The sequence below is a fragment of the Myotis nattereri genome (genome assembly GCF_964212035.1).
Source record: "Myotis nattereri genome assembly, chromosome: 8".
NCBI lineage: Eukaryota > Metazoa > Chordata > Mammalia > Chiroptera > Vespertilionidae > Myotis > Myotis nattereri.
Window position 1 is genome coordinate 12,564,876 of NC_138083.1, and position 56,887 is coordinate 12,621,762.

At 49.6% G+C, this 56,887-nt stretch overlaps 1 protein-coding gene across 1 annotated transcript; it reads left to right on the forward strand.

Annotated features, from left to right (window-relative positions):
- Nucleotides 1–23,019: 23,019 nt before the first annotated feature.
- On the forward strand, nucleotides 23,020–49,811 carry LOC308523010 (plasmanylethanolamine desaturase 1). The gene is made up of 6 exons (XM_081096646.1): nucleotides 23,020–23,447; nucleotides 31,054–31,173; nucleotides 41,496–41,587; nucleotides 41,978–42,122; nucleotides 43,710–43,922; nucleotides 46,190–49,811. The coding sequence occupies exons 1-6, from the start codon at nucleotides 23,324–23,326 to the stop codon at nucleotides 46,309–46,311; spliced, it is 816 nt and encodes a 271-aa protein (XP_080952772.1). The 5' UTR covers nucleotides 23,020–23,323; the 3' UTR covers nucleotides 46,312–49,811.
- Nucleotides 49,812–56,887: the final 7,076 nt, after the last annotated feature.

The following is a 56,887-nucleotide window of genomic DNA, read 5'->3' on the forward strand; positions in this document are numbered from 1 at the left end:
GTTCCGGCCCTCCGGTCCAGTTTAAGAACCCATTGTGGCCCTCGAGTCAAAAAGTTTGCCCACCCCTGGCATAGACACAAAAGAATTGAAAGCAGGATCTCAAACAGATATTTGCATGCCCGTGTTCATAGCAGCAGCATTCACAATCGCCAAAAGGGGAAAGCAACCCAAGTATCCATCGATGTGTGAATGGATAAACAAAATGTGGTCTAGAGATTAGTCAAAGAACATATATGTGCCCTAGCCAGTGTGTTCAGTGGTTAGGGTGTCAGCCTTCGCACTGACGGGTTGATCCACACTGCATGCAGGAGGCAGCCAATTAACTTGTCTCAATGTTTCTCTCTCCCTCCAACAACAACAAAATAATATATATACATAGCCCATGGGCACAGACAGCAGTGTGGTGATGGCCAGAGAGAGGGGGAGGTAGTGGCGCTGAGTAGAGGTGGTTAAAGGGGGAGGGGGATGTGGGGGACATCTGTAATTGTGTAAACAAAAAATAAATGAGGTCTGTACATCAATGAACTATTACTCAGTCTTTTTTAAAAAGGAATGAACATGGTATAGCACAGTCAGTGGTCGGCAAACCGCAGCTCGCGAGCCACATGCGGCTCTTTGGCCCCTTGAGTTGAAGTTTCAATCGCACTGTACGTGCGCGCCCGCACGTGGTATTTTGTGGAAGAGCCACACTCAAGGGGCCAAAGAGCCGCATGTGGCTCGCGAGCCTCCGTTTGCCAACCACGGGCATAGGTGAACCTTGAAGTCGTTATGCTGAGTGAAGTAAGCCAGTCACAAAAGGACAGCAAAGGTGCCAGAGCAGCCAGATTCACAGAGACAGAGAGTAGAACGGCGGCTGCCAGGGGCCGGGACGGGCGCTGGTGTTTAATGGGTGTAGAGTTTCAGTTTGCGAAGATGAAGAGGTTCCAGCGATGGCTGCGCAACAGTGAGGGCGTCCTGAGGCCACCGAGCTGTCCACTTAACGGTGGCTAAGATGGGAAATGTTATGTTATGTGAACTTTACCACACACTGAAAACAAACAAGGTAGGTCTTCGTCTGTCCGCACGGAAAGATCCCGGTGGCACTGGGACGTGGAAGGAGGCGAGGCCGAAGGGTCCTGGCAGAGTCCCGTGTCCCTTTAAAACCCTCACCAGCAGCTCCGTTTGTTTAATGTGAACAACACAGTGCTGATGAAGGTGGGTGGAAACAGGCTCTCTTGCACACTTTCAGTGGTGGTGCAGAGCGGTACAACCTCCGGCTTTAAGTAATCTGCCATGGCTATTAAAATCGGCCCGGCTGGTGTGGCTCAGTGGTTGAGCGTCGATCCATGAACCAGGAGGTTGCTGGTTCGATTCCCAGTTGGGGTATGTGCCTGAGTTGAAAGCTCAATCCCTAGTGTAGGAGGTAGCCAATCAATGTTGATGTTCCTTTCTCTCTCTCTCTCTCTCTCTCTCTCTCTCTCTCTGAAATCAATAAAAATATTTTTTTTTAAATGGGAAATATCACTGGGCCTCGGGATGCTGGGCATTTATACTACAAGATACTCACACCTACCCAAAGACAAATGGACGCTGTAATAGCAGAAGCTGTTGTTACCAGAAAATGCTGTGCAGCTGCTAAAACGACTGAGCCATCTCTGAAGGAGAGGACCTGGCCGGCGCTATCCCCTACACGTGTCTGGGACGATGGGGACATCCTACAGCTGTCCTGTGCCGTATAGGAGCTACCAGCCACATGTGGCCACCGAGTGCTTGAGATGTGGCTGGTGTGACTGAGGAACGGGCCTTTTTACTTTGTTCCATTTTAATTACATTTAAATAGCCTGTGGGTAGTGCCTATTGTCCTGAACAGCACACATCTAGAGCCCTCTCTAAGATCTATTGTCAAGTGGGGGGAAAAAGGCCAAGTGCAGGCCAGGATGTGTGGTGTGCCAACCCCCACAGAAATGAGGGGAGATGCGGGAATTTACTCGTGTTTGTTTGAGGATGTAGTCTCCCGCTGGGAGGGCTGTAAGAAACTGGCAACAGTGACAGGCTAGGGCCCAGGACGCTCTGAATACTGTTGTGTAATAACATACCCCAAAACTTAGTGGTTTAAAACCACCACCACCCTGTGGGTCAAGAATTTGGACAAGGCACCCGGGGACAGTTTGTCTCTGCTGGCTGCTGGCGGGAACGCCCAAGGTGACTGCATTCCCACGTGTGGCAGCTCTGCATGGATGACCCCAGCTCAGTCCTGTTTCTCAGTTCCTCGGGCCTCCATCACCCAGTTTCTCCCTCCCCACGTGGTCTCTCCAAGAGACTTCTGCTCAGGGAGCCTCTTCACAAGGTATCTTCACGTGGCTTTCTACATGTTCCTGGCACACGGTCCAAGCTGTGCCTCCATGTGGCCTTTCCACGTGGTCTCCCCAGCACAGTAGCCACACTTCTTACACAGCAATTAGCTTACCCCCCAGAGCACAGAAGTGGAAGCTGCAAAGCTACTAGGCCTTCTTTAAGCTTAAGCCCCAAACTGGCCTACCGCCATTTCTATCACAGCCATCGGTCAGCTCGGAAGCAAGGGCAGGAGAGGCTAAAAGGGGCGCATACCGGGCGGCTGGTTCACAGGGAGCCCCTACAGTAAGTCTACCACAAGAGAAGGACTGGGGGCCTGAGGTAGGAGGTGGGAGGTGGGAGCAAGACCTACCTCCTCTCCTAACTTCAAAACGTTCCCCAGGAGTAGGTATCACCTTATTATTTGTTTGAGTTTAGAAGGCCATACACTGCATGGTCCTGCCTCCACACCTTTGCTTGTGCTGTTCCTCTGCCTCCAACACCCTTCCCTTTCACCTCCAGCTGAGAAATACCCACAGAAACTTTCCGTGAATGTCGAAGTCAAATTTCCCCCCTCTTTCTCTGCACTCTCTACACTTCCTGCCTCTAGGATCTTATTCCGCCCCTACTGGAGTTAGCTGTGTGTAATCTCACTCTCCTGGGAGCCCCTGGAGGTCAGCTCAATACACACACACACACACACACACACACACACACACACACACGAATCATGCAGGTGCTGAGTAGGTGCTCAGTGATCTGGGGACCCAACCCAAGAAGATAAACCCTTGCCTGATCCCACAATCTCCCCACCCAGCGGGCCCAGTGCTGGGATTTGTGGTTGCATTGTCTAGAAAGGCCACCAGGTGGCGATGAAGCCCACCCTCCAACCTCCCCAGTTGCTTACTGAGCTAAGAAAGACAGGTAGGTCTGGGCCAGAGACCCCAGGGCAGGAGGCTCCAAGCCCGCCTTTTATGAGAAATTTCCCACCTCCATTGTCCACTCCTCTCCTTACAAAATCTGCTTCCCCCCACCCCGCCCCCAGCAAATTGACTTTAGTTATAGGCATGCCAGCCACTGGATGCACAATCTGGGTAACGCCAAAATCTTGTGCCAAGTGCAAGATACCAGACACAAAAGAATACCTGCTGCATGATTCCACTGACATGACGCTCTAGTACAGCGGTTCTCAACCTGTGGGTCGCGACCCCTTTGGGGGTCGAATGACCCTTTCACAGGGGTCGACTAAGACCATCGGAAAACACATATATAATTACATATTGTTTTTGTGATTAATCACTATGCTTTAATTATGTTCCATTTGTAAGAATGAAAATACATCCTGCATATCAGATATTGACATTATGATTCATAACAGTAGCAAAATTACAGTTATGAAGTAGCAACGAAAATAATCTTAGGGTTGGGGGTCACCACAACATGAGGAACTGTATTAAAGGGTCGCGGCATTAGGAAGGTTGAGAACCACTGCTCTAGAATAAGTGAGATTAATCTACGCTGGAAAATTTAGCTGGGGTTGGGCAGGACTGACTGGGCAGGGGCCCAAGGTACTGTTCTGTGTTACTTTCCCAGGGCTTCCGTGGCAAAGCCACAAACTAGGTGGCTTAACACAGCATACATTTACTCTCCACCAGTTCTGCAGGCCAGGAGTCTGAAACCAGGGCCGTGCTCCCGCTGAAGGCTCTCAGGAAGAATCCTTCCTTGCCTCTCCGGATACTGGTGGCTGCCAGCAGTCCTTGGCTTGGAGGTACATCCTTCCAATCTCTGCCTCTGTCTTCGCATGGCCCTCTTCCCCCTGTGTGTGTCTGTGTTCAAATCTTCTCCTTTCTCTTATAAAGTCGTTGGGTTGAGGGCCCACCCTAATCCAGCATGACCTCATCTTAACTCAGTTGTATCTGCAAGACGCTATTTTTAAGTAAGGTTCTATTCACAAGTACCAAGGGTTGGGGCTTGAATATATATTTTTGAGGGACACAGTTCAACTCCCTTCATGTTTGATATCTTGGAAAGAGTTTGTATAACACAGGTAGATGCATTTGTTAAAAATAATCTAAAGTAGCCGAAACCGGTTTGGCTCAGTGGATAGAGCGTCGGCCTGCGGACTGAAAGGTCCCGGGTTCGATTCCGGTCAAGGGCATGTACCTGGGTTGCGGGCACATCCCCAGTAGGAGATGTGCAGGAGGCAGCTGATCGATGTTTCTCTCTCATCGATGTTTCTAACTCTCTATCTCTCTCCCTTTCTCTCTGTAAAAAATCAATAAAATATATTTTTTAAAAAAATAAAAAAAATAAACAAATAATCTAAAGTACACCTAAGACGTGTGCATTTCACGGAATGTAAGTATTACAGACAGAGGAACAAACACTGACCTCGAGCTAATGCCGAAGTGGTTAGGGGTGACGGGTACTGGTGTCTGCAACCAAGTCTGCATGTAGCGGCCCTGGTCTGCTTTAGCTGGGAGCAGTTCCTCAGTCTTTCTTTCTCATTCATGACCTTGAAACTTTTGAAGAGTTTAGGCCAGTTCCTTCGTAGAATGTCCCTCCAGTGGGTCTATCTGACGTTTCCTCCACACCTTTGCGTTGCTGTGGGGAGATATTTTTAAACTATTTAAGCATAGTGTTATTCCTCCAACTTCACCCACTGGTTTTTTAAAATATGTTTTTATTGATTTTTAGAGAGAGAGGAAGGGAGCAAGGGAGGGAGAGGTAGAAACAATGATGAAAGTGAAACATCATCGATCGGCTGCCTCCTGCACGCGCCACACTGGAGATCGAGTCCGCAACTGGGCATGTGTCCTGACCGGGAATAGAACCAGCGACCTGTTGGTGCATGTGTCAATGCTCAACCACTGAGCAACCCACTGATTTTAACATCCACTTATATACTTGCCTCAGTCAATCTATTGCCGTGTAACAAATGACCTCCAACCATAGCAGCTTAAAATAATCAGCATTTTCTCACTGTTTGTTGTGGGTCAGGAATTCAGGAGTGGTTTGGCTGGAAGGTCCTGGCCTCAAGTCTCTGTGAAGGTGCAGTCAAGGTGTCAGCTGGGGCTGGTTATCTGAAAGCTCACCTGGGGCTGGAGCATCACCATCCAGGAGGAATATAATGTGAGCCATGTGTTTATGTTGCATTTTAAATTTTCTGGTGGCTACAGTTTAAAAAGCCACAGGTGAGCCTGGCTGGTGTGGCTCAGTGGGTGAGCGTCGACCTATAAGCCAAGAGGTCACAGTTCAATTCCCAGTCAGGGCACATGCCTGGGTTGCAGGCTCAATCCCCAGTGTGGGGCGTGGAAGAGGCAGCCGATCAATGATTCACTCCCATCAGTGATGTTTCTATCTCCCTGTTCCTTCCTCTCTGACATCAATAAAAATATATTCAAAGATTTTTTTTAACGGCCACAGGTGAAATTCATTCTAGGAATATATTTTATTTAACCCAATATACCTAAAACCTCATTTCAACATGTCCTCCATATACAGTATAATTAACGAGATATTTGACATCTTTTTTCCATGCTGTCTTTGAAATTCACTGTGGACTAGCCACACTGCAAGTGCCTAACAGCCATGCGGTGTGTGGCTGGGGGCCATTGTATTGGACAGCTGAGTGCTGGCCACATGGGCCTCTTCTCAGGGCTGCTTGAATGTCCTCATGACAGAGCAGCTGTCTTCCCCCAGACACGGGCATCAGAGAGAGCAAGAAGGAAGCACATGCCTCTGTGACCTACTTTCCCAGCACAGCACCACTTCTGCCATAATCTAGTCACTAGAATCGAATCACTGAGTCCAGCCCCACTCAGGAGGAAGTGGATTACAGTCCACCCCTGGAGACGACTGTCAACAAATTTGGAGATATATCTTAAAGTCACACAGCCATCTATTTGTTTATTCACTTACTAGAGGCCCGATGCACGAAACTCGTGCAAGAGTAGGCCTTCCTTCCCCCAGCTACCCGTACCGGCTTCCCTCCGGCACCCGGGACCCGGGCTTCTCTCACAGCCCCGGCTTCGTCCAGAAGGTTGTCTGGAAGGACGTCCAGAAGGACGTCTGGTCTCATTAGCATATTACCCTTTTATTATTATAGATGTCAGTATGGATTTTATTTTATTCCATGGGTTCTCAATCCATCATCACCATTATTTAGTTTGACGCTCCAATTGACCCATATTTGGCCAGTGTAAGCCCCTGTCAGCTGACTCGTGTCCTTTTACCATCGCTCCATTGTTCCTTGAACATCTCTTTATTTGGGGGCACAACAAGATGTTCCAGGATCAATTGCTATTTTTCTTAGCCCTGCCCAGGTTCATGTTAGTGGAGAAGGGCGATTTTGAAACGAAAATCTGGTACTGTCCAACTTTTTAATTTTTACCAACTTCCTACATGTGAAGAACTCTCTCCTGTTTTTTTTTTTCATTTGCATGTCCTATTACTAATGACTGAGCCTTCTTCATGAGCCTGTGGTTTTCCCCTTCTGTAAACTGCTCTTCCCATCCGCTGTTCCTTTTCCATTGGGGCTGCTGTCTTTTCTGTTGTTTACTTGCAAGTTTCTTGTATGTTCTAAGCACTGCAATTTTAGACACTGCAATGTCTTCACACCCTGATATCTGTCTATTCATTTTGTCCAGGGGATCCTTTGGCCAGAATTCCTTCATTTTGATGTAATTAGCATAATTTTTAAATATTCTTTCTTTTTATATATTGGTGCTTTGTTATTATGGTAAAATATAGGTAACATAAAATTTACCACTTTAGCCATTTTTATTTTTTTAAATATACTCTTATTGATTTCAGAGAGGAAGGGAGAGGGAGAGATAGAAACATCAATGATGAGAGAGAATCATTGATCGGCCACCTCCTGGACGCCCCCTACTGGGGATTGAGCCTGCAACCCGGGTATGGGCCCTTGACTGGAATCAAACATGGGACCTTTCAGTCCACAGGCCGACGCTCTATCCACCAAGCCAAACCAGCTAGGGCTTAGCCATTTTTAAAGGTAAAAACATTTAGTGGCATTAATGTTGTATAACCATCATTACCATCCATCTCCAGAACTTTTCATCATCCCAAACAGAAACTCTGCTGTGCCCATTAAACCCCCGTCTCGGCCTCCCCCGGCCACTGGAAACCTCTAATCTACTTCCTGTCTCTGTGAGTTTGACTACTCTAGGCACCTCACATAAGTCCGTCAGACACTCTTTGTCATCCTATGACTGGCTTGTATCATTCATCACAGTTTTTAAGGTCCATCCATGTTGTCCCATGTGTCCGAATTTTCCTTTTTCGTGGATGAATAGTATTCCACTGTGTCTATAGCTCCTACTAGTTTAAACGTTTGCGCTCCATGTTAAGTCTCAATCCCTCTAGAGTCCACCATTGTCCGCAGTGTGAGGTCAGTTTTATTTGGGGCCGGTTTCCCACACCATCTTCTGAACAATCTCTCCTTCCCCAGGTGGGTTGTGGGGCAGGCTCTATGGTGTATTTACTTCTCACGTGTGCATGGGCGGTTCCTGCACCCCTGCTCTGCCTCCCTGCACCAGCACCCCATTTTTTATCAGAGTGGCATATGCCTTTTTGCTGCTGATAGAGGCGTCTCCTCCTTCCTGTTCCTTTTTAAGGCTGCGGCTAAGTTTTTCCCATGCCGCATCTCATCAAATCCTCAGAACAGCTCGGAATCTATGGGCCTGATCCTCATCCCCCCCTGACAGGTAAGGACATTGAGGACGCGGAGGGGGAGTAACATGATGAAGTTTACAGAGCTGACGATGGCAGAGAGGAAACAGGGTGAGGCCTGTCTGACTCTAGGGCCACCTCTTGATGCCCCAGCACCCACTGCCTCTCCCCATCGACAGGCTGCTGGGATTTTATCGATAAGAAAGGGGAGGGGTGGAAAGGCCTGCTGGGCTGGCCACTTGCCACTTTTCTCTCCCATCCTCCCCTTGTGTCAATCACCATTTAACCTGGAAGCTACTGGACATTGAAACAGAGAGATTTTCCAACAGTGAAGTGGTCACAGAAATGACGGAGGCACCCAGAAGCCAAGCAAGAGACTGCCAAGAAGCTCAGAGACTTGCAGTAACAGAAAGCCATTGCACCTCTAAGCTGGAGGGACTGAGGGAGGGGTAATGTTGCAGGAGCCTGAGGTCTGTGCTCCCCCAGCAAAGCTGGAAGCACAGTGGACTGGAGCCACAGAGGACACTCAGTTATTGACGGGGATGCAGCCCAAGGTGGAAGGAGAAATACTCTGGCTTCTCTCCTCCTTCTGGCCTCCCATCTCCCACTAGGACCTCCCATTGGCCACTGGGGAGTCAGCTGGCCTGGAGCATGGGCAATGCAGCCTGCAGAGGTCAGCCCCGCTGTAAGTCAGAGCAAAGCAGGGGCAGGAAATGGATCTGAGAGCAAAGAGAACCAGTCCCTGCCCAACAGGCCCTCCCTGCCTGGTCCCAGTTTCCTCCGGGCAGCCCCCACTAGGGGTCTAGCCTCCAGGAGTTCTTCATACAACATCCTCCTTCTGTCCCTTTGGCCTGGAGCTGGAGCTCATGCCGGGGCGCCTCGTCCTGCCCTTTGGCATCTCCGCTCTCCCAGCGTCTGTGTACATGATTCCCTGTATTCCGTTCCTTCTGTTTGACATGCCTAGAGTGGTCTCCATTCTCCAGCCTGGACCCTCGCTGATGCACCGGTCATGCCACAACTTACAGCGTGGCCACTGTGGTACCACGTGAGGTCTGTGGATTGACTGAGTAATGAACCAGAGGGAGGGCAGAAATTAAGTGAGCTGGGTCCCAAGTCAGGGTCAGTCCCGGGGCACAGTGTGGGCGACGCTGCAGTCACCTCAGTGACCTCCAGACGGACTCGGTGGCTACAGAGACGCTAAGGTTTGACCAGTCAGGCCCCAGGCTCAGGTAAGAAGCTCCACGTGGCCAGACCGAGGAAACCAGGCTCTAGCAGGGCCTCCTGCGTGCCTGTCTGCATTCATCACCTGCATACACCACCCTGTGTTAGTTTGCTAGGGCTGCCACCAGGCTGGGTGGCTTAAACCACAGAAATCTATTTCCCCACAGTTGTAGAGGCTGGGAGTCTGAGATCAGGGTTTCTACTGAGGCCTCTCTCCCTGGCTTGCAGATGGCTGCCTTCTCCCTGTCTTCACAGCGTTTCCCGTCTGTATATAATCTCCTCTTCTTCTAAGGATACCATCATATTAGCTTATGCTAATGACCTCATTCTAACTTAATCACCTCTTTCCTTTGTTTTTTTGTTTTTTAATTCCTCACCTGAGGATATTTTTAGAGAGAGTGGAATAGAGAGGGAAAGACAGAGAGAGCTATCAATGTGAGAGAAACACATCCATTGGTTGCCTCCTGCACGTGCCCTGACCAGGGCCCAGGCTGGGGAAGAGCCTGCAATCCAACCGAGGTACGTGCCCTTGACCAGAATCAAACCCAGGACCCTTAGGTCTGAGGGCTGACGCTCTATCCACCGAGCCAAACCAGCTAGGGCTAACTTAGTCACCTCTTTAAAGACCTTATTTCCAAATACAGAGATACTGGGAGTCGGGACTTGAACATATAAATTGTGAGGGGACATATTCGGCCGATAACATCCCCCTAACAAGGTGGGCATTATCACCCTGTTTTCCAAATGAGGGAGTGGAGGCCGGACAGTGATTTGTGCAAGACCTCCCGGAGCTGGGTCTGCTCAGGCTTGGCAGCTGTTTCTCCACCCACCAAGCCCCAAGGAATCTTCTCTTGTTCTGCAACTGCATCCGACCCTGGGATTCCAATCTCCCCTCTAATCCCTTTCCTTTGTGGGCTATGACTGTGATCCACCATTGCCTGTGCATTTCCTATGAGCCAGATTCTCCCACTGGCGCTTCACGTGCACACTACAACCACCAGCTACAGCTCCGCCAGGCACGGGCTCAGACCTCCTCAGAAGGCCCTCCCAAGCATCTGTAACACTGTCTATTTGTAACAATGCCTCTACCCCACACAGATCCAGCGCCTGCTTTATTTTCCTTTAGAGCAGCAGTTCTCAACCTGTGGGTCGCGACCCCTCTGGTGGTCGAACGACCCTTTCACAGGGGTCGCCTAAGACCATCCTACATATCAGATATTTACATTATGATTCATAACAGTAGCAACATTACAGTTACGAAGTAGCAACGAAAATAATTTTATGGTTGGGTCACAACATGAGGAACTGTATTTAAAGGGCCAGAAGGTTGAGAACCACTGCTTTAGAGCCAACATGTCAAACTTGAGGCCCACAAGCCCAACGGGGCCGACAACGAATATTTTTGCGGCCCAGCCAATATAACTGTATGTAGAAACACTTTAATAAAAATTTCGTCACTTAATTTTTACAATATCCTGTTACACATAATTATTAATAACGAACTACAAAGTTCACTAATGTCTGATTACTATAATCGTGTTGCATTCATTTCCCCTTAAGCACCTTATGCACAGGCGCACCACTTCTCTCCACTAATACTAGCAGCAAATATTTTAGCAGCCAATTGCCACGTCATTAGTCTTGGACTGACTTGTTTGGTGTGTGCACAGGAAATATTTCACTTTCGAAGGAAAAATAAATAGGTTTTTTGTGTTAAGCTTATTAATTTGTGCAGTTATTCAGTGTCTGGTAAGTTAATGTTCAAGAAAAAATATTAATTTTTATTACAATGTTCTATTATTTTATATTAACGATGACTCATTTATTTCAGCCCTTTGTATTCGGCGTGTCTCTATCAAAATAAACCTACGTTTCTATGAAAATTGAAGCTTTTGTTTTTTTGCGGCCCTCGTACACTTAAACCTTGTTTATTTGGCCCGTGTTAGCCTTTGAGTTTGACACGCTTGCTTTCAAGCAGTGGTTCTCAACCTTCCTAATGCCGCGACCCTTTAATACAGTTCCTCATGTTGTGGTGACCCCCGACCATAAAATTATTTTCGTTGCTACTTCATAACTGTAATTTTGCTACTGTTATGAATCGTCATGTCAATATCTGATACGCAGGATGTATTTTCATTGTTACAAATGGAACATACTTAAAGCATAGTGATTAATCACAAAACAATATGTAATTATATATGTGTTTTCCAATGGTCTTAGGACCCCTGTGAAAGGGTCCTTCGACCCCCAAAGGGGTCGCGACCCACAGGTTGAGAACCGCTGCTTTAGAGTATCATCAATACCTTATATGCATGCTTACTACTTTACTGTCTTCCCCCCTACTAGACTATAAGCTCCAGGAGGTCAGGATCTAGGTCCCAGATGAGATTCCCAATCACCAACATCACAGTTACCCAATGTTGGTTCAATAAATAATCAAATAAATCCACTCACTCATTGAATCCTCACTGAACTCCGTACGGTGAGCCCGAGGCTCCTTATTTTGTAGAAAAAGAAACTGAGGCTCAGAGAAAGGCCCAGCTCTGCCTAAACTCACCCAGCCAGGACGCAGTGGAGCTGGAATTCAGTCCCAGGTCCACGCTCTCAACCCCCACACCCAGGCCAACCTCCTGGCCGTGGCCTTCCAAGCCTTTCCTGCTCGGTGGCTTCCCAAACTATCCTCACAGCTACTGGAACCTCTCTTGTTCCGGAAATTCTCTTTGCCCGGCTGCTGAGCTGCAGTGCCATTCTGTGCCAGCGAGTGTCACCAGAGAATGCCCATGTCCACAGCAGTTTGATGCTCTAAATCAGTGATGGCGAACCTATGACACACGCGTGTCAGAGGTGACATGCAAACTCATTTTTTTGGTTGATTTTTCTTTGTTAAATGGCATTTAAATATATAAAATAAATATCAAAAATACAAATCTTTGTTTTACTATGGTTGCAAATATCAAAAAATTTCTATATGTGACATGGCACCAGAGTTAAGTTAGGGTTTTTCAAAATGCTGACACGCCGAGCTCAAAAGGTTCACCATCACTGCTCTAAATCATGAATGTGCGATAGTTTATTTAAATCACTTCTAAGGATATTTCCAAGTTTTTGCTCCACAAACTAAGCTATATCCTTGCACCTGTGTTCATAAGCTATGAGGTGACAATTTCCTTGGGAATGGATTCCTGGGAGTGAAATTTCAAAGAGCATTTAACATCTTGAAACTGCATCAATTCCATGAACTCACTAAGCCTGTTTTACAACTGAGGAGTGGGGGGCCCAGAGAGAGCACATATGTTATCCAGAGAAACACAGCAAGCTAGTGGAAGGGCCAGGTTTAGAACTGGCTACCTCCGGCTATGAATTTTTCTACTGTACTTGGACAGTGCTTCCACCCTCGGCTCGAGTTTGGTCTTTGTGCATTTTTATATGTGGGTGGGCCTGGATCTGACTGCTCTCTCTGACATTCAATCACCCATTCAATCCTCTATAATAAAAGCCTAATATGCTAAGTGTCCTGTCGGCCAGTCGGTCATTCAACCAATCAAAGCGTAATATGCTAATGATATGCTAAGGCCACTCAACTGCTTGCTATGACGTGCAATGACCACCAGGGGGCAGACCTCCAACTGGTAGGTTAGCTTGCTGCTGGGGTCCGGCCGACTGGGACGAAGACTGCCCGACATGCCCTGGAGCCCTCCCACAGTCCCTCCCCGGCTGGCCAACCTCCTGCATCCCTCCACAGCCCCGATCATGCCCCAGTGGGGTCCCTCAGCCTGGCCTGCGCCCTCTCGCAATCCTGGACCCCTCTGGGAATGTTGGAGAGCCGGTTTCAGCCCGATCCCAAAGGCCAGGCTGAGGGATCGTGCACCAGGCCTCTAGTCATTTAACAAAAGAAATTGGTGAGATATAGGTCCAATGCTGTAAGAAAGGCTCAAGTAATAAGTGTCTCCTGGGCAAGAAAATATTTAATTTTCCTCTCTCACATCATCTGAATGAAAGTTGCCAGAGTTTGGATGGTGGCTTTATGGTGTCAGGGACTCAGGCTCTTTCTGTCTTATAACTCTTCCACCTTCAACCAGCAATTTCCATCTCATGGCCCAATGTGGCTGCTCTAGCACTGCCATCACATCTATATTCCTGCTATTAGGAAGTTGAGAAAAGGAAATAGAATTCAGCCTCCTTAAGGGCACAAACCACAATCTCTTCTGCCACTTCCATTCTCATTCTATTGGCTGGAATTAGTCATATGTCCTATACTGCTACAAGGAAGGCATTAACTAACATAGCTAACACGTTTTCTGCTAAAACTCAGCGTTCTGTTACCAATGAATATATTGTCCAATCCCTGCCACTCATACATTTCTGAGCACCTACCATGTGTGGGAGAAGGTGCAGCAGACCTAACCCACGTGAGGGTTGAACCATCACTCTGTCTTTCCCAGCTGTGGGTCATGACCCCTCTGAGCCTCCATTTCCTCATTTATAAAATGAAGACAGGTGAGTATGTGTGCTCATCCCACGTGGGAGTTGTGAGAGTCACAATGTACTAATAGACTCAGCATGGAGCCTACTGCACATTTGGCACTAAAGAAATGGCAGCTGCTTTTCAAATAAGCCAGACCCTGAGCCAGAGGTGACTCAGCAGAGGCCCTGCCCTGGATTTCAATGGGGAGACATTCTAGGGCAGCCTCCTGTCTATAAAAGCCTGGAGTCGTATCACCACGTATCCTCAACCTGTCAATCACGCATGAGTCAGAAGCAGTGATGACCATAAGTCATCGAGTAGCAGCTGGGCCCAAGATCACTGGCATCCTTCCAATCCCACCTCCCCAGCCCCATCTTACAGAAGAGCAAGCAGAGCCCAGGGAAGAGCCACGAGTACAGACTGCCTGAGCTGTTTTATTCTATCAGTCTCCTCCTAATGGGGCATGTGGGTTAGTTCCAGTTTGAAATGATCATAAAACAGACGTGGCTGGGCCTCCCTATGCCTATAAGACCAGGCTTTTCCAGGGTAGCTGGGGAGAAATAGAATTGCAGGGGAGAATTTTAAATCCAATTGATTTATAGATCAGAGAGTCTGAATCTCAGCACGACTGACATTTTGGGCCACAGAATTCCCTGTGGTGGGGGCTGTCTTGTGCTGGGTAGGATGTTTAGCAGCATTCTTGGCCTCAACCCACAAGATGCCAGTAGCCTAACTCTACCCTCAGTGTGACAACCACAAGTCTCCCGACACTGCCAAACGTCCCCTGGGAGCCCAAATCGTTTCCAGTTGAGAAACGCTGACACTCACAGAGCCTGTGAGTAGGATTTCTAGGCAGAGATTACTTCAGCAGATTTGTGAATATAATTGATTTTCTTCCCTTTGGGAAGGTGCACATGCAGCTCTTTGGAAGATGGTACAATGACCTTGGTAGCCACTAGTTTAAGAATAAGGATGTCATGCCATTATTGAAACAACTAGTGGGATTTAAATATGGACAATAGCAATTATATTATAACCTTGTATCAACATTAAACTTCCTGCTTTTGAAAACTATACGGTGGTCATGTAAGAGAATGTCCTGATTCTTAGGAGGTGCACATTGAAGTCTAGGGGGTAAAAGAACATCATATCTGTAACTGACTCTTAAATGACTCATAAAAATTACACAAAGAATAACAAGTCAAGTGTAGCAACATGCTGACAATTAGGGGATCTGAGTGAAGGAGATACGGAAGTTTTCTGTACTATTCTTGCAACTTCTCTGTAAATTTGAAATTATGTTAAGAGGATTTTAAATATTATCTATGTTTTAGTCTCGTTTTTGAAACATGGTTTTAATCTGTTATTTCCACTTGCTTCCATTAAAAAGAAAAGTCATGTTATGATTGTGACCAAGAAACCGGGCCCCATTCAGGCCATGGTCCCAAGAGTCTCCCAGCAAAGCGTTCTCAGTACAAGTGTGGCAGGCAGGAAGACCTTTTGCATTTATTTGCATCTGTAAAATGCCTAGAAAGAAGTTTCGCCCAATTTTAACAGTGGTTAGCAATGACCCCTCCCGTGCCTGCAGTTTTGTTCTCAAGTGTCCACCCACTCGGCCACACACTCAGCCCAGATGCCTCAAGAAGTGACCTCAACCCTAGATCCTTGAGAAACCCTGATGGGTCTAAGGGTAATCTTATTCCCCTGCTAGTGATTGGTCCAGGAATGGGCATCCGATGCAAGAGAACCAATAAGGAACAAGTGAGCTCCAGGCTGGTGTTTGACTTGCTTTGACCAATAAAATGTGAGGAAGTGACTTTATGAGACTTTCGAGCCCAGGATTCTGCTTTGAGAACTCCATGTTAAGAAGCCACTCCTGCCCTAGCCAGGTTGGCTCAGTGGATAGAGTGTTGGCCTGTGGACTGAAGGGTTCCGGGTTCGATTCCAGTCAAGGGCACATGCCCGAGTTGCGGGCTCGATCCCCAGTGGGGGGCGTGCAGGAGGCAGCCGATCAATGATTTTCTCTCATCACTGATGTTTCTATCTCTCTCTCTCTCCCTTCCTCTCTGAAATCAATAAAAATAAATAAAAAAAAAAAAAAAAGAAGCCAGTCCTCTGGAAGATAAGAGGCTGCAAACAGAATTGAGATGCCCCAGCGAACAACCCTCACCGCTGCTGGGCGTATGGATAAGGCCATCCTGGACCTTCAAGCATAGGTGGACGCTGAATGAAGCTGCATGAATGAGCCCAGGTAAAACCAGAAGAGAAACCACCAGCCCAGTAGACAGAGTTGTGAGAAGTAATAAGTCAGTGTTGTTTTAAGCAACTGTTTTGGGGAGGGATGGGGAGACTCACTGAGGTTATAACATGGCCTGCATGCAGAGAGTGCTCAGTAAATGGTCCTTATTGTTGACCGTGCACGTCTGCTCTCCGCCCCTGTGCCAATCACTCCCTCCGTCTTCCCCATCTAATGAAGCGCTCCCTATCGCTCTCTACCCATCTCTGCACCCTGCTTCATTTTTCCACATCACTTGTCCCTTACCTGACATTAGATTATCCTTTTACCTATTTGTTGTATGTCCTATTGCTTCTGTCTTACTCACTGCTGTACTGCCAGCATTTTACACAGCGTCTGGCCCACAGCAGGTCTCAGTAAAGATTTGGTGAGTAAATGAATGGGATGATCCAATCACCGTGACAGAAGTCATGGAAGGCTCTATCCCCCAATACGATGACACCTTGTGGGCCTCGGAGCTAGGAGCCAGAGGACAGAAGCCCGGAGGAGGAGAAGGAGCCAGCCACATGACTCTGGGGAGCGCAGGAACCAGGAGGCAGGTACAGTGGAGACCCTGCACTCTCCTGAGAGTAGATGTCAGGAGAGGAAACTGGAGAGTCGGCAGCACCCACTCAGCAGGGCCTTAAGGCCGGGTGAAGGTGTGGCTCTCATCCCACCACCTTGCTAGTCAGAGGTAACAGCAGCGGGAGGGAACACACACCTGCAGAGGCTCCTGCCTGCCAGGCACTGCGGACCTTGCAGTGAGCCGATGAAGCGGAAGGAACACGGGCCCACATACGGCTCGGAAACACGGCGGCGAAACTCCAGGCTCCAAAGCCTGGGCTCCTTCCCACTGCCCATTACCTCCCTTTCCCTGACTCCCACATCTCAGCGACCAGCAGATCCTGGCTGTTCCACCTTCAGAACATCCAGAGGCAACCACTTCACCTCCTCAGTCACCGTGGTCTGACCCTCCATGCCCTCCCTCCTGGCCTCCTGCCATCACCTCCTCCCTGGGCTCCTGCCTCAGCACGGTCCCTGAGTTCGTTCCACACGCACAGCCAGAGGAATCCTATTAAGATGTAAAGTCAAGGTCACTGTACAATGCTTTGCCAGACTCTCCAATAGCACGTTCTGCAGTGGCGGAAATGTTCTCCCTCTGCACTGTCCGACTCATTATCCACCAGCCACGTGTGACTAATGAGCACTTGAAACCTACTGAAGGACTGAATTTTTATTTATTTTTTTATTTTTTTACTAGAGGCCCAGTGCACAAAAATTTGTGCACTGGCGGGGGGGGGGGGGTCCCCTCAGCCCTGCCTGTGCCCTCTCGCAGTCTGGGACCCCTTGGGAGATAACGACCTGCTGGCTTAGGCCTGCTCCCGGGTGGCAGAGGGCAGGCCCAATCCCTAGGTGCAGGCCCTGGTCGGGCTCAGAGCAGGGCCGATTGGGGAGTTGGGGCGCCGCCCCGTCATGCACAGGGCAGGGCAGATTGGGAGGTTGCGATGCCACCCTCAGTCACACTCAGGGTAGGGCCAATTGGGGGGCTGGGGCACCGCCCCCTGTCACACTCAAGGCAGGGTCGATGGGGAGGTTGTGGTGCCACCCCCTGTCACGCACAGAGCAGGGCCAATCAGGGGGTTGGGGCGCTGCCCCCTGTCACGCACAGAGCAGGGCCGATCAGGGGGTTGGGGCGCCGCCACTCTCACATTCAGGGCAGGGCCGATGGGGAGGTTATGGCTCTACCCCGTCACACACAGAGCAGGGCCCGTGGGGTGAGGGGGTTGGGGCGCTGCCCTCTATCACCCACAGAGCAGGGTGGATAGGGAGGTTGGGGCGCCGCACCCTGTCACACACAGAGCAGGGCGGATAGGGAGGTTGTGGCCCCACCCCCTGTCACACACAGAGCCGCAGGGTGATCAGGGGGTTTGGGCGCTGCCCCCTGTCACACTGATCCCGGTGCCGGGAGGCCTCTCAGCTCCACTGATCCCGGTGCTGGGAGGCATATTACCCTTTAACTCTATAGAATAGAGGCCTGGTGCATGGGTGGGGGCTGGCTGGTTTGCCCTGAAGGGTGTCCTGGATCAGGGTGGGGGTCCCCATTGGGGTGCCTGGCCAGCCTGGATGAGGGGATGATGGCTGTTTGCAGCTGGTCACACCCCCTTCAGGGTGGGGGTCCCCACTGGGGTGCCTGGTCAGCCTGGGTGAGGGGCTGAGGGCTGTTTTCAGGCTGGGACTGAAGCTCCCAACTGCTTCTTTTTTTCTTTTTTTTTTTTTATTCTGGGCCAGCTTTAGCTCTGAGGCTCCAGCTCTGCTTTCAGCTCCGCTCCTGAAAGCAGGTATCTGGTTTGTTTCGGTTCTATAATCGAAACTCTGTATCAACTCCAGCTCTGAGATCCCAGCTCTCTGAAAGCAGGTTTCTGGAGTTTTGTTTAGCGTCTATATTTGTTACAATGTTTGAAACTGCAGGCTCAGAGGCCGGCAAGGCAGGCGGGGAACGTTGCAGTCCTCCGTCACTGAAGCAAGCAAGCCTCATGTTAGTTTCAAGCTGCCTGGCTGCCAGCCGCCATCTTGGCTGGCAGTTAATTTGCATATCTCGCTGATTAGCCAATGGGAAGGGTAGCAGTCGTACACCAATTACCATGTTTCTCTTTTATTAGATAGGATTTTTAATTGGGTTTTTCCCATTGGTTTTCAGAGTGGAAGGGAGGGGGTGGGGGGAGAGGGAGAAACATCCATGTGAGAGAGACATGCAGACTGGTTGCCTCCTGCATGTGTCCCCAGTAGGGACAGAGATCAAGCCTGCAACCTAGTTAGTGCCCTTGACCTGGAATTGAACCCAAGACTGATGCTCTAACCACTTCGCCACACCAGCCAGGACTGAAGGACTGAATTTTTAATCTTACTTTAGTAGCCATGTTCTGCAGGCAAGGCTGTGGGAAACAGGCACTCTTGAACAGCTGGTGGGAGTATAAATTTGCATATGATTCCAATGGCGATATCTACTTACCTACCTATTGACAGATTTGTCTATAGCTACCAAAACAACAAAGGCATTTAACATTTGTCACAGCAATCCCACTTCAAGAGTTTGTCCCATTGATCTACCTTCACATGCCAAATGACATTATGTAAAAGGTTTATAACATAAAGACAGGAAACAATCCAAGTATCTGTCCATTAATAGGCAACTAATTAAATAAATTATGGCCCAGCTACACAGTAGCATACAATGAAGTTGTAAAAAAAGAATGAGGAAATACGACACCTAAAGCACAAAGTAAAAAACAGATAAATTGGACTTCATCAAAAGTAAAAGCTTTTTGAGTTACCAAAGGACATTATCAAGAAAATGAAAAGACAACCAAGAGAATGAGAGAAAACATTTGTAGATCATATATCTGATAAGGATCTAGGGTCCAGAATATATAAAGAACACTTACGATTTAACAACAAAGACAAATTACTCAATTTTTAAATGGTCAAAAGATTTCTCCAAAAAAAAATGTACAAATGGCCAATTAGCACATGAAAAGATGCTCACCATCGTTAATTCTTAGGAAAATGTAAATGCAAACCACCATGAGATCATCAGTTCCCATTCATTAGAGTGGTATAACCAAACACATGGAACATAAGAAATGTTGGTGAGGATGTGGAGCAATTGGAACCCTCGAGTATTGCTGGTAGGGATGTAAAGTGGCGCAGCTGCCATGGAAAACAGTTTGGCAGTTCTTCAAAACACTACACATAGTTACCATAGGATCCAGCAATTCCACTCCTAGGTATGTATATACCCAAGAGAAATGAAAATGGATGTCCACCCAAAAATTTGTACATGAATGCTTCATAACAGCCAAAGAGTGGAAACAGCTCAAATGTCTATCAACTGAATGCGGAAGCAAAATATGATCTATACATACAATGAAATGTTATTCAGCCATAAAAGAAATGAAGTGCTACAACATGGATGAACCTTGAAAACATTATGTTAAGTGAAAGAAGCTGGACAAAAAATAATAATGATTTTATTATATTATATGAAATAATAGATATATACATATATAATTTGGGTTTTCAAAGCATGTGAATGTTCTACATATTAAAAATAAAAACTATTTTTTAAATATAAATCAGGTCATGTAATTCCTGTATTCAAAACTCTAGAGGGAAGAAATTCCCAGCTCATTTTATAAGTAAAAACCAAGGACTCTCTAGTCCCTTTCAAGGCCCTACCCCACCTGCCCCTCTCCTTTCCTCTCTGACCTCACCTCCTCCACCTCCTCGTCTCTTACCTAACTCCTGTCTCACCGGCCTCCTGCTGTTCTGGAAATCACAGGCATGTTCCTGCCGCAGGAACTTTGTCCTTGCTGTTCCCTTTGCTTTGAATCATTTATCTCAAGATATTTGCACAGTATTTGCTCCCTCACCTCCTTTAGGTCTTGACTCAAATGTCACTTTCCTGAACAGGCCTTCCCTGACCCCACACCCTTACCTCCCAGGAGACTCTGTGTCATGTCCCCTACTATTTCCGTAGAACAGTGTCTGGGCCAGGTTGGTGCTTAATAAACATGTGTTGAGTGAATGAATGATCTCAGGCTGTCTCTTCATCCGTCATCCATGGTGCTGGCCACGAAGAGGGCTCCAGACACCAGACACCAGTAGTAACCAGCCACCCCAGAGAGTTTGAAGCTCTGGGACACATACAGAAAACTTTGGAGGGTGTTTCTCTGAAATCTGAGATCTGGCCCCCACCAAGGCAAGCTGCCCTTAAGCCCCTGGGTTGAAAACCCAAATGTAATTAAGCATACACTGACTGAAATAAAGGATATTATGCAGAGTTCCAACAGCAGACTAGAGGATCGCAAGAATCAAGTCAAAAATTTGAAACACGAAGAAGCAAAAAACACCCAACCGGAAAAGCAAAATGAAAAAAGAATACGAAAATAGTGTAAGGAGCCTCTGGGACAGCTTCAAGCGTACCAACATCCGAATTATAGGGGTGCCAGAAGAAGAGAGAGAGCAAGATATTGAAAACCCCTTTGAAGAAATCATGACAGAAAACTTCCCCTACCTGGTGAAAGAAATAGACTTACAAGTCCAGGAAGCGCAGAGAACCCCAAACAAAAGGAATCCAAAGAGGACCACACCAAGACACATCATAATTAAAATGCCAAGAGCAAAAGACAAAGAGAGGATCTTAAAAGCAGCAAGAGAAAGAAACTCAGTTACCTACAAGGGAGTACCCATACGACTGTCAGCTGATTTCTCAACAGAAACTTCGCAGGCCAGAAGGGAGTGGCAAGACCTATTCAAAGTGATGAATGCCAAGAACCTACAACCAAGATTACTTTATCCAGCAAAGCTATCATTCGGAATTGAAGGTCAGATAAAGAGCTTCACAGATAAGGAAAAGCTAAAGGAGTTCATCACCACCAAACCAGTATTATATGAAATGCTGAAAGGTATCCTTTAAGAAGAGGAAGAAGAAAAAGGTAAAAATACAAATTATGAACAACAAATACACATCTATCAACAAGTGAATCTAAAAATCAAGTGAATAAATAATCCGATGAACAGAATAAACTGGTGATTATGATAGAATCAGGGGCATAGAAAGGGAGTGGACTGACTATTCTCGGGGGTAGGGGGAAGGGGTGTGGGGGATGCGGGAAGAGACTGAACAATAATCGTGCACCTATGGATGAGGACAGTGGGGAGGGGGGGGGGATGAGGGCAAAGGGTGGGGTGGGAACCGGGTGGAGGGGAGCTATGGGGGGAAAAATGAGGAACAACTGTAATAATCTAACAATAAAGATTTAATTTAAAAAAAAAAATAAAACCCAAATGTGTCCATAAAGGACAGCAAGCCCACCCAGGTTCTCCAGAATTCACCAGGAGTTGGGCTGCAATCTGTCCCTGCCATCACAACGAATTCTGTTTCCTTGAAGGAGGTGGAGAAGGAAGCAGGGCGGGAGCATGGGCCTGGCTAGGGACAGAGGCTGCCCACAGCAGGAACACTGACGAAACAGACCTGAGGTGACTGGGGTGACCAGCAGCCGAGGACTCCAGGGTTTAAACCTTCAGAGAACCAGGGCAGGACGGAGCTTCCAAACGCTGGGTCTGGCCTCCCTTCCTTGCTCCCCTCTTGGGTCCTCCCATGGCCTCTAACGGTGGCTTCCATTTGGTGACACTGGATGGAAGTTATGCGAGTAATTGTGTACTTTGCAGTCAGCTGGACCCAGGTCAAACCCTGCCCGTGTCATTTACCTGCTGCGGTCGTAAAAGCGTGTGACTGAGCCTTCATTCGTTCAGCAAGCCCTCACTGAGCCGATCGTGTGCCCTACTCTGATGACGGTGCGGTGTTCAGCTATGAACGAGCAAGTCCTCGCCCTCGGGAGCTTGTCTGTTAGGGCGAGATATGAACCGCAAAGCTCACTGCCCAGGACAAGCACCGTGAGGCACAACAGGGTGATGTCACAGTGACCGGAGGAGGGGCAGCTCTGGAGGGGGGTGGTCAGAGGGGCCTCCGAAGAGAGCCCATCCTCGGTGATTAGGAGTCAATGAAATCTGCCGTCTAGCTCCTGGCCCGGCGCCTAATAGCTTAAGCGCTCACCAAAGCTCCTAGTGCATCCTAGTGTCGTTCTCATCACTTTGGTGTCCTCTCCCTCGGGAGGACAGCAGTTCCCGGGGGTCAGGCGTTTCTCCTCGGAGGCGCACAGCATGAGCGGGCACAGCAGGTGCACGCACGGTCCTCCAACCACTACACGCGAGAGGGCTCCATTAGCTGGCCCAGCGTACACAGGCTCCAGCCAGGGAGCTCTGTTCCAAGTGCCCACCAAGCGCTGGCCCCCTGGCCCGGGCCCGGCGCCCTCGCGTTTCTTGCACACACAGTAGGCGCTTGACGGTGCGCGCTGAAGAAATGCCCGTTTCCAGGTGCGGCGGCGCACGACCTCGGCACGTTCCACCGGACCGGACCGGACCGTAAGCCGAGACTGATTGGGAGGCGCCCAGGCCCGCGTTTCCGTGAGGCGTGCACCCGGGCACAGGCCGGGGCGGAGCGAGGCGGGCAGGGACGCGCCACCGCCCCTCGCTTCCGCGCCCAGCTGCGCCCAGCTGCGGGCCGACCCCCGGCGCGCCCCGGTTGGTTGTGGCTCGGAGGCCGCTGATTCGCCGGCGCGTCCCCGGCGCGGGCTATGATTGGCTGTGACGCGCGGCCGGGCGAGGCCCCGGTCGGCGCCGCCACCACCCCCGTCGTTGGGCGGTCATTGGCGGCGTGATCTCGCCGCGGTTCCGCGGCCCTGCTGCCGCAGCCGCCTCTGCTAGCAGAGCGCATCCAGCGGGCCGGCCCAGTGACCATGGAGGGCGCCGAGGACGGGCCGGGCCAGCAGCCGGAGCTCGACGAGGACGAAGCAGCGTATTGCCGGCGCTGGGGCGCGCAGCACGCCGGGGCCCGCGAGCTGGCCGCGCTCTACTCGCCAGGTAGGACCTTCGGGCTCCCCTCCGGGCCTGCAGTCCCCAGACCGGGCTGCGGACAGCGATCCCGGGTCCCCAGATCGGAACCGCAGCCTCAGGCCCTGATGCAGAACTCCAGCCTCGGCTTATGTTGCAAGTTTGGGGACCCCATCCCAGCGCCACTTCGAAGTCCAAGCCAGAACCCAGTCCCGAGGCTTTCTGGATGCTTAGATTCCCCATATCAAGGAACTGCAATATCAGCTCCCGGGACTACAAACAGAGCTCCCATCGCACCCCCAGATCCCAACCCTGGCCCCGGGGCACCCGCGGCTGCAAAGACCGCAGCTGGATTTAGGGACACCCCACCCCATAACCCATTACAAGCCGGAGGCTGCTCCTCAGCTACAAGCTCTGCCCCGAGCCCCGAGAAATCACACCCCATCCCAGGTCTCCCAGACCCGGCATTCACACCCTAGGGCCCCTTCTGTGCCTCAGCCAGGGTCCTGGGCTGGAAACAGTGACCTCAGCCCCCACATCTGGACACATCAGCCTCCCGCTCTGGGAACCTCAATGCATGGGCCCCTAGCTACTGAATGCCCCAAACGCCCTTCCCCCAGCGCCCTATTCTAGTTGTAGATTCAGAGGCTGAACGTACAGATCACCATTTCCTCCTCCTACTCCATCACTGCCCCCCAACCAACTCCCTGCAGTAAGGACAGTCAGCCCCTCACCGGGTATTCCAGAATTCCTGGTGGGAAGGGCATTGCAAATCCTCTAGTTTAAGCTCCTCCCATACGCAAGCCACAACTCCATCTATCCCTTGCCCCTCCCCCATGGTGATGGATATATTAGCCCCCTCCATTAGGACTTGTGTGTGGAGCCCCCATAACCCCTAGACCACAATTTAGAGACCCTTGCTCAAATTCTGCCCTCAGGCCAAGGCCCCTGTCTTCTTACCCGTGCCTACCATTTATGCTCCAGCAGCATCAGTCCCCACCCCCTTCTCTGACTTCCTCCTGAGCCCCAGGAATCTCATTGCCTAGCCCCAAGAAGGCCAAGTGTCCCCAGGGGTTAAGGAACCGCCTTTGAGAACTCCAGAGTCAGGTGACTGGGAGCTGCCAGTGGCTCCTCTGCTGAACATAGTCATCACTCCAAGCTTTGTTTGTCAAACATCCTGGCATTTTAACATTTGCCACCATGCACAGCCCTAGCCTGGGGTGGGCAAGGGCCCACTACCACCTTTGGCTTGACTGGCCTGGGTTGCATACCATCTCTGTCATACCTGGGGCTACATGACATTGGCCATTTGCTCTCTCGTGGAGGACCAGCAGAGACCTTTCTGGACTTGCAATTCCATACTCTGGGTGGGATTTTCTTCTGATCTGATGTAGGCACCTGGCCCGTGCTGTCATGGTTTCTTCAGCCTTTTCCCAAAATACCCAGCCTGCACTTCCAAGGGCCAAGCGACTTTCCCTCTCTTAAGCTTCAGTGTCCTCACCTCTAAAATGGGTACTACAAGGTAAAGTTTATTTGTTCCTTAGTGTCATTCGGAAAAGGGAATAAGATCATCCACTTTGGCACAGTGCCTGGCATAGAGTAGGCGCTCCTTGTTGTTAATCTGACTTTTCCTGTGAACCTCGAAGTAAGCTGCCTCACTTCTCTGTCCTCAGGTTCATCCCCTGGGAATCGAGGGTAAGGCCTTCTCCTTTGTGTCCATCCCTGCCCGCTTTCATTGGTTATTAGGAGTAAATGAAATCGGGCTCCCCTCCGGGCCTGCAGTCCCCCCTGTGGACAACAATCCCGGGTCCGCAGATCAGAACCCCAGCCTCAGCCCCTGATGCATCAGCTGACACCTGCTTCACCTACAGGCTTGCCCATGAGGTCAGGGGAAACACGCCAAGCCCGCCAGGCCTTTCACAAATCCTGGCACCTGGCACAGGACAGCTGCTGCTGGGAAACTGAAATCCAGAGTGGAGTGGGCTATGGGATGCTCTGGCTCCTGGACTGCAGGACCAGGCCCCAACTCCTTGGCTGTACACTTGGGGCCCATGGAATTGGTCTGAGGCTGCCTCACCCCTCATCATTCCCCCCACCCCAACCCTACCCGCTTTCAACCAAATCATACCTGGGCATTCTGAGCCTCCCCTAGGGCCCACCATCTCCCCATTTCACCATGATTGCATCTTTGTCTGGTTCTGCTGTCTCCAAGGGCCCTCACTCTCTGAAGAAGAGCCATGCAGGGATCTGAGGCTGCCAACAGCCTCCTGGTACCACAGACCTGCAGCCACGGCCTAACTCCTCCTGGCATGGAGTTTGGGGGCTGGGGTATGAGGAATGTAAGGAGGGAAACTGGCCAGACTGGTTTCTCCAAATTTGTAGGCTTCCTTCTGTCCCTTCATTATGTAACTTTGAGGAAATACCTTGATCTCTCTGGGCCTAACCTATACAGTGAGCCACTAGGCTCACCACATACTAAGCAGCTTTGTCCCAGTCCCTGGTTTAGAACCTTGGGGACAAAGTGGTGAACAAGACAGGAAAAATGGGGCTGGCATTTTAGTAAGCCCAATATAGGAGGGAAGTACGTCGCTTGCCCAGTGGTGACAAGCCCTATAGAACAAATATATAAGCAGAAAAGGGGGGAATGAAATGTTGGGAGCAATGACATTTTAGAGGAGGGCAGTTAAGGCCTCATAGGTGACATTTGAACAGAGTTCTGAAGGGCATGAAGATATTTGAGGACGGATTAGTCCAGACTAGGGATAGAGCAAGTGCAAAGGCCCTGAGGCGGGAGTGTGCCTGAAATGTCCGGAACAGCGAGGAGGCTTGTGGGTTGGAGCAGAGTGAGCAAAGGGAGCGTAGGAGACGTTTCTGGGTTCCAGAACTAGATTCTTGACATTCCTGGGGCCGGAAGTGGGTTGGCGTTGTAACAGTTGGTAACAATAACTAGGCAAAGACAGTTTATTGAGCCCTGTCGTGTCCTGGGTACTTTCCTCACATGCACGCGTACCATCCTCTCTACAGTTGTCTGAGGAGCACCTTGGCGTGAACTCCATTTACAGGAGGGGAAACAGGCCCCTGTGGCCTCTTCATAGAGAAGAGCGTGTTCTTCCTACGCTTGTCCTGCCTGGATTGGGCTTGCCCCTGCCCGTACCAGAGAGGAAGTTGGCTAGGCCAGGGGTTGCATCTATTTGGTTTCCCTAACGTGTCTGGCACTTCACGAGTGCCCCCTCCACCTTGACAACATTTCCTGAGGCTTAGCAAAGAATAGCGCCCTGCCCGGGGTCGCACCGCCACTTAGCATCAGGGCCAGAACCAGAACACCGGTGGGTGACGTTCCAGGTTCCGTGTCCTTAGTCTCCTGTGGAAGTGAGCCAGCCCGAGGTGGGCGTGCAGCAGCGGGGCCAGTGCAGGTCAGCAGAGCAGAGAGAGTGGGCGCTGTGTGGGCAGAGAGCTGTGAGTCATCTGATTAGCGTGGGGTGGGGTGGGGGGAATGGTGAGGGGTGAGGCAGCCTCAGACCAATCCCATGGCCCCGAGTGTCCAGCCAAAGAGTGGGGCCTGGTCCTGAGGCCGGGAGCCAGAGCGTCCCATAGCCCGCTCCACTCTGGACTTCAGTTTCGCAGCAGCAGCTGTCCTGTGCCAGGTGCCAGGATTTGTGAAAGGCCTGGCGGGCCTGGCATGTTTCCCCTGACCTCATGGGCAAGCCTGTAGGGGAAGCAGGTGTCAGCTGATGCCTGCCTATGTGTACAGCACTTCTCAGGTGCTCCAGGGGTGGATTCTGAGGGCTCTCTAGAGTCAGCCGTTTACCTCCCCACTGGCTAACTACGGATGCCCCCTGCCCTGGGAGACACAGCGGCTCTCAGTACGGGGTTCCAGGAGAGGTAGAGGGTGTCGGGAGCACTGAGCGGAGGTCCTGGCCTGTAGTCCCAGAGCTGAGCCCAGGTTCAGTCCCACACATGGGCCTGACTGAAGCCAGGGGACAGGCATGGGCCCCTTCCCTGGCCAGGCCTGGTCCTTGCCACACGCTGGGCCAAGCTTTCTCTCTGCCTCCCTCAGTCTTGTTCTTTTCACATTTCTTTGTCTCTCCTTCCCTCTGTTTCTCTTTTATTCTCTGTGTCCCTATACTCTGTCCCTGTGTCTGTTTTTCTCTTTATTCTGTTTCTCATCTCTGTCTCTTGATTCCTGTTCTCTCTCACATCATTCTCTCTCTCTCTCTCTCTCTCTCTCTCTCTCTCTCTCTCTCTCTCTCTCTCCTGCCTTCTCCCTCACCTCCTGTCCACTCTTTCCTGAGGTCCAGGGTCTCCTAGTGGCCAAAGGCCATCAGAAGTGCAGGTTGTTCAGAGCCTGTCTGACTGAATTAGAAGGTTTGGGCCTGATGCCAGGGCTCTGGCTGTAGCCCGCCCCCAGGAAAGCAGAGATGGCCGAGGCCTGGCTCCTGACCTCCCCTGCACCTCCCAGCCCTCCACAGCCACCACACACAATCCGGCCCCCTCCCCAGGCCAACCAGCAGTCACTGCTGTAACTCAGCCCTGTTCATGGGCCCTGGTCAGGCCAGAGGTGGCTCAAGAAAAGAAGGCCCAGCGCTCTGCCAGAGGCAGCCCGAGCTCTTGTGTCTGGGGCAAAGCCCTTCCCCTCCCTGGGCTCTAGTCAACCAGTCTGTGAAGTGACAGCATGTTGACCACTTGGCCATGCAGGCCCTGCCAGACTGACTGTCCAGGTGACTCTCAAGTGACTTTGAATAAGTCACTTCATCTCTCCCTTTCTCCCTTTGAAGGATGGGGCAAAGGTCTACGGAGTATGGTGAGGGCTGGCTGAGGTTACTGCTGGTGTCGTCCCGGGCATGTAGGACGTGCTTAATGAAGGCTGTTTATTATTGTAGATGTGTTTTTTATGGATCAAAGTTGAGGCCTTGTTCTACAGAAGGATCCAGATTCCAGAGGCCAAAGAGAGTTCAGACGGGAAAATACTCAGATTCCAGGACATTCTCCATGGCAGGGGGAGAGAGCTGGGCAACCTTTGGAACCGGGACAGCCCCAAACTCCAGGCCATCGTGTCCCATTTACGAGTCAGGGATCCAGGCCCAGCTCTTCATTTTTACCCCTGAGCCTCAGTTTAGTTTCCTCATCTGAGGAATGGGATCAACAGTTCCTCCCTGGAAGGACTGAGACTTGAATGAGAGACTATGCCTCAGGCTCAAAAACTCAGATGACTGCAGGGGCCTGGCCAGGACTGCCACCAAGGAAAGCCGCCCAATATGAGGCCACCAGTAGGGGAGGGACCAGGGGGAACTGAACCTAGGCTCAGCTCTGGGACTACAGGCCAGGACCCCCTTCTGATGGGGCAACCCCTGCTGCTCATGCCCCAGGGTGGCCAGAGTCCTATGTTCTCAAGGGAAGCAGGAAATAGGAATTTCCTGTGAGTTTTGTGTATGTGTAGCTAATTTTTTTTTTTTTAACTGAGAGCAAAATATGCTGGAGGGAGTGGGTCTGTGGCATCTCTGATGTGGGCTAAACCTGACACCCCAGCTGTGATAGGCCTCCGTGGGTGTCATCCATTGTTATTGTCATTGTCATTTTATCTCAGGCTCAAAAACTCAGATGACTGCAGGGGCCTGGCCAATACTGTTGCCAGGTTGGGCAGTGAGTGAACAAGTTGGCATTGAGGAATCACCTGTCCCTTGCCTGCAGCTCACCTCCCCCCCCCACCCCCCCGCCCTTGACTCCCCACCCCCCGCCCCAAGCTTCCTGCTTCTGAGTCCCAGGCTTTGGCCACAAAGAGGAACCAGATGGGGAAGGCCCTGCTGGGCCAGATCATGGTGGCCTGAGCTGGAGGCTGCTGCAGTGGCAGGGCCACATGACCCAAAGAAAACTGCCTCTGACCAAGAAGCAGGAAGCACGGGGTTCGAGGCGCTCTGCTGCTGCTGCATGACCCCTGTAGCTATGCCTGGACCTCAGTGCCCTCATCTGTGTGAGACGGGACTGAGGGAATGTGACTCTGGGCACAGTCCTTCCCCACTCTGGATCTTGGTCTTTTCACAGGGCACAGAGAGGGCAGCTATTCTGACCTGACTCAGGAGCAGCTTGCTGTTGTAGGGCCTGAACAAGGCCTTTCTCTCTCTCTCAGCCTCTTTCCCTATCAGGGACAAAGGATGTTTCCTTCCCAAGCTGCTTTGGGAAGAGGAGCCCAAAGACAAAGCCTGGCAGTTTTTCCTTTAGGATTATCATAGTGGAATTGTATTCCACTAGCATTTATTGAGCACCAACTGTGTGCCAGGGTCCTGGTGAGCAAACCAGACAGGCCTCCTGAGTTCACATTTGGACACGCAGGGACAGTCCCTCTATGTTGGGGGAGCCCGGGGGTCAGAGGAGGAATCACGGATGGCTTCCTGGAAGCAGAGGTTCCAGGTTGAGGTTTTTAAGGGCAGTGCCAAAGTCAGCCTGGTGTGGAGGGGTGAAGGAAACAGCATACCCAAAGCACTAAAGAGAGGAGAGGACAGATACAGGAGAAAACTTGATGTGTCTTGGCCCCTTTGATGGCGAATCACTCGCTGCCTGGTCTATTGTTTAAGGTGATCCTGTCCCAGAATGTGGTCAGCGTCATGGCGGGAGGGACCAGGGACAACAGGACAAGTAAGAGCAGGGTCTCAGGAGCCAGATCCTCTGGCCACAGGATCCTGGTCTGTAGCTGACTAGCTGGATAGTTTTGAGTTACTTCCTTGGGACCACCCTGACCCTCAGATTTCTCATCTGCAAAATAGCATCACTTCAGCTGGTACCCGGCACAGGGTAACTGCTTAGTAGATGTTAAACACTAATGATAAGGAAATTATTATCATTAAGAGTCTTCCATGCCCTTGAGACCCGCTGCCTGGGAAAGCAGTATTCTCAGAGGCCCTGTCACAAATTCTGTGTCACCTACATGCTATTTTTATTTCCTGTTACTTTTTTAAAATTTTGATTTAAAATGACAGGAAAAGACTTTGGATAGTACATTCGCAAATTTTAAATTCAAAAAGGCGTAAGTGAAAAGCTAGTCTTAACTATAGTTTTTGTTTTTGATATAAATGCCTGCTGTTTGCGCTCACCAGTATGTCCTGGATGTTCTAATGTGTGCACACCCTGGCTATTTCCTGGTCGCAGAGATGCTGTGGACCAGAGTAATTTGGCTGGTCCCCCAGGCCATGGACACTTAGGTTATTTCCAATGGTTTGACACCTCAAACAAAGCTGCAGTAAGTAAATCAGCTTGTCCAAGCTCATGTGCCTATTAAAAATAGGCAACTTTTTTTTTTTTAAATTCTCATCCATGGATTCTTTTCCACTGATTTTTAGAGGGAGTAAAAGGGAAAGGAAGAGACAGAGAGAAAGAAACATCAATATGAGAGAGACACGTTGATTGGTTGCCTCCTGCACATGCCACTACGGAAGCAGGGGATCGAACCTACAACCAAAGTGCATGCCCTTGTCTGGAATCGAACCCAGGACGCTTCAGTCCCCGGGGCCGAAGCTGTACTCACTGAGCCAAACGGTCTAGGGTAACATTTAAAGAGGAGATTCCCCACCCACGTCCTGATTCGGGCTTCTCTTGGGAATGAGAAGCTGCCCTCCATGCTCACCTCTCCCCTCTCTCCGCACAGGCAAGCGCTTCCAGGAGTGGTGCTGTGTGGTCCTGTGTTTCAGCCTCATTGCCCACAACGTGGTCCACCTCCTGCTGCTGGCCCGCTGGGAGCACACGCCCTTCGTCATGCTGGGTGTCGGTGAGTTCCCCTGGCTCTGTTGCCGGCCTCCGTTTCCACGGGGGCCAGGGACATAGCTAGTGTCTGTGCCCCTCTGATGGCGACTTGCACATGTGTATACATGCGTGCTCATGTGCGTGCACACAGTTCAGTCCGTGCTGTGGGAACTCCGCCTCTCAGTCAGTGGCACCTGTCACTTGAGCCAAAATCCTTAGAGGGCGTCATCCTTAGCTCCTCTTTCTTTCACATTCCACATCCAAAGCATCAGCAAATATTCTTGGCTCTACTTTCAAAATGCATTCAGAATCCAACCATGACTCTTTACCTGCACTGTCCCCACCCTGGTCCAGCCACCATCCTCTCCCGCCTGGACTATTGTAGGAGCCTCCTCCCTGGTCTCCCCACTTCCACCTTTGCTTCCATTCCCCACACACAGCTAGAGGGCCCCTGTTAGCACCTCAGTCATGTCATGCCACCCCCCTGTATATTAAGAATGAAACACCAACTTTTCAGCAGAGCCTGGCCCCAGCTCCTCAGACCTCATCTCCCTCCACTCTTCTCTGGCTCACGTTGGTCCCACCACACTGGCCTCTTTACTGTGCCTCTGCTATGTACTGGACACACTCCTACTCAAATGTCCGCTTCTTGAGAGTAGAGATTTTTGTCTGTTCACCACAATGTCCCCAACCCCAAGCACATGGCCACGCACAGTAGGTGCTTGATAAATACTTGTTGAATGAATGAATGAGCAAGCTGCAACTTATTAGTACCTACTGAGTGTTTTCTCCCGGTCAGTCCGCACCCATCCACAGCCTCGGAGGTAGATGCTATAGTCGTCATCATTTTTCAGATGAGGAAACTGAGGCTCAGAGAAGGGACTGGCCTAGAGTCGCTCACACCTCAAGCTGGAAGCACGACATAGTTCTTAAGTCACTGTTTCCACTTCTAGCGTCCAGCTCCCACAATCTCATTAAAAGCATTCTGGCCACCTAAGCCAGGAGTGCTCAGGCTAAATAAGCCATCTGGGTCTAGGGTAGGAGTGAGCATGTGCGAGAGGGCCAGGCCAGCTGGAGGGGAGACTAACCCGTCCATCCAGCGCTGGGGAGCCTGGGCCCCACCCACAGGAGCCAGATGTGCCAGACGTGCCCCTCTGCCCGGGGATGAGTGGGACCTGCACCTCCAGCCTCTCATTCAAGGACAGTAATGCAGACAGTGTGAGCCTTAAAGCCCCATCTGAGGTGGTGACAAGCAGGCCCCTGCAGACCTGGGTTCAAGTCCCCGCTCCACCACCTCTTGGCTGCGTGGCCTTGGGCAGGTGTCATTGCATCTCTGAGCCTCATTTTCCACATCATCTAAGGGAAGCTGCCCACAGTCCTTGCCTCCTAGAGCTGGTGTGAGGGCAACATGCAGGTGTGCATAACTGCTGAGAGGGCCAGTGACTGAATAGAGGGGTGGCAGGCCCACTCACCAGGGCTTGGACCGTCTGCCTCAATGGCCGGTTTAACAGTGGATATTTCCCGAGTGCCTACATGCCAGGCCCCAGGCTGGGCACTTTTAACTCTTGGTGGCAGCCTAGTGAGAAGGTTCGGATCACCATCCTCTGAGTAGCCAGGTGATTGGCCCATTGGCCCTCACCCAGGCGGCAGCAGAGTCTGGGGTCACATATTCAGAACTGCATGGCGCCTGAACCGGGGACTGTGCAGCCACCTGTTAGCACTGAGCGGAGAGGGTGTTCTAGACGGTGGGCCCACTTGGGCAACGGATCGGCAGCCTCAAAGCCTACGTGTGTGTTATCAGAGCCGGGACAGTGGGCATCCCAGGCTGGTCGTCAGTCCCTTCCAGGGTTGGGACCAGGCAGCTTCCAGCCCTGGGCCCAGGCGATCTCTGACTGTCCAGTCAGTGCATCTGATTGCAGCTTCCCAATCTCATACTTTTGCCTCTGGGCTGATAAGAACAGACAATCCCGATAGCAGTGTTTACACAGTCCCTAATCAGTTTAAGTAGCTGCACTGATTTCTCTGTTAACTGCGTAGGCTGTAAGGGCACTGTGCCACCTACAGAGCCCGCCCCCATCCAGCATTATCTCCCCAGAGGTTCTGGTGCCTCTGCAAGGCCTTTGAAACAAGACAAAGCAGAAGCACAAAAAGGTGCCCAGTTAATAAGCGCAAACAGATGGTGCAATGCTGCTCACACAATCAAGATAAGGGAGTAGGCGGGGAAGAGGTAAGGTCAGGGACATTTGTGTAGAGACCTGAAAGAGGGGAGGGAGGGGGCCTGGTATTCTAGGCAAAGGGAACTGCAAGTGCAAAGGTCCTGAGGCTGATGTATGTCCAGTGCTTTGGGGAATAAAGAGGAGGCCCGGGGTTTTATTCTAAAGGCTGTGAGCAGTCAGTCATTTGTGAGTTTCCCACAGGGAGCTGATCCTGCAGGGAAAATGCAGGGGGCAGGGAGCAAGGGCCAGAGAGAAGACAAAGATGGTGCCCCAGACGTGGGTAGGGCAGAGGAGGTGGTGAGAAGTTGTCAGATTAGGAGTGAGCCGTGAAAGGTGAGCCACTCATATGCTGCCAGATTGGCTGTGGAGGTGAGAGGGGTGGGGTCAGCGGCTACTCCAGGCTTTTGGCCTGAATGGATGAGGCTGAAGGAGCTGGCTTGAGGGTAGATGCTTGAAATGCCTGCCTGAGAGCCAAAGGAAGGTTGTCTGTCTAGCAGGGAATTGGAAATCCCAGTGTAGAATCAGGGAAGGCAGCTAGAGATCAAAATCTGGGAGGCCTGTCCTAGCCAGCGTGGCTCAGTGGTTGAGCATCACTCTCTGAAGAACCAGAAGGTCACGGTTCGATTCCCAGTCAGGGCACAATGACCGGGCTGTGGGTTCGATCCCTGGTGTGGGGTGTGCAGGAAGCAGCCGATCAGTGATTCTCTCTTTTCATTGATATTTCTATCTCTCTATATCTCTCTCTGAAAATCAGTAAAAAAATCTCCCTTCCTCTCTGAAATCAATAAAAACATTAGATGATAGATAGATAGATAGATGATAGATAGATAGATAGATAGAGATAGAGATAGAGATAGAGATAGATATTTTTTTTAATCTGGGAGGTCTAGAGGGTAGAGATGGTGTTTGAAGCTCAGGTGCACCCCCCGGAACTGAGTAGGAACAGAGCCTGAGGCCACTGGTGCTTCCAGGTTGGGGAGAGGAGGAAGAGCCAGCCAAGGGGTGGGAGGCACGGCAAGAGAATATGTTTCCAGAAGACTCGGGGGGCAGTGAGGAGACCACTGGGCAGGCATTAGGGACCTGACCGGGACGACTGTTGTGAATGATGAGTGAACAGATGAACAGCCCTGGGAGCGCTGAGCTGTGCTGCACTTGGGGGAAGTAGAGGAAGAGGACGTGGACTTGTGAGTTGGTCTTTGGAAGAGAGAGTAGGAGTTTTCTGCCAGACAAACAGGAGAGGGTGTTCCAGGTGAGGGGCACAGGGGGTGCAAGGTCCGCAGTGAGGACACAGGTCACATGGCCTCAGGTCATGGCAGGCCTGCTAGGTCAGGCGGAGCATCTGAGCTCAAAGCTAGGGTTTGGCTCAGGACCATATTGGACCAGCCCTCCGCAGTGTCCACTCTGTCTCGTCACTCTGTCTCCGTACCAGGCCCTGAGCTGGGCAGAGGCGAAGCAGTCCCTGCTGGGTGACTTGTGGGGAAGTCTCAAGGTCAGGGTTTGTCTCAAGGTCACCCATTGAGTCAAGATAGCCTGGAGTGAGTCATCCCCTATTCCTACCCCCACCCCACAGTGTCCTGCAGAGAGGGAGGTAACTGAACCGAAGGCATCCCCAGGGTGAGCCAGCTGCCAGCCACTGCCACCAGCTGGGACAAAGAAGCTTCTGTGTGCCCGCCTCTGCCACCCCTGCCCCCATTAAAGCAGCCTCAGGCAGCAGGCCTAGAGTCTAAAAACATCCATCCTCAGAGGCCTGGGGATCACAGAGCCATTTCCTCCCAGAAGGGGAGAACTCATTCTCTCCTAGAATGATTCCTGACCTCTGTTCTAGCATACATCCCTCCTGGCCCCGCAGCCCGCAAAGGCCGGTGCTGGTCATGTAACACATGAGAAGGCTCTGAGAGGAGCGTAATGTTTAAACCACTCACTATAGCTACATTTGGGGAGCTCTTACTGTGTCCCATGCTAAGCACGTGACTTGCATTAGCGCATCTCACTAACTTGACTTTAGTTAGGTGAAGTGAGCACTATTAAAATTCCTATTTCCCAGACGAACAGGAAGGTTCATGTCATCCTGAACACCTTGCGATGGTCTCTGGCCACTTGCTAGGAGCCCTGTGTGGCCTGAGCAGTCCTTACCCCCTCTCATTTTCTCCTCTGGAGGTCAAGATCTGATAGGGCCCATCTCAGTACACATGAAGTGAGATAATACACTTTTTTAAATAGACTTTACTTTTTTGAAGTATGTTTTTATTGATTTTAGAGATAGAGGAAGGGAGAGAGAGGGAAACATCCTGCAGTCCTCCTATGGGGTATCAAGCCGCAACCCAGGCATGTGCCCTAACCAGGAATCAAACCATTGACCACTTGGTTCACAGGTCGCCACTCAACCACTGACCCACACCGGCTGGGCTAGAACAATTTTAGATTTACAGAAAATGAGCAGATAGTAAAGAGAGTTCCCATAAAACCCTGTCCCCAATTTCCCCTGTTATTAACATCTTATATCTTACATTAGTACCATACATTGGTTATAATTACTGTTCCAATATGGATACATTATGAGGAACTAAAGTCCATACTTTGTTCAGGTGGCCTTTGTACCTAATGTCCTCCTTCTGTTCCAGGATCCTAGTCAGGATTCCACGTCACATGACATGTAGTTGTCATGTCCCTTCAGGCTCCCCTGGACCGTGACAGTTTCTCAGATTTTCCTTATTTTCAGTGACCTTCACAGTTTTGAGGACTGGAATTTGATTGGATGCCCCTCCACTGGAATTTGTCTAGTGTTTTTCTTACACTGGGTAAGATGTTTTGAGAGGAAGAGCTCAGAGGTAAATTGTCATTTTTAAAAAATATATTTGTATTGATTTCAGAGAGGAATGGAGAGGGAGAGAGAGACAGAAACATCAATGATGAGAGAATCACTGATCGGCTGCTTCCTGCATGCCCCCACAGGGGACTGAGCCCGCAACCCAGGCATATGCCCTGACCAGGAATCGAACCCTGATCTCCTGGTTTGTAGGTCAACGCTCAACCACTGAGCCACACCGGCTGGGCTAAATTGTCATTTTCATCACATCATAGCAAGGTGCATACTGTCAACATGACTTAGCATTGTGGTGTTGACCCTGCCCCTGGCCCAGGTGGTTTGCCAACTTTCTCCACTGCAGAGTTACTCTCCTCCCCCTTCCATACTGCATTCCCTTTGGAAGGAAGTCACTGTGCACAGCCCATAGTTAAGGTGCGGGGAGCTCTGGTCCCCAGTAATGCACTTTTTAACACCTACATAGCACCAGGCACACGGAAGTGCTCCCGTATTAACTGTTATCACAAACATTGTTTTTCTAATGCAGATGCTTCTCAATTTAGGATGGGGTTACAGCCCAGTAAAATATCATAAGTCAAAAATGTATTTAATACACCTAACCTACTGAACACCATTGTTTAGCCTAGCCCACCTTAAATGTGTTTGGAACACTTAACATTAACCTACAGTTGGACAAAATCATCGCACAAAGCTTATATATAATGAACTATTAAATATCATGATTTATTATGTATATTGCTTTTGAACCATTGTAAAGTTGGAAAGTCCTAAGTTGAACCATCGTAAGTCAGGGACATCTGTATTGTTTTCATTGTTACTTCTGTTCTGTGGAAGGATTAAAAGCTTAGGATGATTACAGAGATAAGATGTGTAACCAGCTTAGGACTGGCCTTGGTACAGTGTAGGGATTAAAAGAGTTAAAACTTTTAAGGTGCTGACATAGAGCCTGGTACCTAAAGTACCCAACAAATGTCAAGTAAAAATAAACAGCTGAAATCGTCACCCAAGAGAAATGGGGCTTATGTCTACACACAGGTTTATATATGGACATTTTCATGGACATTCAGGTATGACACTTGAGTCATACCTGAAAACAACCCAGACATCCAATAGTGAAATGGATAAACACACCGGGGTACATCCAGACAATGGAATATGACTCGGCAATAAAAAGGATGAATTGCTGATGCATCACCTACATGGGTGATTCTAGAAGCATTATGCTCATGAAAGAAGCTAGACTCAAAAAAGCACATACTATTTATGTGAATCCATTTATGTGAAGTTCTAGAATATGCAAAACCAATCTATGATAAGAAGCAGAGCAGTGGTTGCGTGGAATATTAGGGGACACAAGGTCACACTCACTGGGAGGCTGCCTTCACCTGTAGGCAGCATTTAGAGGCATCATTAGCCCTGGCCGGTGTTTCTCACTGGTTAGAGCATTGGTCGCTCACTGAAAGGTTGCAGGTTCAATTCCAGGTGAAGAGCACATACCTGAGTTGCAGTTTGCTCCCTACCCCCAAGTCGGGAGCACTCAACCACTGAGCCACACCGGCTGACCCACTGTCTCTGAAAAGCAATGGAAAAAATATCCCCAGGTGAAGATAAATAAATAAATAGCTTGGCCGGCTTGGCTTCGTGGTTGAACGTTGACCTATGAACCAGGAAGTCATGGTTCAATTCCCAGTCAGGGCACATGCCTGGGTTGCAGGCTCGATACCCAGTGCAGGGAGAGCAGGAGGCAGCCAATCAATGATTTTCTCTCGTCATCGATGTTTCTATCTCTCCTTTTCCCTTCCTCTCTGAAATCAATAAAAATATATTTTTTAAAAACAGATAGATAGATAGATAGATAGAGCATCGTTAGTCAGAGTTGTCAGGATAGAGCCTCGGGAGTCACTTCACTATGCAAGTAAAGATGCTGAGGCCCAGAGGGGGCAAGGGACTTGCCCGAGGCGGCACAGCAATATAGTAGCAAGAGATGAGGCCCCTGACTCTTGATCTAGATTCACCTTAGCTCTTGTCCACATACCCCATTGTCGCTCCTGGTGGACACAGGGTAGTGTGTATAGATCAGTGGTTCTCACCCTTCCCAATGCCGCGACCCTTCAATACAGTTCCTCATGTTGTGGTGACCCCCAATTTCATTGTTACAAATTGAACATAATTAAAGCATAGTGATTAATCACAAAAACAATATGTAATTATATATGTGTTTTCTGATGGTCTTAGGCGACCCCTGTGAAAGGGTCGTTCGATCCCCAAAGGGGTCGCGACCCGCAGGTTGAGAACCGCTGGTATAGAGAGCATCCTGTAGTATGCAGTAGGAGCTCTATTAATGCCCCTGGACTTACTGAGGTGCAGTTTAAGGGCATGAAAGGGTGCTGATTTTAGAGGCATGTAGACCTGCCTCTTCCCTTGCCCTGGCTACCACTTCCATGTCATGGGACTCCAGGGCCGGGGGGACTTCTCAGAGCCCCTATCCAAGAAGAGGGGACAGTAAATGACACCGTCTCATGCGGTGACCGTGCCGTGATAGAAATAATGCACAGAGACGTGACCAGGAGCACCTGCCGAGAGGCTGGCCTTCACCAGGGGGTTGGGTGATGTTTGCCCTGACCTGGAAGACTGAGGAGGAGCCAGCCACTCGGGGATCTTTAGGGAAGGGAGCGGTGCCAGCCAAGGAATCAGCAAGTGCAGAGCCCTGTCTCCTGTCTCGCTGGCCTCCCTGACTCTTGCCCGGGTCCACCCTCCCGGCATTGTCATTGAGGAGCCGGACGGCCCAGCCCTGGGTGGGGCGCTGAGTATACAGGCCCAGAGGGCCCTGCTGAGCCCTGACCCTCCCCAACCCGGCCACCTGTGTCACCCTATGGCTTATCTTTCAGCTTCTGCATGCCAGGAGGTAGTGCTTGTCCCGACCTGCCCGCCTGGCCTTGTCACCAAGAACTTGCAGGTGGCTCCATAGAGCTGTGTCTCCCTTCCCCCACTGTCTGTCCCATGTTCGATATCCATGGGGTGGAGGCTCCAGCCCTCTGGAAAGTCTTTGTTCACAGCTACCCTTTAACTTGGGTCCAGATACTTGCAAGCCCACAGTGACTTGCATGCCCACTCTTGCCCCCGCATTCATGACCCCCTTTCCGGGGACTTTTCTGCAGCCTCCACAGTGGCCCGGTGACCTGGTCTCTTGTCACCAAGGGGCCAAGGGCTCTAGCAGAACTCAAAGGACCCTTAAATGGCCTTGCTGGCCCTTGAACAAGTTCACCAGAGAAACTGAGTAAGGAGAGGGGGAGGGAAAGGGTGTGCCTGAAGTCACATGACCCAGTGGACTACCCTGACAATCACTGAGAACTGCATTCATTCCCTGCCATGTTTCATAGCTTTTCCTGCCTGTGTCTCTGCCACAGGGACAGTGAGCTCAATATCTGGTGCGTCTCTGGTTCCAGAGCTTGGTGCACAGTACAGGGTCTCACAAAATGTTGCTTACAGACTAAATGACCAAATAACAACAGCATCGATAATAATAGGTATGGAGGGTTTACTGTGTGCCAGGGACTGTACTTCGTGTTTACATTGATTAATTCAGTGAGTCTGTACAGAACCCCTGATAAGTGCCAGGAACCAGGATACAGCCATAGACAAAAGCCTAAAATCCCTGACCTTGTGGGCTGACATCCTTGTGAGGGACACAGTAATCAGAAAAATGAAGTCCAAGGGGACAGGCGCTTGGACAAAAGGAGACAGGAGATAGGAAATGCTGGAAGGTGAGAGGGGATACAATTTTATTTTATTAGTTATTTTTTTAACATGTTTATTGATTTCAGAGAGGAAGGGGAAGAGAGAGAGATAGAAACATCAATGATGAGAGAGGATCATTGATCGGCTGCCTCATGCACACCCCACACTGGAGATTGAGCCCACAACCCAGGCATGTGCCCTGACCAGGAATCGAATCGTGACCTCCTGGTTCAGTGATCGACGCTCAACCACTGAGCCATGTCCGCTGGGCAAGAGCAGGTACAATTTTAGATCCGGTGTCCTCAGAGGACTTTGAAGAACGGAAGGAAGTGAAGAGTGAACTATGTTACATCTTGGGAAAGAATGTTCCAGGCAGAGGGGAAAGCAAATGTGAAGACCCAAGACATGTAAGGGTGTCAAGGGAAAGGGAACACACCAAGAGGGCTGAGATGCAGTGAGAGGGGAGTGTGATGGGAGTGGCACTGGGGTGTTACCTGGACAGGTGGTCGCCTCTCTGCCTCAGTTTCCCCAGATGTACAATGGTGATGGTTCATCCTGCTGTGTTGGATTTGATCCTCAAGGCTGGTTAAGAACCCAGCTTTGCCACTTGCCATCTATGCTACCTCGTTCTAGTAACTTCTGTTCTCCAAACCTCAGTTCCCATCTCTATAAACTAAAAATAAAAATGGTACCAACTTCTAACAGAGTATGAGAACTTATTGAAATCAAGCATGTAAAGCACTTGTGTCTGACACTAAGAAAGTGCTATAAGTGGGTTCCTCTTTTTTTAAATCATCATTCCCATCTATCTTCAAGAAATTGGGGCACAGAGAGGTTAAGTAACACGCCCAGAATCACACAGCTAGTGAGTTACGGCTGGAATTTGAGTACAGATCTCACAGCTCTTAACCTCTGTATCATACTAAACCTCAAGTGAGTGAGTGATATCTCTCTCTCTCTCTCTCCCCCTTCCCTAAAGACCCCACTCCAGTTCTGAACCAATTGAGAACAAAGATAAGGAAAAGGCTGCTGGATGCCAAATTACCACGTGTATTGTTGATAAAAGCTAGGTAGGATTGGGGACTGTGGTGTCCATCGGCACCTCATGTACTTCTCTTTTTGTTTCATTGTTGAGTGTTACAGATACCCCCCTGGAGATTATTACGCTAACCAAAATAAGCCAGTGAAGTACTTCCTGACCCCAGATCCCAGAAGGACATTTCCGTCCGGTCACCAGCAGCGCTGTAACAGAGCGGGCTCCCCTGTGTGGGGCACCTGAGGGTCCGCTCCTCCCAGGGAACGGTTAGGCTGATCTGAGCATGCCCAGTGTGTTCTCTCCAGTCCCCACAGCTCCCCTGGGGCAGAACAAGGAAAGGGCCAGAACCAGACTGAGGCTTCATTCACAGGAAAGAGAGCCCCCACGTAGGGAAGGGACGGCCTCTCCCCTAACAAATGAGTGAGCAAGCCAGTGAGGGAATGCTGGGCTCCCTGGTTTGGAGTGGGCAGATGGCGAGATGTCCCTGTGTGCCCCTGCCCCCCTCGCCATTCTCAATCTGGTCTTGTCCACAGTTGCAGGGGCTCTCATTGCTGACTTCTTGTCTGGCCTGGTGCACTGGGGAGCCGACACTTGGGGTTCCGTGGAGCTGCCCATTGTGGGGAAGGTGCGTATATTGACCCAGCCCCAGCCCGTCTCCTCTGGAAGGAGGTCGGGCTCTCTGACGTTGGGTGAGTTCCCTTTCCTGTCTGAGCCTCTGTTTCCCTGTCTTAGGGTGGGAAAGAGGGTGGAGCTTGTCTCATAGCCCAGGTTGGGACGCAGGCCCAAAGGGGAGCAGTACCAGCCCGTGGTCCCTGCCAGGTCATTTCGACCTGTCTTCTGCTAGAACTAGACCGTGAAGGCTGGGTGGGGTCTGTGGCATCAGTGGCATGGTGGAATGTTCTGGCATCCCAAAGCCAAGCTCAAATTATGTGTGTGTTGGAGACTGGGAGTGGCCGGCCAGCGTAGACAGACTGGCTGGATCGATCCCCACTCCCGCCTCCCTATCCCACCCCAGGCTTTCATCCGGCCGTTCCGGGAGCATCACATCGACCCAACAGCCATCACACGCCATGACTTCATCGAGACCAATGGGGACAACTGCCTGGTGACACTGCTGCCCTTGGTGAACATGGCCTACCAGTTCCACACCCAGAGCCCTGGTGAGCGTGCCGGCTGGTGGTGGGCCTCCAGGGGGCCACGGAGACACACACTCATGTGCTCATGAGCCTCCTGTGGCTTCTGTGTGTGTGTGGGCCCTCACAGTGTTATAAAAAGTGTTGTTACCTTCATGTAACATTGGGATATTTGACACAAAGACCTGTGTTTCCAGCTTCTCTTCAACATTCCGATCTGGCCACCCTGGGCCCTTGTTCCCACTTGTCTTCCTCACTGGGCTGGAGCGAAGTGCAGCTGCCACCTTTAGACAGGAATGCACTCTCCCCAGTTTGCCACAGTCCCCACTACTCCCTGCTGTCCCACACCCCCCACCCCCTTGCGTATTTGTATGATCTGCCTAAGAGCTGGTTTTGCTGCACTGGCTTAGTAGAAAGAGGATCAGCTGTGAACTCGGACAGTCCTGCATTCAGATCTCTGCCCTACCTATTTTAGGGAGGGAACTTGTCCCAAAATAAGTCACTTCATCTCCCTGAGCCTTACTGTCAGGTGGGGAAACTGTCCTTCCTTTTCCAGGTCTTGTTTTAACAATTTGACACCGCACTGATCCTCAGAGCAACCTCCCTATGGGTAGATGTGATGAGTATCTGTGGTAGTAGGTGCTGTGGTGCCCCTCCCACACCCTCTTCCCAAGGGGTGGAACCGTCCCTCACTGCTGCTGTGAGGGGGGCCGCTAACAACTCCCAGCTGCCCCTTCTGAGAACGGCTAGGGCAGGTCCCACCTCGCCCCTGAGGATAAGCCTGAAGCCAGTGACAGGAAACACCTACAGAAGACCAGCCCCCTCATTTCTGAATGGGACCGACTCTATGGAGCCATTCACACTCCAGAGTTCCCCTCAGGATCGGCTGAAGCAAGACTCCCCCCACCCCATCTTTGCTTAGCTCTTCTCCTGTCCTGCTTCCCTCAGTCCCTCAGATGTTCTTCCAGAAGAGAGGATTCCCCTCACTCCCCCACCCCCCAATAAATCACAGAGCCCCCAAATCCTTCTCAGGCTGTGCTTCTAGGGAACCTGGACAAAGACTTATTTCCTTTTTTTTAGTATATTTTGGTTGATTTCAGAGAGAAAGGAAGAGGGAGAGGGAGAGAGAAACATCAATGATGAGAGAGAATCATTGATTGGCTGCCTCCTGCACATCCCCTACTGGGGATTGAGACCAAAACCCGGGCATGTGCCCTGACCGGGAATCCAACCATGATCTCCTGGTTCATAGGTCGACACTCAACCACTGAACCACACCGGCTGGGCAACTTATTCCCATTTTATTGATGAGGAAGTTAAGACTCAAAGAGCCAGGGCCACTGACCCAGGTTCATACAGCCAAGAAATGTCATAGCAGCGATCTGAGCCCAGTGCTGCAACTCTAGAGGCCACATTATTGTTATTTATGCTTATTCATTATCTGCCCACTGAGCAAAGGGGAGTCTGAGCTTACTGCTGGGGCCACATGGGAGGCTGCAGGGAGGTCTGGGTGCTACCCTGGGATGGGAGCTGCCCGGAGCTGGTGGTCGGCCTCCAACCCCATGTGACAATTATGTGGGCCTTATGGGTACCCACCCTCTCCCCACCCTGCAGAAGCCCTGGAGCAGCTGTATCCCTGGAAATGCTTCGTCTTCTGCCTGATCATCTTTGGCACCTTCACCAACCAGATTCACAAATGGTCGCACACGTACTTTGGGCTACCGCGCTGGGTCATCCTCCTGCAGGACTGGCATGTCATCCTGCCACGTAAACACCATCGAATCCACCACGTCTCACCCCACGAGACCTACTTCTGCATCACCACAGGTGCGGCTAGAAGGCGGCATAGAACAGGACACACACCCCCCCCCCCACTCCAGCTACAACTCCATCCTCAGGATCAGGAGGGCACAGGTCACAGTGGAAGGTCATGCAGTCCTTGCCCTGTGTGAACATTCTCTCAGAACACATTTATTGAGCACCTACTATATGCCAGGCACTCTTCTAGGTGCTAAGGACACAGCCATAAACAAGACAGAACTTCCCCAACCCCACCTCATGGAACAAATATTTATTAAGCACCTACTATATGCCAGGCACTGCTCTCCTCTGGGCTTAGGACACAGCACTGAACAATACTGGCAAAAATCCTGTCTTCAAGGCATTTACATTCTAATAGGGGACATTCCAGACAATAAACAAGCCCTACATCTGATAGTGCTAACTGCTGTGGAGGAAAATAAAGCAGGGGTGGAAGGAAATGGGGAAATTTTCCCTTTAAGTGGGGTGGTCCGGGAAGCCCTCACTGAGAACGTGACATTGAAACTGAGGGAGAAAGTCACGCAGATCTGAAAGAAGAGCACTGCCAGTTGCAGGAACAGTGTGCAAAGGCCCTGAGGCAGGAGCATGCGCTTTTGTTTGCGGAGCTGCAAGGAGGCTCTTGTGACTGGAGTGGAGGGCTTATGAGCGGAAGTATGACAGGAGAGAGGACCAAGTCCAGGTCTGAGAAATGCTACGGAGGAAAGCATAGCAGGGTGAAGGGCAGAGAGTCATGGGGTGTGGGGGCGAGGGGAGTGGCTGTCATGTAAGGAGATCAGAAAGCTGGAATGTGGTAGGAGTGCAGATAGTTGCAGATAAATAAGGAAGGACCCATCCAAGCAAAGGGAATGGCAAGTACAAATGTCCTGAGGCAGGAAGATGCCTAGAGTGGCTGAGGAACAGTCAGGAGGCACATATGCCGTTGGTAATGGGCCAGTGCCACCAGAGAGGTGAGGTGAATCGGGTGAGCCTGTTTTCTAGGACGAGTTGAGTTTCTTCCAAGGTTAAGTATATAAGGTGCTATCAAGTCAGACCAAGTTAGGTTCACCTGTCATCTCCCCCAGGTGTGCCTTTAGAGGACCCAAGCCTCCCGGATGTGGTGTTTTCATCCACAAAATGGGTCTGCAGGCACTTCCTTCACTACCAGCTTTTCTGGGTGTGAATGGCAAGATGGCAGATGCAAAGTGCTTGGCACATAGCGGGTACTCGGTCAGCTGCTGGGGCTGGGGGAGGGATTGTTTTGTTTTTCTGGAGGCAGAACTGAGAGCCACAAAAAAAATTTTTTTTGCAAGTCATACTCTTTTTTTTTTTTTTAATATATTTTATTGATTTTTCACAGAGAGGAAGGGAGAGAGATAGAGAGCCAGAAACATCGATGAGAGAGAAACATCGATCAGCTGCCTCCTGCACATCTCCTACTGGGGATGTGCCCGCAACCCAGGCACATGCCCCCAACCGGAATCGAACCCGGGACCCTTCAGTCCGCAAGCCGACGCTCTATCCACTGAGCCAAACCGGTTTCGGCTGCAAGTCATACTCTTTGAGAGAAGGTGGAGGGGATAGAATTTAGGCCATTTAGGAGTTCAGTGAACTGCTGAGCCAGGCCTGGGGTCAATCTTGGTTTGGCCTGCTACTAATTGGAAAACTCCCCTCTAAGTTTTCATTTTCTCGTGTGGAAAAAGGGACTGATAATAGTATCTGCCTTGTTTGGTTGGGAGATTGTAATGCAGATATGAAATAAAACTGTGAGAAATATGAATTGAGCACCTACCATGTGCTAGATACCATTCTTGGCACTGGGGATGAACAGTGGAAAAACATGAGGTTCTGCTGTTCAGAGCTGACATTCTAGTTGAGGGTTGGGGAGAAAACTCAACAAAATAACATGGAAGTGCTGAATTAATGAGATTAGTTACATTATCAGGAAGGCTATAAAGAAAAGCGGGGCATCACAGGCCTGGAGTGTGGTTTAAGTGGTGGTCAGGGAAGGCTTCCTGGGAGAGGTGGCATTTGAGCCAAGTGATAAGAGATGCTGCCACTATGCTTAGCATACAGTAAGTGCTCAATAAGAAAGTGAATGAATGAGGGCATGTCCAAGCCGTTCCTGAGCCCATTGGTGGGAGGCCCCTGTTCCTAGATTCCTTGATCAGTCCTTGTCCCCTCCCTTCTGACAACCCACTCCCTATTGCTCCTGCCTCAGGTAGGACCAGCTCTCTCTCTATTCCTTCAACCGCTCCTCTCCCATTCAACCCCTTGGTGCCCTGTTTCCGCTGCAGGTTGGCTCAACTACCCTCTGGAGAAGATGGGTTTCTGGAGACGCCTAGAGGACCTTATCCAGGGCCTGACAGGCGAGAAGCCTCGGGCAGATGACATGAAATGGGCCCAGAAGATCAAATAACGCCTCCAGCCTGCCACCTCATTGCCAACCTTCCTTGGCCTCCCCAAACCGAAGCCATCTGCCAAATTCCAGCCTTCCTCGTGCTGGCCCCTCCATGTGGAGAGGACGCCTCCTGAGCTGGGCCCGGGCACCCCCAGCCCACCCTTTGTGACACACAATACTTGAGCCACTGATTTTTCATTTCCCTTTTTTTTTCCGTTTCCTTTCCTCGGCCCCCTCCTTAGTTACCTGAGCTGCTCTGTCTGCCAAGCCTGACTGCAGAGTAAGGAGCCCTTTGGGTAGAGGGGAAATTCACCCACTCCCCACACTCTGACGCCCCCAGCCCCACTGGGCAGCCCTTCCGTGTGGCTGCTGTTAAGGCCACTAATCCTCCTGTCTGTCCCTCCTTGTCTTCTCCCAGTGGTCTAGGAGCCCCCAGGCTCACCTAAGTGTCCCTGGAGCATTGCCCTGCAAACTGACCCTGAAGGCCTTGGGGGACAGCCCCTGCCCAGCCTGTCTATTTAAGGATGGCAAAGTACAGCAGGGGTCTGAGGGCAGGTGGCCAGAAGCAGCCAGAATCCCTGCCCAAGTCTGGACCTTCTCCTCCCCTCCCCGATCTGCCCACGTGATTCCAGCCCGAGCTGATGTTTCTACATGAAAGAAGGAGGACTTCACAGGGCACAGCCCCTACGATGGGTCTGAGCATTTGGAAGGGGACACAGTACCCCCTCTGGCTAGGGGGATGTCAGAGAAGGAAGAGTGGGCTTTTTTTTTTTTAAAGGTGCTTGCTTGTTTAATGTAAATAATAGAAAGCCTTAATATCTTTTCTGTAACACGGAGTGATATTTTAATGTCATGTTTTGGATGTACATAATATATTTATAACAAAGCAGCAAGAGTCTACTTAACCTGGGCTACCTCCTGTTTCCTGGTTGGCTGGGGAAGGGGTGTAAGAAGTTTGGAGGGTAAGGCCCCACCCCTAGCCTCTTCCTAGCTCCCCTCCCCACCCCCCAACTCTGGGCTCAGGATGGGGGCTTTGTCACCTGAGACAGTGAATTAATGTTGATATCCACTTCAAACACTTGGAGGGGATCCATGATTTGGTCAGGAATGGTCCTCTTACAGGAGATCATGATGATAGAGTATTAAGGCTGATCCCCATTAGTGAATTCCTTCAGCAAATGTTTATTGGCATTTAGTGTGTGCCAGGCTCTGACCTGGACCCTGGGGCACAGCAGTGAACATAAACAGAAAATGACTTACCCTAGTGGAGATGACCTCCTGGGTAGAGGGACAATAAACAGAAATAAATGCACATGGGCATTCAGATGTTGATTTGTAAAGAAAATCAAACAGCATAGAGAAAGCAGAGTGGGGCTGTTTGACAGTGTGGTCTGGGATGGCCTGTCTGACGAGGTGACATTTGAGCTGAGATCTAGAGGAAGATAAGGAGCCAGCTGAGGAAAGAATGGGGAAAGAGGCCTCTTGACTGGACAGCAAGTGCAAAGGTCCTGAGGCAGGAACAACTTGGGGTTTTTAAGAGACAGTGTGATTGGACTGAAGTGAGCAAGGGGAAGGTGGAAGATGAGGTTAAAAAAGACATTACACAGAACCTCTTAGGCTGAGGCAAGTGGGGAGACACAACATTTCAGACAAATGAGTAACTTGTTCATTCACTGAACAAATAATTATAAGGCATTTCCTATGTGCTAGGCACTGGGGTTCAGTAGTGAACACTACACGCATTCCAATCAATATCTAGTCTGGGCTAGAGAATTTCTACAATATTAGAAGAAAAAGCCTGTTGAGGACAGAGAAATGACAAAAGACTCTTAGAGCAGTCACAGATAAAGCTCTTTTTAAAAATTGTGACCCATAACTTTAATTTCCTTAAAGTTTGTCTCCCACTAGAGTTTTGATTTGTGAGTGTCTAAAGGGACCACAAAAGGAAGGGGTTTTAGAATTCATCAACTCATAAGTTACAGAAAACTTAAGCAAAAATAATTTTATAAGTTCATATAACTGAAAAGTTCACAAGAGGTTTTGACTTAAAGTTTGGCAAGACTCGGGCTCACATGACTCATCAGAACGTAGTCTCTAACTAGTTCTTGTTTTTCTCTGAGTTGACATTGGACCAGCTCAGCAATCTCAGTGGGAAGTCTCCTTTCCCAGCAGTTACAGCAAAACCCCCAGGGCAGGTTCTCATTGGCCTGGATTGGGTCATGTGTTTATTCCTGAACCAATCACCGTGGGGGAGGGAGGGCATGGTGGTGGAGAGGTGTTCTGATTGGCCAGGGCTGAAACATGTTCACCTGGAATTGCAGAGGCAGGATCAACACTTCCCAAGCCACAGGATGTGAGGAGAGAGGGATGGCTCCCAAAAGAAAAGGTGTTATCAAAGAAATCCACAGTGGAAAGGGCCGACAACCAAACCCTTTGGAGGGGCCAGAAAAGCAGTCTTGCGGTTTAGGTGTTGGTTTCCCACTCCCAGGCCTGCTGGAGAGATTTTCCAGGCCCTACCAACCTGAGTTAGTTCTCCTGAGCCGGCAAATAAACAGCCTGAGTCCACAGAGGTGACGTGACTTGCCCACAGCTAGTAAGGCAGAGCCAGGCCTCACGCTCAGACCACTTCCATACTCTTGAATTCAAAAATGTGTTCAAAACCAGAAGGAGGCCCAGCAGCCATGGCTCAGTGGTAGAGCATCGACCGAAGAACCAGGAGGTCACCGTTCGATTCTGGTCAAGGGCACATGCCTGAGTTGCAGGCTCGATCCCCAGTAGGAGGCGTGCAGGAGGCAGCCGATCAATGATTCTCTCCCATCACTGATGTTTCTATGTCTCCCTCTCCCTTCCTCTCTGAAATAAACACACACACACACAAACAGGAGGTATGTTTTGCGTCAGGTCAGGAGTGTGAGGGTCATTTGTGAGATGGGGGTGTTGCAAACAAGTGCCTATATGAGAGCAGGACAGGGGAAAATGGTAGTACCTACTGAGTACTTGTCATGTGCCAGACTGTGGAGAGCTCTCTACATCGGGTCCTATCAGGCAGTCCCTGCAGCTCTGAAAGGGGAATACACCCATTTGCAAATGGAGAAACTGAGGCAACAAGGTCATGTAACATACCCAAAACTAGTAGATGGCAGGGCTGGAATCAGCCCTAATCTGACTCAGAGCCATTGTGCTCTAACACCTGCCTACGGCCCAAGTGGGGAGGGGGAGAGGAGGAGGTAGGTGTCCCGTGAAACATGTCTCCTATGAGAAAACAGCAACAGGGCAGGATGAGAAACAGCAGCTGACTCTGAGAACTTGGATAGCCTGGAGCCATCAGGCCCCAAAGGGCAGCTGCTATTCATAAGGAACTGGGCTTGGCGTGGTAAATAAATACACCATACAATATACAGATGATGTACTGTAGGATTGTATACCTGAGACCTATATGATTTTATTAACCAATGTCACCCAATGAAATTCAAGTAAAAATATTTTTAAATAAAGTTAAATAAAGAGGAGCTGCAAACCCAGATTTTTTAAATGCTGGTTCCATTTTTTAAACATACCTTGGGTAAAATAAAATAGGTATGTGTGGGTTGACTTCTGCCCCCAACGTCCCAGCTGGTGTGGGGAAGGCCGGGTTTTAGGTGGATTTGTGCTGCTATCTGGTGGTGGAGTGAGGCAGGTGGTAGTGCAGGAAAACAGGGATTTCCATCTCGGTGCTCACTTCTTACCAGTAGGGGGTACCTGCACCCAACTTTAACCCATCTCCTTTTGATAAACCTAAAATTTCAAGCTCCCCTCTTAAGCATTATTTTGTAATAGTAATGCATACAAAAAGTAAAGAATTAGAATCAAACAATATAAAAGGGTCTAGAGCAGAGGTCAGCTGATTGCAGCCAGTAGGCCAAATTGGGCCCACCTGTTTTTCTATGGCCCCATAAGCATTTTAATAAATTTCTTTTATTGATTTTTAGAGAGACCAAGGAAGAGGGAGATGGAAGGGGGGGATGACGACATTGATTTGTTGTTCCATTGATTTATGCATTCATTGGATGATTCTTGTATGTGTACTAATCAGGGATTGAACCCACAATCTTGGCATATTGGGGCAATGCTCTGATCCATGAGCATTTTTTAAAATTTATTTTTTTTAATATATTTTTATTGGTTTCAGAGAGGAAGAGAGAGGGAGAGATAGAAACACCAATGATGAGAGCAAATCATTGATTGGCTGCCTCCTGCACGGCCCCTACTGGGGACTGAGCCTACAACCTGGGCATGTGCCCTTGACCAGAATCAAACCCGAGACCCTTCAGTTCACAGGCCAACCCTCTCTCAACTGAGCCCAACTGGATGGGGCCTATGAGCATTTTTTTAAAGTTGGGGTTGAAATGGCAATAAAATCAAGTTGTGGGGAAAATATTTCCTAACACATGAAATTCAAATTTTAGTATCGATCATAACTTTGTATTGACACACAGCCACACCCATTCACTTGCATATTGTCTATGGCTGCTTGTTCAATTCAGAGGCAGCTGAGAGACCAAATGGCCTGCAAAGCCTAACATATTTACAATTTAGCTCTTTACAGAAAAACTTAACCAACTCCTGATCTAGAGTGAAGAGTAAATTGCTCCCTACTTTCATTCTCCCAAGTCCTCAGTTCCCCTCCCCAGAGGCCATCATTTCAACAAGACCCTTGCAAGTCCTTTATATAGGTATGGAGGTATGTCTGACGCTCCCTTAAAATAGGTAGATTATAATATACACAGTTCTGTACCTTACCTTTTTTTCACTCAATAAATATATTTATTTTATTTTATTTTAATCCTCACCTGATGATATTTTTCCCATTGGTTTTATTTCTCTTTTTAGAGAGAATGGAAGAGAGCGGGAAAGACAGAGAGATACTTCAATGTGAGAGAAACACATCAATTGGTTGCCTCCTGCACGAGGCCTGACCAGAGCCCAGGCTGGGGAAGAGCCTGACAGGAATCGAACCCGGGACCCTTTGGTTGGCAGGCTGATTCTCTATTCACTGAGCCAAACTGGCTAGGGCAGAGGTGGGCAAACTTTTTGACTCGGAGGGCCACAATGGGTTCTTAAACTGGACCGGAGGGCCAGAACAAAAGCATGGATGGAGTGTTTGTGTGAACTAATATAAATTCAAAGTAAACATCATTACATAAAAGGGTATGGTCTTTTTTTCCAATAGTTTTATTCATTTCAAATGGGCCGGATCTGGCCCGCGGGCCGTAGTTTGCCCACGGCTGGGCTAGGGCCATTCAATATATTTTGGAGTCAGTGTTATATCAACGCTTCCTTATTCTGTGTAGCATTCCAACTTCAGAATGGACCTGCGTTTTCTAACTCACCTCTCATTGGGTGTTGGGTCGTTTTCAGTCTTGGTAATACAAATTATTACTATGTGCATGGAGAACTGAAGTGTTTGCTCACAAGGGCCAGTAGACCTGAGGGGTCAATCCTAAGAAATGGTTGGGTCAAGGGTGTTCGTGTGTTACATTTTGATAGCTCATGCCACATTGCCTTCCACTGTGGCCATGCCCATTTAAACTCCCACAACTATTTTTTTTAATATATTTTTATTGATTTTTTACAGAGAGGGATAGAGAGTTAGAAACATCAATGAGAGAGAAACATGGATCAGCTGCCCCCTGCACACTCCCCACTGGGGATGTGCCCGCAACCAAGGTACATGTCCCTGACCGGAATTAAACCTGGGACCCTTGAGTCCGCAGGCCAACGCTCTATCCACTGAGCCAAACCGGTCTAAACTCTCACAACTTTGAAGAGTGCCAGTTTTCCCACACCCTTGCCAACACAGTGTGTTATCGAGTGTTTTGTTCTTTGCCCATCTGATAGGTGGTTTTAATTTGCATTTCTCTTACTGTATTTCATTGAATCTAAGATCTCATTGATTGTAAGATGCATCCTGATTTCACAGATGTTTGAATGTCAATATTTGCATTTTAGAATCACTGAAATAGAATATGTTGGATGAGACTGGGTATCTTATCTCATTTCCTTACTCTGTGCATGTCCTTTTCCTATTTTTCTTGGGAGGCAGGGTAGTGGTGGTTAAGAGCTTTGGGTTCAAAGCTAGTGACTTTGGGCAAGTTACTTAACCTTTCTGTGTCTGTTTCCTGCTCTGTAAGACGGGATAATAATGGTACCTGTCTCATAGGATAGTTGTGAAGATTAAATGAATTAATACAACCAAAACACTATGCTTCCGAAACATAGTAAATGCTCCAAAAACGTTTGTATGATTATCATCTTTCTTTTTGGTTATCCTTTTTTCTTAATGAGTTGCAAGGGTGCTTTATAAATTTAGGAACTTTATCCTTTTTGTTTTCCCCCCACTCAAGACCCCTGGTTTTTATTTATTTTTTCCCTGACCTGATGATAATGATACAAAAATTTTGACATTCAGAAATAAATTGTATAGGAGGAGTCCAATGGAAACAACCCAGATGTCCAGCAACAGAGGAGTGGATGAAGTGTACCATGACCCCCTTCCCATCCCTTCTGGTTGTATATTTTAACAACTACATCAAACAGTAAATAAAGTATATTAATGCTCTACTTCAGACACACCCCAAGGGGACCTAACTCTATGCGTGTGCCATAAACTGACACTAGCAAATGTGTCACAAACCCCATCAACCACAGACACCTCCCCAGGTATTCTACTCTCTGCTTTCTGGGTGCCCATGACAATTCCTGTCAACAATTCATCAGCTTTACATCCTGTAGTTTGTATTATAAAAGCTATAGCATGAGATTGAGATTTTTTCTTAACTATAAATTAGAAATATATAAAAAAAAAAATTGGAAATATAGCCCTGGTTGGTGTGGCCCAGGTGATTGAGTGTCATTCCTTGCACCAAAGGATCGCCGGTTCGATTCGCAGTCAGGGAAATGCCCAGGTTGCTGGCCTAAACCCTAGTAGGGGGCGTGCAGGATCAATGTTTCTCTCTCTACTTCCTTCCTCACTCTCTAAAATCAATGTAAAAATATTTACATTGGAAATATAAACAAAATCATATAATGTTATCTAAAACTTTGCTACTCAAAGTGTGCTCTATGGGTCAGCACTGCATCCCCTGGGAGCTTGTTAGAACTACAGAATCTCAACACCCCTGCCTCCACCCGCATGGAACCAGAATCTGCATTTTCAGAAGATTCCTAGTGATTTGTGTGCACATTAGAGTTTGAGAATACTGTAGGTTTTGTAAAGTATATTGCCTTTTTTACATTTTGAGTATACTTTTTAAAACTATTCATGCCTTTCACATCCCAGAGATTCCAAAACTGCCCAAACATTTTCCCACCTTGTTGAGAACAGTGTTTTGGAAGCGATGCTGTGGAACAGTCCATGTCTATATATCTCTTGACTGGAGCACTGTGCCAGCTTCCTGTACCTATTAGGCATACTTTGGCTATACACAACAAAAACTTACCTTTAAGAGCAACTTAAGCAATAAGAACACTGATCTCATGTCCTAAGAAGCCTGTAAGTAGGCAGCCCCAGGGTTTGTTCAGCAGCTCAACTACATCATCCAAGTTCTAGCTCTTGTCGCCTTTCTGTGCTGGCATCTTCGATATGTCAGCTTTTTGGCCTCAGGGTTGTGCCTCATGGTTTCATCATAATTATCACAGCCCCCAAACATCACAACCTCATATTACAGGAAGGAGGAAGGGGGGCAAAAAAGGCTGTATCAGGGGAGTAAAACTTACCAAACATGCCCTCTCCCCAAATCATTGAACAGAAAGAACTAGGTCACAGGCACACCATTGGATCAATCAATGGCAAAAGGAAATAGCAGTGCCTAATATTGGCTTGGATTCACACCTAGACACTGGACCTTCTGGCCTCCTAAACAAAACCCAGCTTCTGAGAGCAGGAAGGACATGGTGACTGGATGACTGACAGTCAGTGCTGTCCAACACACCTCTGCAGACTCCCCACCTCCAGTCTTGCTGCTACCCAATTCAACCAAGCTGTGCGTTTTGCTGAAAGTCTCCCAGGTACCATCCAGCTCCCTCACCACAGAGTCAGGTGCCCCAGGATTAAGAGAACTGGATTCCAAATCTGATTTTACTCCTTCCTTGTTGTGTGACTCTGGGGAAGCCATCTAAGTCCTCTGAGCCTCATTTTCCTCATCTGAAAAATGGAGATGATAATAGCTACTTTTCAAGGATCACTGAGGTTTAAATAAAAATGGCAGCTAATCCTATATAATACGAGGGTAATATGCAAAGCGACCGAATGGCAGAACTACCGGTCGCTATGACTAGCACTGACCACCAGGGGGCAGACACTCAATGCAGGAGCTGCTGGCCAACCTCTCTGTCCCTTCCCCCCACTGGCAGGCTCTGATCGCCCAATGGGGAATAGGGAACCGTGGGTGGGTGTTGATGGATGCAGGCAGCACCAGGCCAAGGCCCACGCCCCACCGGTCCACCCCCCCCCCCCCCCACACACACACAGAGAAACCCGTGGCAGGGGACAGGGCTGGCAAGCAGATGGAAAGGCTGATCTCTTGGTCCCTCCCCCCCAGCCATCAGGTTCCAATCACCTGATGGCAAACGGGGAACCAGGGATGGCGGCGGGCGGGTACAGGGTGATGGGGCCGGCTGCCAGCAGCTGGCCCTGATCACAGACCAGGCCTAGGGACCGTACCTGTGCACGAATTTTGTGTGCCGGGCCTCTAGTAGTTAAATAACACTCACTCTGCAACAAGCCCTTTTCTAAATTTTTTAGTTCTATTAACCATTTTAATCTTTCCAACAATCTGATAAAGCTGGACTCTCTTATTCTCATCAGCTGAAGCTACTGCCTGAGTTAAGACCCAGCTAGGGGTCCTGGAAGAATCTTGCACTAGGGACTGGCAGTGACCTCTAGTGAGAGGGGAAAGCCTCCCTGAGAGAATGTAAGCAAGGGGGACTACAACTCCCAGCATGCTCTGCGTCACCGTTGGACTACAATAACCAGTATGCCCTGGGGCCATCTGCTTAACCTATTTCTTCTGGCGAGGTTCTTTGCATAGAAATATGCTTTAGTGTTGATTTTGCTCGCCAGAAATTCCCTATAAAAGACAAGAGACCTATGCAAGTAAACATTTATGAGCATCGTGGATAAGAGGTTTGTGTTTTAATCCTCGCCTATCCATCTGATAGCTTGAAGATTCAGTTTCCTCATCTCTAAAACGGGAATACTGTATTCATAAGAGTTTCGGCATTCAGTTGTGAGGATTAAAAGCTGATTATATATTGGTAAATGTCAGTTCTTCTAGTATCTCCTCCTCCCCTTATGCCGAAGGGTTTTATCAAAGCATTTTATCTCTACAGCTACCCTATGAGGTTAAGTTAATCCTTTTCAGAAGGGGAAACTAACGCCAGGAGAGGTTCAAGTTTGTCGCCTGAAGTCACACAGCAAAGAGAGTAGTGAAGGAGGACTCTAACCCAGAAAATTACACTCAAGAGTTGAGTCCACCTTAGGAGCCCCAATGCTTCCCCCTTGCTACCTGATGCTTTATAGTGACCCAAAGTCCAGGGCAAATATTTTCTCTTCTCCTCAAGGTAAACCTGAATCATGTGATACATGGAATAATCCAATATATAAAAGCCTAATATGCAGTGTCCCCTTGGGAGTTCGACCAACCAGGAGTTTGATCGCTCGTTATGACGTGTGCTGACCACCAGCGGGCGGCATGGAATGAAGGTAGGCCACAGTCAGCAGCCGGCAGCTGCTAGGGACCCTACCTGCGCACGAATTTCATGCACTGGGCCTCTAGTGTCAAGATAATTGTGTGTGGCCAGTCCTGGGAAGGACATACACATGGCGTTCTGAGAATCAAATTCACAGGGCAATGCTGGCTGTGAGACCTGAAGAGTGGGAACAGCATAGACCAAGGCCCTGAGGAGGGAGAGGACCTGTGTTCCAGAGGCCTTGAAAAGGGCCAGTGTAACAAGAGAGATACAGCAAGTCTCAGAGGTGCAGGCAGTGCCATGTAGGGGGAAAAGTGAGGTTCCCAGGGTACCAGTGTTAGGAAGGCACCCACTCACAGGGTCATGCAGAGCTAGGACCTCAGAGTAAAGCCTCCTTACATTTGGGGCCTTAGACACCTCATTGGCCCCATCCTGGTCCTGTGTGCAGAGTTGTGGATAGGGTAGCCATCCCTCCTGGTTTGCCCCGGAGAATCCTGGTTTATTCTTGTTGTCCTGACAAGATTATACTAGGCCCCCTTTCATTCTGATGATTGTCCTTGTTGGATGATAATTCTATGGTCATTCCATTTGTAGGGTATTTTTATCCCAAGGGAGTAGTGAATCACTGAAAGTCTTAGCAGAAGGGTTTCTGAGCCGACTCTGGTGCCATACAGAGAACAGACCACAGAGGCAGGAATAAAAACTGCTGAGGTCACCCAAGTGGAAGACAAGGGCAGCCTACCCCAAGCAGGAACCGTGGATGGGGTTGAGAAATGCTCGGGAAGCATTGCTGTCAGAACAAGGTGATGAATTGGACGTGCTGAGTAAGGACTTAGGGCTTTCTCATTCCTCTGTACTTCCCCTG

Coding starts and splice junctions, on each gene's coding strand:
- LOC308523010 (XM_081096646.1), top strand. CDS start 23,324: ATGGAGGGCGCCGAGGACGGGCCGGGCCAGCAGCCGGAGCTCGACGAG. Junction 41,588..41,977: donor AGCTGCCCATTGTGGGGAAG/GTGCGTATATTG, acceptor ATCCCACCCCAG/GCTTTCATCCGGCCGTTCCG. Junction 42,123..43,709: donor GTTCCACACCCAGAGCCCTG/GTGAGCGTGCCG, acceptor CCCACCCTGCAG/AAGCCCTGGAGCAGCTGTAT.